General features: G+C 43.3%; 2 protein-coding genes across 5 annotated transcripts; one reads left to right on the top strand and one right to left on the bottom strand.

The window, feature by feature from the left end:
• Positions 5971 to 31390, top strand: MGST3 (microsomal glutathione S-transferase 3). Of its 3 annotated transcripts, none has more exons than XM_005663147.1 (6): positions 5971 to 6305; positions 25068 to 25191; positions 26475 to 26548; positions 27534 to 27591; positions 30069 to 30141; positions 31141 to 31390. In XM_005663147.1, exons 2-6 carry the CDS (start codon positions 25075 to 25077, stop codon positions 31272 to 31274), a joined length of 456 nt encoding a protein of 151 aa, XP_005663204.1. In that variant the 5' UTR covers positions 5971 to 6305; positions 25068 to 25074; the 3' UTR covers positions 31275 to 31390.
• ALDH9A1 (aldehyde dehydrogenase 9 family member A1) lies at positions 43343 to 71079 on the bottom strand. Of its 2 annotated transcripts, none has more exons than XM_021089487.1 (11): positions 70923 to 71079; positions 68433 to 68578; positions 61791 to 61920; positions 60943 to 61077; positions 59293 to 59489; positions 58483 to 58623; positions 51202 to 51390; positions 50886 to 50973; positions 47754 to 47895; positions 45446 to 45558; positions 43343 to 44116 (listed from the first exon to the last, which is right to left on the bottom strand). In XM_021089487.1, the coding sequence occupies exons 1-11, from the start codon at positions 70984 to 70986 to the stop codon at positions 44022 to 44024; spliced, it is 1440 nt and encodes a 479-aa protein (XP_020945146.1). In that variant the 5' UTR covers positions 70987 to 71079; the 3' UTR covers positions 43343 to 44021. The 2 variants fall into 2 exon arrangements, with proteins under 2 accessions (XP_020945146.1, XP_005663205.1); XM_005663148.3 differs by having other exon boundaries at positions 70572 to 71034.

The following is a 71564-nucleotide window of genomic DNA, read 5'->3' as shown; positions in this document are numbered from 1 at the left end:
CAGGTTGCAAATCAGGTTTGGGTCTGCCAGCCATGTTTCCAATTCTTCAGAGTGAAGAAACACTGGCTTCCTGAAACATACACTTTTCATGATGGGTTGGCAGAAGCACAAAAGAGGCAACGGAAACCGTCCATGCCTCCTGAAGCTTCAGGTTGAAATCTCAGTTAACAATCTGTGATTATCCTGTTTTTATTGTCAGTTTCCCCTATTAAAATGTAAGTTCTATTACTGCCTGGAATCCAGTAGGCACTCAACAAATGCTTATGACATTAATGTTACAAGAGAGGATTGTGGGAAAGCAGCTTGAGGCTAGACTGTTCAAATATTTTGAAATACAATGTACGCAAGTCTGGACCTTGTCCTAAAGGCATTGGTCAGTATCAAAGAAGAGGTCTGCTTTAGATAGGTAACTGAGAGTAGCTGGGTAATGAATGTTTAAAGAGAAGCCAGTTAAAAGGTTACCGTAATTGTCTAGGTTAGAGGAAATTTGATGTCTAAACTAGGGCAGAAGAACTAGAAAGGAGACTGCTTTGAGGTGCCATTAACAAGTATTGGGGAGTTCCCTTCATGGCTCAGCGGTTAACAAACCCGACTAGGATCCATGAGGATGTGGGTTCAATACCTGGCCTTGCTCAGTGGGTTAAGGATCCAGCGTTGCCATGAGCCATAGTGTAAGTGCAAATGCAGCTCAGATCTGGCATTGCTGTGACTGTGGCATAGGCCGATGACTGCAGTTCTGATTAGACTCCTAGCCTGGGAACTTCCATATGCTGTGAGTACAGCTCTAAAAAAAACAAACAAAAAAAGTATTGGTAGTAATAACTACCAATTTTTAAGTGCCTAAATTAAGCCCAGACTCTATGCTATCTTTTCAAGAGCAAAGCAAAATAGGTATTGATGTATTAATTTTGCAGATTAAAAAAAAAGTTTCAGAGAAATTATATAATTCCCTGCTAGAATCACACAGCTAAATGATGACTATTCTGGAATTCCATTGCAAGACTATGTGATTCCCAGCCCAAGGAGTGAGGGACAAGGCGTGGTGCCAATTTCCAGTTAAGGCGACTGCTTAGATGATGTTCTTTGCTGAAATACATAAAAATTTGCTGGGAAAGATAACAAATGTGGTTTTGGTTCCCCTGTGGATCAGAAGTCTGTAATATAGTAAGCAGTTCTGCCTGAAAAAAACTGACTGGTTAACATGCCAAATAGGGTATTACCTGGGAGGCTATGGGGGCTCAGAGTCAGTGGTAGGCTGGAGAGACAGGCTTCATGAAAAGGTCAGGAACATAGGGGGTTCCAGACAGCTAGGCAACAAGAACCAGACGTTCGTGCATTTGTTTAATTGATAGATACTGAGTGCCTACTCTATGCCAGGCACCTCAGAGCATTAGAGGCACAGCAATGAATAGATAGACCATACCCCACCTTCATGCTGCTTATATTCAAGTCGTGGTCACAGGTCATAAACAAATTAAATCCAAAAATATGTCAAAAGAATAGAAAATGAAAGAAGGGGGGGGATAAAGAGTGCCTTTAGGAGAGGGAAATTGCAGTTTTTAACGTTGTGGTCAGAAGAATCTCTCAGAGAGTTCTGGTCCCTCCACTGCTACAGCCACAGAGTAGATGAGAACTCCAAAAAGTCCCTTGGTTGCTGTTCATTCTCTTGAGGGCCTGAGTGTTGAGAGTAAAACTGATGGGCCAAGATGGAGGCATGCACCCACTCCCTTAACTCCTCTGAAATGAGGGAGAGGAAGAATTGCCCTTCAACTTTTACATTGCAGTAGTAAGTACTACCTTCAAAGAATATACAGAAAATGAGGGATTTTGCCCCAAAGAGATGAGGGTTTGAACTCTAGACTATTCAAATAACCACAGCAGTCGGTGCAGCCAATAAAAGAAAGTTAAAGAAGAGACTCATAGAAGAGTTAGAAGAAAAAAAAAAAAGGATAGAGCTTTAGAAAATCTTGAATACATTTTAAGATGCAGATTGATGAAAAGGAGGTAGTAAAGGAGAGCAGAAAGAAAGAAATCTAGAGAGCAATGTTTGAGACTCCAAGGATGGAGAGAGCTTATGAGGTAAATGGTGACCTTTAGGAGAGGTTTGGAAGAAGACACTATAAATGGAGAATCAATGGTGACTGAAGTAGGAACTGAGCCAAAGTGTTCCTGATGTTGTAAAGGAACTTGCAAAATACATTATCCTGTGTCTTCTTCTGGACTTCTGTCTTTACTTCATTTGAACTTCACAATGACCTTGTAAGAAAGGTCTTATCCCCATTTGGAGATGGAGGAAAATGATATCCATTATCTAGTGTTGGAGAAGATTATAAATCTTTCCCTGGAGGGCATCTTGTTAATATCTATCAAAAGACTTTAAAATGATCCAGAAAATCCTCTTTAAAGGAATTTGGCCAAAAGAAATAATCACAAGCATGCACACAGATTTATCTACAAGGTAGATAAATCGCTTATAATAGTAAAGAATTGAAAACAAGCTAACTCCAACAAGAAGGGGTCGGTAAATCCATGCAATCAGGACCACATAATGCTGCAGAATGAACTGTTCAAGAAATAAGAGAAATGATTTATAATTTATTAAGTGGAAAAAGCAAACAACAAAAAGTATATACAGTGTGACTTCTATTTTTCTTCTTCTTTTTTTTTTTTTATTATTTTCCCACTGTACAGCAAGGGGGTCAGGTCATCCTTAGATGTATACATTGCAGTTACAGTTTTTTCCACCACCCTTTCTTCTGTTGCGACATGAGTATCTAGACATAGTTCTCAATGCTATTCAGCAGGATCTCCTTATAAATCTATTCTAGGTTGTATCTGATAAGCCCAAGCTTCCGATCCCTCCCACTCCCTCCCCCTCCCATCAGGCAACCACAAGTCTCTTCTCCAAGTCTATGATTTTCTTTTCTGAGGAGATGTTCATTTGTGCTGGATATTAGATTCCAGTTATAAGTGATATCATATGGTATTTGTCTTTGTCTTTCTGGCTCATTTCACTCAGTATGAGATTCTCTAGTTCCATCCATGTTGCTGCAAATGGCATTATGTCATTCTTTTTATGGCTGAGTAGTATTCCATTGTGTATATATACCACATCTTCCGAATCCAATCATCTGTCGATGGACATTTGGGTTGTTTCCATGTCCTGGCTATTGTGAATAGGGCTGCAATGAACATGCGGGTGCATGTGTCTCTTTTAAGTAGAGTTTTGTCCGGATAGATGCCCAAGAGTGGGATTGCAGGGTCATATGGAAGTTCTATGTATAGATTTCTAAGGTATCTCCAAACTGTTCTCCATAGTGGCTGTACCAGTTTACATTCCCACCAGCAGTGCAGGAGGGTTCCCTTTTCTCCACAGCCCCTCCAGCACTTGTTATTTGTGGATTTATTAATGATGGCCATTCTGACTGGTGTGAGGTGGTATCTCATGGTAGTTTTGATTTGCATTTCTCTTATAATCAGCGATGTTGAGCATTTTTTCATGTGTTTGTTGGCCATCTGTATATCTTCCTTGGAGAAATGTCTATTCAGGTCTTTTGCCCATTTTTCCATTGATTGATTGGTTTTTTTGCTGTTGAGTTGTATAAGTTGCTTGTATATTCTAGAGATTAAGCCCTTGTCAGTTGCATCATTTGAAACTATTTTCTCCCATTCTGTAAGTTGTCTTTTTGTTTTCTTTTTGGTTTCCTTTGCTGTGCAAAAGCTTTTCAGTTTGATGAGGTCCCATGGGTTTATTTTTGCTCTAATTTCTATTGCTTTGGGAGACTGACCTGAGAAAATATTCATGATGTTGATGTCAGAGAGTGTTTTGCCTATGTTTTCTTCTAGGAGTTTGATGGTGTCCTGTCGTATATTTAAGTCTTTCAGCCATTTTGAGTTTATTTTTGTGCATGGTGTGAGGGTGTGTTCTAGTTTCATTGCTTTGCATACAGCTGTCCAGGTTTCCCAGCAATGCTTGCTGAATAGACTTTCCTTTTCCCATTTGATGTTCCTGCCTCCCTTGTCAAAGATTAATTGACCATAGGTGTCAGGGTTTATTTCCGGATTCTCTATTCTGTTCCATTGGTCTGTCTGTCTGTTTTGATACCTCTATTTTTCTTCTGATGGGTTTTTCTCTGTATTTTCCAAAATGTCTACAATAAACAAGTATTTCTTTTATAATGAGTTTTTTTTAAAGGAAGGTCTTGAGTGATTAAGTACTTGTTTGTGGTCAAATACGGATAAGGGGAAATGAAGGGGCCAGAATTAGGGTCCTGACTCTTCAGTCATTCCTTCTACCACTTTAGGCTGCCTTTTGTTATACAGAACAGTCAGAAAATGTCTAACTTCCCACCTGCTGCTATAATAAAAATACCACAGACTGGGTGACTTAACAAACATTTATTTCTTAAAATTCTGGAGGCTAGGAAAACCAAGATTGAGGGGCTAGCAGATTGTGTCTGATGAAAGCTACTTCCTGGTTCATAGACGGCAGTCTTAGTCTTCTGACAGAGTCCTCACACAACAGAAGGACCACAGAAGCTCTCCAGGGTCTCTCCAAGGACACTAATCTCATTCATGAGGGCTCCATCCTCAGGAGTTAATACCTCCCAAAGGCAACACCCAAGAATACCATCACAATGAGGATTAGGTTTCAACACCTGAAATCTGAACTTGGTGGGGGGGGGACAAAGAAGACTACAGTGACACCTTCAGTCTTTAGTAGCAAGAAGAAAAAACAAGTCCCTCAATAACAGAGAAATGCTTTCTTACATCATTTCCAAAGTTCAAGGAAAACAAGTCCTTTATTAACCAACATGCCAAAAACACTAAAATATAAGACATTCTTGTACTGAAGAAGCTGAAAGCCTGAAAATGGTTGGAAGTTGCAGAGACAGCAATAGGAAAGATTTTGCAAGCCCTCAAAGTACTTCCAGGTGTCTGGATATGACAACATCAATAAAAAGGAACCAACACCCAACCCAGCCCACTAAGATCAATATTCCAGCCATTCCATACCTTGCCTTGGACTCTTTGGCTCCAAGCACTGCTCTCACAAAGAGGATAAGAACCCCCACTTAAGAGACACTAGGGGGTGTTCCCCTGGGCTCAGTAGTTAATGAGGACAGTGGTTCAATCCCCAGTGACCTCACTCAGTGGATTAAAGATCTGCGTTGCCTGAGCTGTGGTGCAGATCGCAGACCTGGCTCGGATCTAGCATTGCTGTGGCTGTTGTCTAGGCAGACAGCTACAGCTCCAATTCAATCCCTAGCCTTGGAACCTTCATATGGCTGGGGTGCGGCCCTAAAAAGACAAAAAGAAAAAAAAAGAAAGACACTAAAGGTGGCCAGATGTGGCGAGCCCTGCTAGCATATGGGATATCCAGAAGAAAGGAGTGATAGGCGCACTTGAAGTATGTGAACACGGGAAATTTTGGCTACCTTGTGAGGTGGGATCTTCCCACTGAGCGTTCAGCACTTAGAAGCAAGCTCTACCCCTTCAGGCTTGACCTTGCTTGCATGCCTCTGCCAAGACCTCACGGTCCTGAGCCCTGACTAGAGGACCTAACTAGAGCTGTATTCGCTATAAAAGACCTGTGGGTCCCCTAGGCGGCGCCATCTAGTCCCCAGAGAGTCAGACCTGGCAAACGGGGAAGGGGGTGGGGAGGCGAAGATTGTTGGGGCCACCACACGGGCAGGGCTCGGTTCAGGCTCTCGGCAAAGCTAACAATAATACTAGTTAGGGAAACAAGCTCTAACATCCTTAAATCCCTTTCACTTAGGGTGCGTAGCACTGAGACACTGAGCACCTCCCACAGCCGCAACACACTCACCCCACCCGGACCCCAGTCCACGTGCTCTACTTCCACGCACGCGCTGTGCAAGCCTGTGCCCCACCCTCACCGCGGAGCGCCTAGAAGCTGGCTACGGTGGCTCTGCTGGGAACAAACTGTTAACGTGCTGAGAACGCAATATGAAAAGTATGACCCGGCTGGGGCAGTTTAGCAAGGTGGTGACATTTGCAGAAAGGAACAGATGAACTGACTTGAGAGTGGGAGGGGCAGATCTGTGAGCAAGCGTAAGGAGGAAGAAAAGTCAGTCTCCGTCTCAAAACCAAGTTCCCAGAGGTGGCACTCAAAAGGCGCTCTCCCGCACTAGGAGCCCTGCCTTCCGAGCCTGGCCCCTTGCCGGCTGGGAGGAGGCGGGGACTGCTCCAGGCCACGCCCCACTCTCCCAGAGGCCAAGGGCGCAGCTCCTACACTTCCCTGTGCTGCTGAGTTCTGCACCAGTCCTGTAGAGGTGATCCAGGTGAGTTCCTGCACCTGCAGGCAGTGAGGAGCACGGGCCTTGAGGGCACTTCACCTCCGCCTTTGGGACTGCCCATATCTATGCTATCCCGAGCTGGGTTGGAGCTCGCTCGCTCTCTCTCCGTTTTTGCCTGTAGATTTCTTTCTACTTTTGCCCTCCACCTGCCCTGCCTCCTCCCTTGATGTAGAGGGTTGGGAGCCAGAGCGGCCTTGCTATCTAACACTCTGGGAGATTCTCAAGGTCATTCTTCCTCAGTTCTTTCCTTTTCTCTGCACAGACTGTGCAGACGCTGGGCTCCTTCTTTCTATCTACCGGAGCCCACCTGACCTTGCCAACTTCATCTCTGGTATACAGGATGGGCGGGCGGGGCACTGCAGGGGCGATTGTCAGTGCAGGCCTGAGTGATAAAACTGGCTTTTAAAGTGGCCTGCGAGTGTTCCCAGTGCTGCGCCAGTGGCGGATGTCGATGTGTTGCTAGGGACCTTCCCAGGGAGCCTCCCGGGGAATTGTGTTTGTTTTTCTCCCTGCCTCATAGAAACCTTGGTTCTCGGTTTGTATTGGAACCTGCAGTGGGTCATTTCCTACCGCTGCATTTAGAGCAAGAGATGTCTCAGGAGAGGAGGTGGCATCTTCATTTAGGTTCTGCCTTGGATTTCAGAATTTCCCTCATCTGGTGCTGCTGCAGGAAGCCCCAGGACCGCAGTGGTGGGGCATCTGCAGGGCGGTGGTAGGGGCTCGAGACGGGTTGGTGAGTCACTCCCCTGAAATTCTAGCTTCTACTAATACTTTCCTTGGGAGTCAGGAGTTTACCGATACATTGTAGCTTAGAGGACAACTGAGTGTGGGAAAGAAGGTAAAAGAAAAGCAGAGACAGGAGGGTGGGCAGGAAGAGAGAGCTAGGTTGTGGCCTTAAGCCCCTAACTGGAGAAAGGGAGTTCTGGAGGGAAGGACATTTACTGCTCTGCAGATGTATGGCTCTCTGCAGGTGCTGTGGACCTGGGTGTGGTCGTGTGGAATTGCGGCAGAGTTTAGATTCCTCTGTGGAGCTGGAGCAAGGGCATCTCTCCAGACATCTGTAGATCGGGGGGAGCCTGCAGTTTCTGGCAAACACCCAAAGTTATTGGTCAGAATTTAGTTCAGTGGATTCAGTAATGAGAACATAGTATCTGAGTTAGGGGGTCAAGAATGTTTATTCTCACAGGAGTGAAATTTAACTGAGTTAAGCTTTCACCTAAAATCCAAGCAAATACTTTCATCCCACAAGACTTCCTGTTAAGCTTCTCTTCTGACACAATGTTACAGAAATGGAAAACTTTGTCAAGGATTTTTTTTTAAACCAATGTTACTATATATAAAACAGAAACTGATAGTGACACTGTGGCCAGCCATAGACACTGTACTGTCCGGGCTTCCTCAGATGAAGGAACAAAACTGGAAAGGGGCAGTCTTCCTCCTTATATAGACTTAATACTGCCGGCTTAGGCTTCTGAGGAGATGCATTCAGTGAAGGGGAACCTCTTAACCTGGAGGATAACAAAGAGACTGAACCTACATGGAGAAATCTAGAAATGAAGTGGATGACAAATCAGTCTGTCAAAAAGTAATTTTAGTCCCTACTGCACAGCTAGCTATATTTAAATATATTGTTCCCTATATTTCTGTTCAGATATTCTGAATCAGTATTCAGAACACCATTGCCAGCCACAGTTGACCATGACCCATTTAGCATTTTTAGAAGCAGTATTTGTTTAAAAAATATATTCTGCTGTGGTTTTTGCACCTGATTTCATTAATACTACTTATGAGTATACTATCCTACTGAAAAAGAAGAATTCAGCAGTTATCAGGTAGGTTATCGCTATTTAACATAGAATTTTTGAGTTTCCCTTGCTATCTCTTACAGTGTCTACCTACCTATCTTCCTCTGGGGAAATTGTGTACCTTCTAAATACATTTGCAAATACCTTTAAGGATTTCAGTAGTTAGGATCATAGATCCCCCGGTTACCCTCTGAGTTCTTTCTAGAGTTGACCTATTTGTTAACTGGAACTTGTGTTCTAATATTTTGATGCCTTTTTAAATTTTGTAGTGATATTTTATTTCTCCAGCCTAAGAAATGTGTATGTTTATGGCACGGCTTCATTCTAAGCACATACGGGCCTGAAGAGTTAGGCTCTGGTGTCAGGCAGAAGCCTGCAACCTATGCAGTTCCTTCATTCAGAATGGCTGGTACTCTAGTGGGGAACTCAGCAGCCGCTAACAATTAACTGCAGTCCACCCATATGTCTTGTGATGTAAAATCCAAGTGGTGTCAATGTGACTCATTAGAGGATTTTTTTCCCTCCCTCTTGGGGAAGTCAGGGCTTAGTTTTACTCTGTCCCCTGGGTTCCTATGCAATGCCAGTTAAGGGACAGGTTGTATGGAAATCATGATGTAAAAATGAAGTGCCAATTTCCCTGTTGGAAGATTTTTTTTCTTCCTTCCTTTAATCTCGCTTCTGTTGTCATACCGCAGTGCTGATGCCCATTAAAAAAAGGGGGAATAAAAGTTCCGTTTTGGACCTTTTCCAAGTTTTTTTTTTTTTTTCCTTCCAATTAGAAAGATCTCAGGCTTTAATCAGGCTTTAAACTCCATAGACTTGGAGTTAATTATTAGCTTTCTATTCTCGTTAATATATTTTATGCTCAAGAGAGGGTCTGGGGAGGCAGAAAATTTCAAAAGAGATCAGATGTGGTTAAACTTGCTTCCCAACTTCATGGAGAGACAATATAGCCAAGGGTTAAGCGCATGGGCCCGAGAGCCAGACTGCCTAGCTGTGTGTGATTCCTGGCTTTCTCTGTGATAGCTACATGAGCCTTGGCGGATTACTTAACCTCCCTGGTGTTCAGTTTCCTCATCTACAAAATGGAATAATGATACATCATAGGGGAAGTTCCTCTTGTGGCTCAGGGGAAATGAACCCGACTAGTGTCCAGGAGGATGCGGGTTCCATCCCTGGCCTATCTCAGCGAGTTGAGTATCTCGCATTGCTGTGAGCTGTGGTGTAGGTCACAGATGTGGCTTGGATCCTGTGTTGCTGTGGTGTAGGTCGCAGATGCAGCTGGGATCCCGCATTGCTGTGGCTGTGACATAGGCCAGCAGCTGCAGTTCTCTGGCCTGGGAACATCCATGTGCTGCAGGTGTGGCCCTAAAAAAATAAATACAAATTTAAAAAAATAATATAAGGATGCTGTGAAATGTTATATGTGTTAATATTGATAAACTACTTAGAACAGTGTTTGGCAAATAGTAAATAATGTATGTGCTAATACTTTGTGTTATTAATAATCATAATATTTTTTATGGCTGCACCTGCAGCATATGGAAGTTCCTGAGGTTGAATTGGAGCTGCAGCTGCCGGCCTACCCCACAGCCACAGCAACACCAGATCTGAGCCGCATCTGTGACCTACACCACAGCTTGTAAGCAACCTCGGATCCTTAACCCACTGAGCAGGGCCAGGGATTGAACCCACACCCTCATGGATATTAGTCTGATTCTTAGCTGGTGGGAACTCCCAATAATCACTGATTTCTCCTACCACTCTTCCTCCAGTCTGTATCACTGCCCTTTAGCCAACACCGCTGTGCTTTTTCTTCCTTATACAAGAAAAACCCTTTCCTGTCTCCACATCAGTGTCCTTGCTGTTTTCTCAACCTGCATTCTCACTTCCACATCACTGTTTATGTCTTTCAGAGACCTTATCTCAGTCTGTTGCCCTCCTGTTCTATGATCCTCCTGTGTTGCTCCTTCCATTTGACTCTGTATGCTAGAGGGTCAGGACCATGCTTCTCAATCTCAGTCACCACTGTAGCCCTGCGTGGTAGTCGGCATTCAGTATGGGATAAATCAGGGAAGGAATCCTTCTCAGGCAATACTGAGGAAGATACTCAGTAGCCGGTGTGGACTTAAGGCAAGCATTCCATTTAGGTAAAATGGTTTGTCCTGCAGTGACTTTGTCACATCAGCTCCCTTGAATAAATTGCTATGAGATTTTTATTTTCTTCTGCATCCTGTGGCTTCTCCCCCATTCTCTTCCTTATCCTCTGAGATCAGTGCCTTCAGAACATGAGAATTATCCTGCCGCCTGTGCCTGGGATCCCACCTCCCCAGAGGCTGGGCTCCAGAGGTCTAGGCCCAGGGCCTCTAGGTGAGGCATTAGCATATGAAGAAACTCTTGCCTTAAGGTGTTTTGTGTCAAGAATCTGTTTGGGAAAGTTTGTCATCACACAAACAGGGGAATTTAGGATTTGTTCTGTCTTACAATCTACTATGCTTAGATTCTTGAAAGAACTAAATTGCCAGTTTTTCCCAGGAGAGATTCAAGTCCATTTAGGCATGTGTGTTTAGTGCCTTTTCACACAGAAGTTAAGACTCCAGAGATGAAGAAAGCAGGTCGTTTGCTTATTTGGCCTTAGCAGAGTTTATTTGTATCTGTGCAGGCTCATCCCACATAACCAGGAAATGTTCACTTGGACTTGAGCATCATGCTGGCCCTCCCCCCACCCCACCCCATCTCCTGCAGCACCTGCTTCCAGCCAGCATAGTTATTAATTGTCCTCAGTTCACCAAAGTGTTGGAATTAAAATGACATGTGGAACTTGAATGTGTCATACAACCAAGCTGAGGCTATTTAACTATAAGATGAATATATTTGGATTATAGGACATTTATCTCTTAAAAATGACAGATTTTCCATCCCCCCCAGCTTAGAGTTTGCCTCCACTTTCCAAGTGTTCTGCCAGCAACATTGCTGAGGAATTAAAGGGGATGAGAAACTGGGGAAGACCCATGTTATGCCCTTCCTCCGCTGTTTTCCTCACCAGAGTTAGGAATCGAGTGCTAGACAATTAATGGCCTGCTTGTTCAACTAACGTTTCATTTTTAGCCGTTGGAGAAGTATCTTCTGAATATGCAGTGCAATTGTGGGGAATAGTTATTTTTCCTCACCTGGTTACTATTCCTTCTCTTAACTGTCCATTTTAAAAATCTGGCTGCCTTTTGAAACTTTGACACTCAACAGATTTTATCATCTGTTTATTGTAGAAGTGACCGGACTGGCATCTTGAAAATGTAGGATGGACCCAAAGAAATTCTGTAACTCTCCTTCTTTCTCTCTCATCATGGAAACGGAGATTTACTTTTGTGCTGCTTCACTCCAGGCTCTTAAATTTCTCCATGTAGCTTTATATGGGCTCAGCTGTCCTGCCTAGAAATAATTTGGGGGACTGTTCCTTTGTAGAAACATTTGGAAGCAGAAATGAGGCTGGGCAACTATTTCATTGAAAGGGTGCAGGCTGGGAGTTCACATTGTGATGCAGCAGTAATGAACCTGATTACTATCCATGAGGATGCAGGTTCAATCCCTGGCCTTGCTCAGTGGGTTAGGGATCCAGCGTTGCTGTGAGCTGTGTTGTAGGTCAGAGATGCAGCTTGGATCCTCCGTTGCTGTGGCTGTGGTGTAGACTGGCAGCTACAGCTCCAATTGGATCCCTAGACTAGGAACGTCCATATGCTGCAGGTGCAGCCATAAAAAGAAAAATAGAAAGGGTGCAGGCTGAGTGGACCCCGAGCACAGCCTTGGAATTTTTGGAACCACCTCACGGTACTGGGGACTCATGGAAGTCCATTTAATATAGTCAGACGCAGCCCTTAACTTATCATCCTTGTATTACTCTCATGAAAATGTCATGTAAAATAAAAGACTGTATAAAGGAAGATTGGAAGAGTTCCCTGGTGGCTCAGTACGTTAAGGATCCAATATTGTCACTGGTTGCTGCTGTGGTACAGGTTCAGTCCCTGGCCCAGGAACTTCTGTGTTCTGTGGGTGTGGCCAAAAATTTTAAAAATAAATTAATTAAAGAAGATTGGGTTAATAGCACAAGCAGCCAAATAAAGACTCAAATGAAACATTACAGAATGGCTCCAAGTTAGTCCATAGGTGTTTTAGCACTGTCCCATTCCTGAGGCATAAAATAAAGACTATGTTGAGAAATTGCAGGACATTTGGAGGAGAGCAGTCTTACAAATGGAAGTAGGGATTACCATTGTCCACGCTGGCTTTTATTTATTTGTTTGAGGGCAGAGAGAGAGCTGAGGAGTTCCCATCATGTCTCAGCGGTAATGAACCTGACTAGGATCCATGAGGATGTGGGTTCAATCCCTGGCCTCGCTTAGTGGGTTAACGATCCTGCGTTGCCGTGAGCTGTGGTGTAGGTCACAGACGTGGCTCGGATCTGGCATTGGTATGGCTGTAGTGTAGGCTGGCAGCTGTAGCTCTGAGGAAGTTCCCTTAGCCTGGGAACTTCCATATGCTATGGGTTCGACCCTAAAAAGCAAAAAAAAAAAAAAAAGTGAAAGTTGAAACGTTGAAATCCTCTCTCCCTTAAAATATTTCATTGATTTTCATTTAGTAAAAGATAAATTGTTGTAACTTTGTGGCTCAGAAGTCATAAATTATTTGAGGCAGGTGCCCACATTATAAAGCCTGCCTTTTGCTCCATTCGTGCAGTTTTGATTGTGCCCTGGGGAATTTCTGTTGGCAGTGAAGAGGGACTGGAGTAAACAGTGAAGGAGAGCTTTCCCAGAAGTATTCCGCTGGATATTGTTCTGGAAGTTCTCTGAGTAATCCTCTTGTAACTCAAGGAACCCCTGCCCCAGTGAGATAAGCCAAGAGGTGGCAGAAACAAGAATTGGAGGAAAGGTTTAGCACAGTGTAAGCACTGCAGAAACCGTGTTTCCAGGAGACTGTCAGTAAAATTCCTTTGCCAAATAATATAAACTCCATGTTGTTAACTCAGGCACTGGAATGGAGCATATCTTCAAGGGGTGAGACTAACTGTGATGCATTTTAAGTCCAAGCTTGATCACTCCTAAAGTAAGACTTGACAGTATTGCCTTGTAATTTTTTTTTTTTAATTTTTTGTGGTTGTTGCTATTTCTTGGGCTGCTCCCACGGCATATGGAGGTTCCCAGGCTAGGGGTCGAATCAGAGCTGTAGCCACCGGCCTACGCCAGAGCCACAGCAACACAGGATCCGAGCCGCGTCTGCAACCTACACCACAGCTCACGGCAACGCCGGATCGTTAACCCACTGAGCAAGGGCAGGGACCGAACCCGCAACCTCATGGTTCCTAGTGGGATTCGTCAACCACTGCGCCACAACGGGAACTCCTGTAATTTTTTTTTAAATCCACTGGACCTACTCATTGGCTGCACCAAAGAATTGTTGCCCCAAATACTATTCCATTCTCCATGCTGTTCCTTAGACTTCAAGGCCCCACCGGTCACCAGGGTACCAGGGTTCTCTGATCTCCTCTTAGGCACCCACTGTGGCCTGGGGCTTTTCTGCTGCCCCTTGTCCTATACCCTACCTGCTTCAAAATCCTCTTTCTAGTTTTTTTCCCCCCAATCTGGTACATCCTCAAAAAGTCACATTTGGCCAGTAACAAATATTTTAATGAAAAAGTTATGGGGAGTTCCCATTTTGGTGCAGTGGAAACGAATCCAACTAGTATCCGTAAGGATGTGGGTTCGATCCCTGGCCTGGCGAAGTGGGTCAGGGATCTGGCATTGCCATGAGCTGTGGTGTAGGCCAGCAGCTGTAGCTCTGATTTGACCCCTAGCTTGGGAACTTCCATATGCCGCAGATGTGGCCCTAAAAAGCAAAACAGTAAAAATTTTAAAAAATTTAAAAAGTTACAAACATAAATGCATAAATGCTGCTGGTTAAAAATTATTATAAAGGAATTCCCCATTGGCTCAGTGAGTTAAGGATCTGGTGTTGTCACTGCTTTGGTGTGGCTTCAGTCCCTGGCCCTGAAACTTCTGCATGCCGTAGGCACCACACCAAAAAAAAAAAAAAAAAAAAAAAAAAAAAAAAAAAAAAAAAAAATTACGGAAATAGGTAGGTTTCTAAAGTATTCTCAGAATGTATACATATCCCAAGGCAGAGCTCCTGTAGCCAGTGAGGGGTCTCTCAAGGAAGAAAGGCTACATGGGATGGGGTAGGACTTACACAGGGCCTCACTGGCAGGATGAGACACGGTGAACACATTGAGGAGGGAGGATTGCCTGAGATGTATTGCCTCACAGCCCACTTGTCTCTTAACGCTCAACCGGTGAGCCTCTACTGTCTACCATTCCCCTAAAACCTGGCCATCGCAGGCTCCCCCTCACCAAAGCCAAGAGCTTGTTCTTAGCCTGTTCTCAACATGCTTCTCAACAGAGGTGTCTACTTCTTCCTTTCCAGAATTCAGTCTCTTCCTTACATTGAGGCTCTGCCATTCCTGGTCCCTTTCATACCTAGAAAGCTCTTTCCCTGTGTAGGAGCTGCATCCTCAGGAAGGCTTGCGTGGTTAGTGCTGGAGCATGTTTGCTTGGTCAGACACCTTTCCCTTTGGAAAGGGATGCTTCCTATGCTGGCACTCAACAATTTCACACCTTTTCTTCCTCCACACATCTCCTCTTAGTCCCTCAAGGGAGAAGCAGGAAGTATTGAGTGTCAGGTGGCCTGTAAAGACCCTCTCATAATCTGGATCTGTCCTTTCCAACTTTATCTCCTTCTGTTCCCACCACTCAGTGGGACCCAAGCTTTTCCTCCCCCAGGGCCTTTGCACTTGCTGTTCCCTCTGATTGGAATGTTCTTGCCCCCCAACATGGTGTGGCTGTTTCTTCCTCACTCATGGGTCAGTGCAGGTGTTGGCCGCAGGCAAGAGATCTTCCCCAGAGGATCCTGCTGGATTACCCCCCGCCCCCCATTCCCTCACTGCCCTGTGTGTAGTCCGTGACAGTCACCACTCTCTCAGGTTGAGTTTGTTGTCAGTCTCCTGTCATCAGTGGCATGTCAGTGCCCACATGGAGAACAGGCTTGTGGTTCCTGAGGAGGAGGAGGAAGGAGTGGGATGGACTGGGAGTTTGGAGCTAGTAGGTGCAAACTATTACATTTAGATTGGATAAGCCATGAGGTCCTGCTGTATAGCACAGGGAACTATATCCAGTCACTTGTGATAGAACATGATGGAAGAGGATATGAGAAAAAGAATATATATATATATATATATATATATATATATATATATATACACGCACCTGTATATTTATAACTGGGTCACTTTGCTGTATAGCAGAAATTAATAGAATATTGTAAATCAACTATGCTTTAAAACTTTAAAAAAATTTTTTTTAAAAAGAATGTCAGCAACTTGAGATTAGGGACCCCATCTTGACCATTGCTGTATCCCTAAACAGTACCTGGCATAGAGGAAGCACTTGGTGTATTGTGGTTCAGTAAGTGAATTAAGTGCTCTTGGACTCATGCTGTCCACACTAGGAAACTAATGCCCTGTAGACTCGTTTATGCTGTCCGCATCAGGAATCTAAGGAGACCAGCCTTTTGCCAAATTTGAATCTATCCCAAAGAGTATCAGAACTATTTTCTAAGTCAGAGCCCATTATTGATTTGTAGAAAAATCAATAGCTCCTTATTTAGGAAGTATTGCATATGTGGACAGACATGTACACCTGCCAGGATGTACAGTATGTCTTTGTGTTTGGACTAGCATTTTCTTTTTTGCCTTTTTTTTTCCCCCCTAAGGACATACCCGAAGCATATGGAATTTCCCAGGCCAGGGGTCAAATCAGAGCTGTAGCCACTAGCCTACACCATAGCCACAGCAATGCCAGATTCGAGCCTCGTCTGCAACCTACACCACAGGTCATGGCAACCCTGGATCTTTAACCCACTGATCGAGGCCAGGGGTCGAACCTGTGTGTCCTCATGGATACTAGTCAGATTCGTTTCGGCTGAGCCACAATGAAAACTCCTGGACCGACATAATCTAATTTATCTCATTTGACTCTTCAGACTACTTTGTGAAGTGAGTAGTTAGTATTCTCCCATTTGGTGGAGAAATAACATTCCCAGGCTCCAAGAGGCTGGGTCTGAAACAGATATAACCCTAGAATTCCCAGTGTCTCTACTCCCATGGATTTTCCCATAGGAAAGGCAAATAATAAACAGTATTCAAGGAGTTCCCATTGCAGCTGAGCAGTAACGAACCCAGCTAGTATCCTTGAGGGTGTGGGTTCGATCCCTGGCCTTGCTCAGTGGGTTAAGGTTCCGGAGTTGCTGTGAGATGTTGTGTAGATCACAGATGTGACTCGGATCTGGGGTTGCTGCGGTGGTGGTGTGGGCCAGCAGCTGCAGCTCCAATTGGACCCCTAGCCTGGGGACTTCCATATGCCTCTAGTGCAGCCCTTAAAAGACAAAAAAAAAAAAAAAAAAAAAAAAAAAAAAAAAACAGTATTCAAGTCTGTTAGGATAAAGACATTATTCCCCCAAAGATCTCTACTATTTAAATAAGTGATGAGAATTTTCTAAATAAAAACTAATTCCTTTTAAACTTTCAATTAAATGTTCTCCCAATTGAACTATTTTGACTCAGGATTTCCAGCAAATGGCTAACTAGAAGCATAAACTTCTGTAATTACTAATGAGAGAACAGAAACATTTCTGTCCTATTTCTGCCTTTCCCCAACCCATTTCGTTTGATTGGAGAGGAGGGGTACTTAGTTTCTAATCATTGTTACAAAGGGAAAAATCTGGAATTAGGTGTTTGTTACCTTATTTGCCTGCTTCCTGGACTAGAACATGAGTTTCCTGAGGGCGGGGACAAAAGGCCGGCTTGTTCGTGTCTTCATCTCCAGCTCCTGGCCCAGTGAGCATTACATCGTAGGCACTCCATAAACTTGAATAAATAAACAAACGCACCCTCAGCTCCATGCAGGGATGCGCACATCTAGCCGCAGGGAGGGTTTGAATGACTGCAGTTTGCTCATTTCCAGAGCACTGGAAATCTACTTCCTCTTGAATATTCCTACTTTTTAGATAATTTAACACAGCTGGCTACTAAGAGTTCAGAAAAGGAGGGAAATAGGAGTTCCCTTTGTGGCTCAGTACATTAAGAACCTGACTAGTGTCCATGAGGATATGGGTTCGATTCCTGGCCTCATTTAGTGGGTTAAGGATCTGGGATTGCTGGCATGGATCTGGTGTTGCTTGGCTGGCAGCTGCAGCTCCATTTCAACCCCTAGCCTGGGAACTTCCATATGCCTCAGGTGCGGCCCTCAAAAAAGAAAGAAAAGAAAAGGAGGGGAATATATATATAATTCTAAGCTTCATTTGCTATTTTAAAATAGTAATTCTAAATTCTTAAATGTATTTCATTATCATTTATTCAAACATCCCCTTTTATGATTGAACTAGGGCAAAGATGGTTAATAACACATTAATATATACATAGAATCTGGTATAAAACATTTGCCAAGTACTTACTGTGTGTCAGGCATCGTGATGGGTGTTTAGAGACAGTGTCTCCATTTAATCTTCCCAACAACGATATGGGGTGGGGTAGGTGTCATTATTATCTCCATGTAACAAATGAAGACACCGAGCTGCAGAAAGACTCAGCAGCCTTCCCAAGGACACACAGCTAAGAGTGTGAGAACTAGATTCTAAGCCCAGAAAATTTGATTCCAAAATTGCACCCTTACTGGCAAGGCCGTCTCGGGCACCGCACATGACTGATGAGAGACAGGACTGAGGCTAGAAGTCAGGTCTGATTCTTTGGTTCTGTGTAATATATTGCCTGTTCTTCTGCCTCCTCAGTTACTAATTATTGTTGGACCATTTTTTTATATATCTTTTTCGATATATATTTTCTCATTTTGGATATTATAGAGAAGTACCAAGGAAAAATCTATAATTCAGCCATCTGCAATAATTGTGCTTATGATTTTGATATTTTATTGTTTCATTTTTTCTGTTATTGAGAAAACTAAGATACACACTTTTTTTTTAACCTAAGTTTGTTTCAACATCTTTCATGTTTGTGTACACTAATTTTTTCGGTGATTTCTTTTTGACCATGCCTGCAGCATGAGGAAATTTTCCCAGGCCAGGGATAAAACGCACACCACAGCAGTAACTTGAGCCACAGCAGCAACAATGCTTGATCCTTAACCACTAGGCCAACAGAGAACTCCTGTACACACCATTTTTAGTATATGTATATGTATATATGTATATATATACCCTTCTATTTAATTGGAGTATTATTTAATTAGTCCTTTTGGACATCTGTACCATTTCTGATTTTGCTGTTATAAATAGTGCTGAAGTGAATGTCTTTGAACCAAATCTGTTTGCATTCCTGATTATTACCCCAGGATAGATTCCCAGTAGAATTTATGAGCCAAAGATATGGATGATATAAAGCATATTACCCACTGCCAGGCTATCCTCCAGATGGTTCTGCTTTACACTCCCCATAGCAGCATGTGATATTGCCAACTATCTACTTTCAAATAAGAACCCAGGAGTTCCCGTTGTGGCTCAGTGGAAGCTAATCTGACTAGCATCCATGAGGACGCAGGTTTGATCCCTGGCCTTGCTCAGTGGGTTAACGATCTGGCGTTGCCGTGAGCTGTGGTGTAGGTTGCAGACAGGGCTCCAATCTGGCATTGCTGTGGCTGTGGTGTAGGCCAGCAGATTCAGCTCCTATTTGACCCCTAGCCTGGGAACCTCCATATGCCATGGATGTGGCCCTAAGAAGACAAAAAAATAATAAGTACCCAAATCTGGCACTGTCACTGCTGTGGCACAGGTTTGATCCCTGGCCCAGAACTTCCTTATGCTGTGGGCACCACCAAAAAGAAAAAAAAAAAGGAAAAACACCTAAATAAATTTTCATTTCTACAAATCATAAATTTTAATCTTTACAGCTGATGTGTGATGAATCTTGAAAACTGAATGATGATTAACAAATGTTAATATACAACCAAGTGAGTTACAAGGTAATCCATGTTGCTTGTGAAAATTCAGCTCAGAAAGAACTGTTGGACCACGTGCTGAGTGTCTAGCATCATGTAGAAGGCAACGTTTGGGGCAGAGTCCCCACCCCAAAAAATCTTATCTTAGTGGGTTGATTTAAGGGTTGCTGTTGATACAGAGCAGGTAGGTAATCAACAAACCAGGGTGTGGGGTCCTATGAGTGCTCACACCAGAGAGAGGTTATATGCCACTTATCAGCTTCTTAAGCCTCTGTGGAGAGCTATCTGCTGGCTGCAGGGCTGGCCCAGCCTTGGGTGTGCCTGGGACTGCCTGGGATGTGGCCACCATGAAACGAGTTGCCTCCCCTCTCCCAGGCCAAACACCTGCACCCCAGCCGACAAAAGGGTGGCAGTGTCCATCACTTTGCCCTGGATGCCTCTGAAAATAAAGGTTCAGCAGATAATTTTTTTTGAACCCTGAGTGAATTAAGCTGATTCTTTCCTCTAAGGACAAGCCTTAACCATTTTTTCAGTCCCTATTGAATTTACATTTTCAGGAGCTCTGGCAACAGAGCTTTTCACTGTATTCTGATCTCCTCTTTCTCCAGAAATTCATACATCCAGTTGCTTCCATTGGTTTTTTTTTTTTTTTTTAAACAATCTTGTTTTTTTGTCTTTTGTCTTTTTTAGGGTCGCATCTGCAGCATATGGAGGTTCCCAGGCTAGGGATCCAGTTGGAGCCATTGCTGCCAGCCTACGCCACAGCCATAGCAACACCAGATCAGAGGAGAGTCTGCAACCTACACCACAGCTCGTGGCAATCTCGGATCCTTAACCCACTGAGCGAGGCCAGGGATCGAACCTGCAACCTCATGGTTCCTAGTCGGATTCGTTTCCGCTGCACCACATTGGGAACTCCTTTTTAAACAAATTTTATTGAAGTATAGGTGACTTACAGTGTTGTGTTAGTTTCAGGTGTACGCAAAGTAAGTCAGTCATGCATATACATATATATCCGCCCTTTTTCATATTCTTTCCCCATATAGGCCATCACAGAGTATTGAATAGATTTCCCTGAGCTATATAGTAGGTGGCATATATGCACCACTATATACAAAATCAATAGGTAACAAGGACCTGCTATATAGCTTGGGGAACTCTTCCATTGTTTTAATAGATACTTTGAGGGGAAGAAAGGAAACTGACCTTGGTTAGGTACACACTTTATGCCAGCCACTGGGCCAAGTGGAGGGGTCATTCTGAGAGCCACCTGGACATACAGGTTGCTTCATTTATTCCACAACTTTCTATCAACACATGCTCTATGCTTGGCATGCAGGATGCCAGACAAACACCATTTCTCTCGCAGAGGAGCTTAGTAGCTGATGCAATTGGCTGCTCTCTGTCCTAACCCTGATCACGCCGGCAGTGGAGTATGAAGCCAGACTCCTCTCTCAGTCAAAGTGCAGGGAGGTGTCAGGGAGAGCTGAATGGACTTGGCCTCTGCACCTGTGCAGATGTGTCCTCAGCTCCTGCAGGGGGAGCCCCCAGGACTGCCTCTCTCCTCCCACCCCCTAGCACTCTCACTGTTTCCTGACTGCTTACACGGTCCTTTGCCAACCACCCACTTGAGCACTAGACTGTCGTCCCCCTTAAGTAAATTCTCTGCCCTTCAGAGGTTTTATTCCTGGCTCTGCCCCATCCAGATTCCTTTTCCCTCAGTGCCTAACACCTTAGCAAAGTGTGAGGAGGGACACCTCCCAGATTGCATTCATACTTGGGAAGAGGAGCTCAGTCGTAAACATTAATTTCATTTTTGTTTGTTTGTTTTTTGCTTGTTTAAGGCTGCACTGTGCAGCCTATGGAAGTTCCCAGGCTAGGAGTCGAATGGGAGCTACAGCTGCCAGCCTTCGCCAGAGCCACAGCAACACTGGATCCTTAACCCACTGAGTGAGGCCAGGGATCAGACCCTCATGTTCATGGATACTAGTTGGGTTCATTACTGTTGAGCCACAGTGGGAACTCCAGTAAACATTAACTTCTAATTGCAGATTTTTGAGCAATTGCCTTTTCAAGGGTTCACAGCCTTAACTACAAACATCCACTCAAGAGGTGCTTCTCTGTCCTGCCACTTAACTCCTCCTACTCATGCCTTTAAAAATCAGAAAACCAGAAGCCAGTGACTAGGCCGCCAAATTCTAATGTTTGCTGGGTTTGTTGGAGTAGCTGAGGAAGAATTCTGAAAACTGCTCTAGCTTTAGCTCTGCCCTCATCTGTCTACTTGAGGCTCCATTTATTTCCTTTGCTGTAAAAAATAGAGTTTATGGGTTTTTTGGTAGTTTGTTTTTGCTTTTGCTTTTTAGGGCTGTACCCTCGGCATATGGAAGTTCCCAGGTTAGGGGTCAGATTGGAGCTACAGCTGCCGGCCTACACCAGAGCCACAGCAACTCAGGATCCAAGTTGCATCTGCGACCTTTGCCACAGCTCATGGCAATGCCGGATCCTTAACCCACTGAGCAAAGCCTGGGATCGAACCTGCATCCTTATAGATCCTAGTTCGGGTTTGTTAACCACTGAGCCATGACGGGAACTCCCAGTTTATGGGATTCTAGCAAAGGTTTAAAACGAGCTGCAAAGTCTGCGCCAACACAGGATGATCCCACACTGAGGGAGCCCAATCTCCTGTCCAAAGGTGAGGTCTTGATGGACTTTCAACTTGCAAAGTTTGACCTAAGCCAGTTATGCCTAATTATATCATTCTTAAACAGGCGGCTTTTGACAAAGTTAGAGACAGCTTCAATTTACTTACTTACTTATTTATTTTTGGCTGCACTCATGGCATGTGGAAATTCCCGGGCCAGGGATCAAACCCATGCCACAGCAGTGACATTGATGGATCCTTAACCCACTAGGCTACCAGGGAACTCTGAGACAGCTCTATTTTCAGCAGCCTATTTGGCCCAAATGTGCTGAACTCTAGAGCTATCAGGTCATCATGTTTATTTATTTTCAAAGAAGTGTTCAGTATTCACCCCATGTTTTTGTTTGTTGTAATAACTGCTACTAAAGCTTCCTCTCTGAGCTGATTTTCTAAGCTCTGGAAATGATTAATTCTAAAAGAGAATGAGGGCAAGGAAACTGGGAAGACAGCCAAAGATTCCTTGTTCTCTGTGGCCACACAGGATGGCCCGGGAGAGGCTGACCTGGAAGGAATTCCCAAGCCGAATCACAGGGACTCCCTGCTCCAGTCTGTGTCCCCTAACATGGAGGACAGGATGGCGGGTGCCCTTTGGCAGGCAGCTCTGAGCAAAGAATGCAGAAGGGGAAACTGATGAGAATTACTGTGAACCGTTGGGGGGAGGGGGTGGACAGATTGTAGGACTTTGGCCCCAAATGTAATTTTGCAGACCTAAGGGAAACTTATTTTAAAGAATTGAGGCATTTCTGTCATGGTCCAGTGGAAATAAAACCGACTAGTATCCATGAGGACACAGGTTCGATCCCTGGCCTCATTCAGTGGGTTAAGGATCCAGCATTGCTGAGCTGTGTAGGTCGCAGATGAGGCTTGGATCCCGAGTTGCTGTGGCTGGCAGCTATGGCTCTGATTTGACCTCTAGCCTGGGAATCTCCATATGCTGAGGATGGGGCCCTAAAAAAGGCCAAAAAAAAAAAAAAAGAACTGAGCTGCTTCACAGCCCCAGAGTCCACACTAAGAAAAGTGCTGTGACCCCAGGGTTCAGGGCAGCTCTGTCTTCAGGTGGGATTGCATGGGGACAATGGAACTAAATTAGTATCCAAATTTGAATTCCAGTGACTTTCTCTTTTAGACCTTGGGAACAATACTTAACCCTTGGGTGCTTTTTGGAAGATGGAGCTATTACCATCTTTTTGGGTTGCTTGTGAGGATGACTGGAAACATTTGGGGGCAGGAACCCTCCCAGGCCTACAGGAGAGATTGTAGCCAAACAGTTATCAGGGATGGACATTTTTTTGTCCTCTCCTTTTTTTTTTTTTTTTTTTTTTTTGCTTTTTTAGGGCTACACCTGCAGCATATGGAAGTTGCCAGGTTAGGGGTCGAATCAGAGCGTAACTGCCAGCCTATACCACAGCCACAGAAACACCAGATTGAGCTGCATCTGTGACCTACACCACAGCTCAGGGCAATGCCGGATCCTTAACCCACTGAGCAAGGCCAGGGATGGAACCACGTCCTCATGGATCTTAGTTGGGCTTGTTACTGCTGCCACAACAGGAACTCCAGGGATGGACCTTTTAAACAGAAGGCTTCGGACCTGTGGCAGCCATGCACGTGATGGGCCAGCAGCGAAGGCCCTCTGGAAGCCGTGTAGTTCTTTCCTGCCGTGTTCTGACCCTTTTAATGCCTGGTGATAAATGCCCAGAGAGGTTGGAGGGCAGCACTAACCTCCTTGAGACTTTTAGGGCTTCCTCCCACCCACCAGGTTTTCCTCTCCTTGATACCCAGTTTGTTTCTTTCCTTCTTTCTTCTTTCCTCCTGGGGCAGGACACGAGCTAAAAAGAGCTGAAATTATCAAACATGGGAAAATGCTGAAATTAGCTTTTTCTCCAAACATTTTATTGTGGAACTTTTCAAACATGCAGAAAAGCTGAAAGAATAGTAGATCAAACATCCATACAGCTGCCACCTGGGTTCTTTTTGTTTGCTTTTTTTTGGGGGGGGTGGTGTATAGCCATACCTGTGTCAAGTGAAAGTTCCCGGGCCAGGGATAGAATTCATAACAAAGCAGCAAGCTGAGCCACTGCAGTGACAATGCCAGATCCTTAACTCACTGAGCCACCAGGGAACTCCCCACCCAGGTTCTATAATTAATATTTTGCTATATTTATAATATCATTCTTTGATGCTTTTCAAAATACATTGCATTGCAGACATCAGAACATGTCCTGGGGTTAGTTTTGAAGTGATGATTTGATGAACAAGCAGGATTCTCTAGGAGTTGCCCAGAGCCCTACTCTGCTTTCAAAACACAAAAACTGATCCTTTCCCTACCAGTGTAATATTTTTGCTGCTGTATCAGCACCTGCCCCAAACTGAAGGGAAGTCCTAAGGTTCCTGTCCTCATAGTGTCCCCCAGGCCAACAGGCAAACAAAAAACTTGGAATCACGGTGTACTTACTGTTTTATATCCCGCTTTTCCCTCTTTCTCTCTCTCTCATAATTTAATATATCCTTTAGCATTTTGCCTTGTCAAATATTTTTTCAAATTGTGCTTTTTAGGAGTTCTCTTTGTGGCTTGGAAGTAATGAACCTGACTAGTAACTGTGAGGACATGGGTTCGATCCCTGGCCTCGCTTAGTGGATTAAGGCTCTGGCGTTGCCACGAGCTGTGGTATAGGTTGCAGATGTGGCTCGGATCCTGAGTTGCTATGGCTCTGGTGTAGGCTGGCAGCTGTAGCTCCAATTCAACCCCTAGCCTGGGAACCTCCATATGCTGCAGGTGCAGCCCTTAAAAAAAAAAAAAAAGACAAAAACAATAAATACATAAGTAAATAAAATAGTGGCTTTTAAAATTGTGCTTTTTAGTGGCCACATGCTCCCATGGCAATGACAACTGCATCAGTATAGATAAATGTTGTAAATGCAGCATTGATCAAAAGAACCCAGGCACAAAAGGACACATGCATACAATTGTGACCTTTTCTGTGTGTACATTCCAGACTTGAGTAATTACTGACATCTGTTGTGTGGTGCACAGTAACGTCTCTAACTACCTCTTAGAGCCGTCACATCCCTCACACCTCTTTGCTCTGTAGGGATACATTTGCTGTAATGAAGCATCGAGTTCCAGAGGCTTCCTGCTTCACGGAGGCCGCCACGCCGGGTGGCTCCTAATGTGTCCTTTCTTCCACAGAGTCAGGATGACTGTGCTCTCTAAGGAATACGGTTTCGTGGTTCTGACCGGCGCTGCCAGCTTCATAATGGTCGGGCATCTAGCCATCAACGTCTCCAAGGCCCGCAAGAAGTACAAAGTGGAGGTGAGTGGGAACACGGGGGTGCCTTCGTAGGCCTGTGGGGGGCACGCACTTGTTTTCCGTCGTAGGGGAGAGGTGAGCAGGTCATGATCAGCAGTGGCAGTTTCAGGATTGTACCTGTTACAAAGTCTGCCCCTTTCAGGCGAGAAGATGGCAAGAAACATGGGCCCTGCTGGAAGGTCATTTCCATCTAGTTTTACTTTTCTCTCTGTAGAAAGACCAGGTGTGCTTTTGGCTGGAGAAGTTTGCTAGGAGGTGTTACTTTCTAAAGAGGGCTCAATAGCGATTACTTCCTCGTGTGCCGTGTAATTCTTTATTTTTAATTTTTTTTTTTTTTTTTTTTTTTTTTTTAGGGCCACACCTGCGGCATACAGTTCCCAGGCTAGGGGTCAAATCAAAGCTATAAATGCCGTCTTGTGCCACAGCCACAGCAGTGCCAGATCTGAGCTGTGTCTGTGACCTACACTGCAGCTCACAGCAATGCCAGATACTAAAACCACTGAGTGAGGCCAGGGCTTGAACCCTCATCCTCATGGATCCTAGTTGGGTTCGTTACCCCGAGCCACAACACAGACTCCCACGTGTGCCACTTTAAAATGATGTCTCTAGATGATTTTCGTTTTTCAAGTCGAAAAGAAGTACATGGCTCTGAGGTTTGCTTGGCTTTAGACATCAGACAGAGGGGAGAGGTCTATTAAATGCTTCCTTTAGTTCTGGATGATCTAGAAGGGATCATTACTGAAGACGTCCCTGGTGAGCAATTTTAAATGTCTGTTTCTGTTTAGCAACTTATAATTAGGCTCCCTAAGTAGAATGCCTTTTAAAGATTTTATACCCAGTCTCTCTCTCTTTTTTTTTTAATGAACACATCCATTAAAATTCTCCAACACTCTATTTCTGTTCCCCCACTAAGAGAAACCTTAAAAGGATGTGGTATTTATTTGATGACTCTCGGGAAGGAGCGTTTTCCCTGTGGTATCTGTCATGCATCCCAAAGCCGCAGGTGATGGCCTAATGTCAGTGAAAAGCACTGCATTTGGCACAAGCTGCCTCCCTCCTGTGTAAGGCGCTGACATACGTTCCTGTTACTGGATGTTAATTGACACAGATTGAATCTGCCTCTGTGAACAGAGAGCTTTGTCTCTGCAAGTGTTTAAGCAGAAATGGAATGATCATCTCTCCAGGTTAGGACAAGGAATGCTTTGGGATAGCTTGTCTTTAAGGTTGATTTTCACCCTCAACGCTGGGTGCCACGCTTGACCATTGGATGCCATGTCCTTTCACAGTATCCTACCATGTACAGCACGGACCCTGAAAACGGACACCTCTTCAACTGCATTCAGCGAGCCCACCAGAACACGTGAGTACTGCCGGGCCCCAAAGACATCTGCAGAGTGGGTGTTTTCTGTCTAGCGCCTCAGCCCTTGATACAGTGTGTGCTGAGCAATAGTCATGATGACAGTTCATTACAAGTATCATTTGAGGCAGAGCCTCCTTGCCTGCCCGCTTGCATCTCTTACAAGCGTCCTTTCTTAATAAATCTGTTTCTTGCCGATCACTTTGTCTCTCGCGGAATTCCTTCTGCGCGGAGGCATGAAGAACCTGAACCTCAGTGAGTCCAGAAACCGGAAGTAAACCCCCCAACAACAGAAGATGTTAATGTAGCATTCTTTATTCCAGAAAGAAGCCCACCAGACCACTGAACACCAGCTTTGAAAACAGTACAAGCTTGCCTCTATGCTGATCCTTATGTGCAGCCCTATCTTTCACTCCCGCAAACTATAAACCTACCTCCCAATCTCTCCTAAGGGGAGCACAGTCTTTAAGGCATTAGCCTGCTGTTACCCTCCTTTGCCTTGTAAAGCAATACAGCTATTTTTTTCTCCTTTGCCTCCTCGCCCCAAGGTATCATTTGAAAAATGTATGTGAACAGATTAAATGTTAAGCAAAATGAAGAGTTATTAAGATGGTGGGATTCTGGATAATCTTTTCAAAAATGTCTTTAATGCTGTATTACTCTTCTGCAGTATTACAGCTCAGTCCCATCTACACTGATACTGAATCTTGAGCTGTGTAGATTGGGACATCTATTCTGATTCACCAGGACCTTCCTTTGTCAGTTTGTTAGATGTGAGGTTGACTCATTGTGTTGAGTTACCTCTGACCCCAAGTAGAGCAAAAGAAGGTGGATCTTAGTGGCCACGTCTTTCCCCTCTAGTCACTGTTTATTTTTACTCTCAAGTTTCTAACTTGGCAAGTAAGAATGTCAAGGGTTCCTAGTTTTGCATAGACATACTTAAATAGAACACTTTAAAAAACAAAACAAAACTTTCTATCTATTCCAGGTTGGAAGTGTATCCGCCCTTCTTATTTTTTCTAGCCGTTGGAGGTATTTACCACCCGGTAAGTTTTTCCATGGGGGTTTCTTCTAATTGGATTTAATTCATTGAGTGGCCCTCAGTGAGGGAAGAGGAAATGAACATTTAATGAACATCTTGAATGTCTAGGTACCAAGTATTTCAAAGAATTTCATTCAGTTACTTCTTACAAAGTTCTTTAAAGTAGGTAGAATTTACCCTGTGTTTTCCAGATAATGAGAAATCTCCTGGATACTATGTAAGTTTCTCAAGGTCAAATAGCTACAGAGTAGAAGAATTAGAATTTGAACCCAGGTCTGCCTGATCCCAGAAAATTCATGACCATCAAGTTTTCCTTTGCGGTATTTATTCATGCAACAAACATTTCCTGGACACCTGAGGTTACTGCAGTGGACTGAATAGGCAAAGACTCCCAGTTTCATGGAACTGACTTTTAGTTAGGGTCACAGACCAAAAGCAATGCAAGTACATTATGTAGAATGCTAGAAGTTGGTGTGCCCCACAGAGGAAACAAAAGCCTGAACAGAGGAAAGGAAGACAGTGTGGAGTAGAGTGGTCAGGGAGGAGGGCTTTGCTAAGAAGGTGACAGGTAAGCAGTAAGGTGAGCGAGCAGGTGCCTCTGTCCCCAGACATTTCCAGGCAGAAGGGGAGCAAGGGCAAGGCTCTGGGGCAGGAGCTTGCCTGATCTGTGTGGCGCACAGTGAACAGCACAGCTTCAGGGGTGAGCAGCAGGTGAGGGTGGACCATGGCGCTTTGTAGGCCACTGTGGCCATTGAGAGCCCTAGCTTTGGTCTCCGCTACACTTTATCTAAATAAAGCAAGGTTATCTCAGCCTGATTGGGTTTCCACAGAAAGTTATTTCCTTTTCAGGGGCCAGATTCCCCTTCACTAAGCTCTGACCAGAGTGCTGGCACTTCTGCTTCTGAGACTTTCATAATAAGCCTCTGGTCTTTTCCTGAATGGCCTTGTGCTACTGTTGTAAGCTACCAAAACAGCACATCAGTGGCTCATGACCTTGAAGTCTTGTATTTTTTTCAAAGAACTATCTGCTGCTCTCTTGGAGAAGATGTTTCTTTCTTGTGCCTCTAAAGAGCCCCAGTTCTAGCAAGTAACTAGACTAGCTGGTCTCTCTAGATCAGGCATCACCTGATGTCACCCGTTGCTGTGTTCCTGTCCCACTTCTCAGTTCCCATTCCTTGTGCTTAGTTCTTTAGAACACTCTAAGACTACCCTGAGGACAGCACCTAATATTGCTCCTGGTTGGCAGGGTCATGCAATGTTAAAGAGTAACCTGGCGAAGACTTCAGAGCTTCTAGAGAGTGACTTATGGGCCTAGGTTTTTGTTTATAGCTGTTTTGTGCTCTTACTGATATTTAACTTTCCCTAAAATCATCCAAACAAACAAAAATTCTATAGTAACTTTACCCCTTCTGATGCCACTGCCGAATTGGGCACTCGGGGGCAATGACTCATGTCCTCATGCACCCTCTCTTCCTCTTGCCTGCCTCCCCCTTTTGACCAAATGGGTCGGGCACCCCAAGAGGGCACCCAAATGGAAAGATTTTTCCATCTCACTTGAGTTTTTACTCTCGCTTCTCAAGGGTGCTGGGAACGAGGGGACTTCCCCCTCCCAGTGCTGCATATTCTAAGGTTCACAACCCGCTCTCCCCACTTCGTCTCAAGGAGCCTCATGCATATGCATAGACCCCACAGCCTTTAAACCCCACCCCAATTCTGGGAAGGGGCGGGGCGCTCCTCTCTGAGACAATGCCAGACATGCGCAGCAGCAGCTTCGGGCATGCGCAGGCCAACTCATGTTAACAGGGCTTATCCTCTCGTCCTGACTTTGGTCAGTTTCTTCTTTTGGGTTCCTCTATGACCCCGAGGCCTGCCTCTCCTTCCCCTGTGATCCAGCACACTGAGTCTCCCACGGCAAGCCGAGAGGGTCCTTCCTCCCATCCCACCTACCTAGGAGAAGGCCAGCACCCACCTCCCAGCTCCCTGAGCAGTTCATAGAAGGATCTCAGTGCTATGATGTTCCTGATTGAAACAACTGTATTCTACCCTAACTTTGGTAGGGAGTATTTTACCATATCCATGAAACGGTTAACTTTGTGTTAAAAGGTTGTGTAATCAATCCTAGATGTGTATAAAAACTGCCTGTCTGGAGTTCCCGTCGTGGCGCAGTGGTTAACGAATCCGACTAGGAACCATGAGGTTGCGCGTTCGATCCCTGCCCTTGCTCAGTGGATTAACGATCCGGCGTTGCCGTGAGCTGTGGTGTAGGTTGCAGACGCGGCTCGGATCCAGCGTTGCTGTGGCTCTGGTGTAGACTGGCGGCTACAGCTCCGATTCGACCCCTAGCCTGGGAACCTCCATATGCCGAGGGAGTGGCCCAAGAAATAGCAAAAAGACAAAAAAAAAAACAAAAACAAACAAAAAAAAAAACGGAAAACTGCCTGTCTCTTTAATGCAAATACTAATGGAGCCCTTTTATTTCAGCGTATAGTTTCTGGCTTGGGCTTGGCCTGGATTGTTGGACGAGTTCTTTATGCTTATGGCTATTACACAGGAGGTAAGTACCCACTGGCATCTGACAAGGAAACAAATTTAACATCTTAGCCTACTGTATGTTTCTGTTCAGCAGAGTTTAAGAGAAGGGAAAGTAACTTGATTTTCTTAGGTGAAAGATCTGTTATCTTCTTTCTTTTTACTAAGCTTTGAATAGTAACAAAACTCATTTTTATTGAGAATTTGAAAGGTGTCATTTGCTATTCCAAGATGCTTTGCATGTACAGTTTAGCCTTACAACAATTCTATAGCATGGATAATATTATCCTCTTTTAGAGACGAGAAAACTGAGACTTAGAGTAAGGCTCTAGATCACACAGCTACTAAGTATAAACTAGAAAGCCAGGATTCAAGAGTTCCCCTTGTGGCTCAGCAGGTTAGGGACCCAACTAGTATCTGTGAGGATGCAGGTTCTATCCCTGACCTCACTCAGTGGGTTAAAGATCTGGTGTTACCATGAGCTGTGGTATAGGTCACAGACATGGCTTGGCCCCCCACGATGCTGTGGCTGTGGTATAGACTGGAAACTGAAGCTTTGATTTAACCCCTAACCTGGGAACCTCCATATGGTGGGAGCACAGCCCTAAAAAGCAAGAAAAAAAAAAAAGGAAAGAAAGCCAGGATTCAAACCCAGGCATCAGACTCTGGATCCCCTGCTCCTAATCACTGCTCTAAATGGTGTGCCTGACAGAGAGAAGGTGGGGAAAGACTTCTGGCTGTACTTAACCTCTCAGAAGAGAGAAACACTCTCAAACGTCCTGGAGCAACAGTTGCTCTAATTATTATCCCATAATTTGTTTTGAGGTCCAAAGCTATTGTGACACATGACTTTGCGTGCAGGATCTGACATACTGACAACTTAGACCGAAGAGTTGGTTGACTTCTTAAGAGTCAATGGTCCAGTGTACAACCCCAGGTGCCTTGATGGGATGGCTGGTATATGTTGATGATGTTGTCATTCTGGAGCATCCCCAGTAACTTCTGCTCTTTCCTCTTTTTTTAGAACCCAGCAAGCGAAGTCGGGGAGCACTGGGCTCCATTGCCCTCATTGGCCTCATGGGCACCACTGTGTACTCTGCCTTCCAGCATCTTGGTTGGGTTAAAACCGGCTTGGACTGTAAGTCCAAGTGCCATTAGAAAAGTATAGGGTGTTTGAAAACCCTCATTCATTTCGAGTGACTTACTTTTATTTCCAGTTACTTTTTTTCCCCTAAATATAATAAAAACTTAACTGGCCTCGGCCTCATACCTAACCCTGACTCTATCACTTATTTCTTTTTGAGTCTTTATCTAAAAGTAGCCTGTTCCTACTAGATGAGATGAGAGAGGGGCCATATTAAGCACCCCTTCACATTCTGCCAGAGGATGTTTATTTAGTGCGTGAGCTGGGAGAACATCTTAATTGTGGAAATATGTCCATAATCATGCCACAGCAGCGAAAACCTGGGCCTTGAAGAAGGAGGGTCTTTTAGCACTAGTTAGGATATGTAAGATTATCTTTTCACTTGCTAAGGGTAAGGATTGCTAAGGACAATAGGATTTTTTTTTTTTTTTTAAATCTCTATTGGGAGTTCCCGTTGTGGCTCAGTGGTTAACGAACCCGACTAGTATCCATGAGGACACAGGTTTGATCCCTGGCCTTGCTCAGTGGGTCAAGGATCGGGTGTTGCCGTGAGCTGTGGTGTATAGGTCACAGACACAACTCAGATCCGGCATTGCTGTGGCTGTGGCATAGCCCGTTGACCATAGCTCCTATTGGACCTCTAGCCTGGGAACCTCCACATGCCACAGGTGCAGCCCTAAAAAGAAAAAAAAATCTCTGTTGAATATTGCTTTTAATACTCAAAAACTGAAGTATTAGATAAATTTAAGATTCTGAAACTGAATAAAGATGAATCTGACTTCTTACACTTGGATGCAAAGATCTGATTGCACAGGTACAAATGGGGAAGGACAGTCTCAGCAACAAAATATGGTAGATTTAAAAGGTTTTAACTGACTTGGAGAACAATGCAAGTTGGCAGAATAAGATGTCTGCTCCAGAAATGAATGTGACCACAAACTGCATAAACAGTAAGAGTGTCTAGACCTGTGCTTTCCCATATAATAGCCACTAGCCACCTATATCTCTTTGCATTTAAATTTATGCAATGTAAATAAAACCCTAAAAATGAGTTCTTTAGTTGCTCTAGCCACATTTCAGGTGCTCAGTAGCCTGTCAGGATTAGATAGGACTTGAACCCAGGCCTGACTCTAAAAGCCGTGCTTTTTCCGTTGTACCACTTTGAGGAGCTAAAGCACTCAAGGATAGAATGCCCTGGTCAGCCACTGAAGATGGTCAGCTTTAGCCAGATGACCACCTGGAGCCCTCAGGGCATTTGATAAAGAGGTTGGACTAGATCAGTGTTAGTTCATGAGAAATTTCCACCAGTGGAGAGCAAAATAAGAACGAGGACTATTTTCCTAAGGCTTTAACTTGTATTCTTATTTGCATTAAAATATCCCATTATGAAATGATGGTGATGATGAGTGGTAGGGGTTTTTTTGGTCCTGACTTTAAAAGATAATTTTTTTAAAAAAGGGAATTCCTGTCATGGCACAGCAGAAATTAATCCAACTAGGAACCTTGAGGTTGCGGGTTCGATCCCTGGCTTTCCTCAGTGGGGTAAGGATCCAGCATTGCCATGAGCTGTGGTGTAGGTTGCAGATGCTGCTCGGGTCTGGCATTGCTGTGGCTGTGGTGTAGGCCGGTGGCTACAGCTCTGATTAGACCCCTAGCCTGGGAACCTCCATATGCCGAGGGTGCAGTCCTAAAAAAAAAAAAAAAAAAAAAAAAAAAAAAATAGAATAAAAATTTGTAATAAGCTAGGGTTGTGTTTTGGGTGGTATTTTATTTTGTTTATTTATGCCTTTTCATTTTGTGTTTGATAAGAAAGGTACCTAGGGATCAGAGAACTTGATGAGGTTTCCTTTCTCATCAGAGTATAGGCAACAGCAAAGCAGGGCAGGGGAGACCAGGAGACAAAGTTGGGTGTTCACCTTAGTTTGAAGTCTTAACAGGGTATGCGTTTCAAAGTAATGTGCTCCATCTTTGTCATTTTGCTCTCATAGAATGGGCTCAAAAGAAGCTGTGTAAGGAACTCAACACATGAAAGGGTGGTTGGTTGAAGTGGGGAACCCATGCTCTGCCCTTTCATTTTCCTGGTTCCCCCACCAACACACTTCCAGGGCAGCCTAGGGCTAGGCAGAATCCGGTTTGTAGAGTGATGCAATAGAGAATAACACTGTCTGGTGAGCTAGTTTCTATTAAATTCCCTTATCTCCTGGAGAAAAAAAAAAATGGATATGAGTATTGTTTCCACTCACTGTTATTCTGCAGTGTACATTCTTTTTTTTTTTTATTACTTAATGAATTTGTTACATTTGTAGTTGTACAATGATCATCACAATCCAGTTTTATAGGATTTCCACCCCACAACCTCAGCGCATCCTCCCGCCCCCCGAACTTTCTCCTTTGGAAACCGTAAGTTTTTCAAAGTCTGTAAGTCAATATCTGTTCTGCAAAGAAGTTCATTCTGTTCTTTTTTCAGATTCCACATGTCAGTGAAAGCATTTGATGTTGGAGTCTCATTGTCTGACTGACTTCACTTAGCATGATAATTTCTAGGTCCATCCATGTTACTAAAAATGCCCGTATTTCATTCCTTTTAATGGCTGAGTACTATTCCATTGTGTATATGTACCACATCTTCTTGATCCACTCCTGTCAATGGACATTGAGGTTGTTTCCAGGTCTTGGCTATTGAAAATAGTACTGCAGTGAACATTGCAGTGTACATTCTAATGAGTTGGTTTATTTCTATGGAAAAACACATTCTGGGAGTTCCCTTCATGGCGCAGTGGTTAACAAATCCAACTAGGAACCATGAGGTTGCGGGTTCAATCCTTGCCCTTGCTCAGTGGGTTAACGATCCGGCGTTGCCGTGAGCTGTGGTGTGGGTTGCAGACGCGGCTCGGATCCCCCATTGCTATGGCTGTGGTGTAGGCCAGTGGCTACAGCTCTGATTTGACCCCTAGCCTAGGAACTTCCATATGCTGTAGGTGCAGCCCTTTAAAAAAAAGAAAAGATTCTCTAGCGAAGGTGTCACAGAATGTAACTACTTGTGATATGTAACATGCTTTAAGTCTCTTGGTAAAAGCACATGTACAATGTTTAACAATTTGGTATAATGGATAAAACATTTAGCCTGGAAAATGTTTCCCCATTAACATACCTCTGAGCTTCTTAACAATATCCAATCAGTTTTTTTTTTCCCCAAGGTGGATAACCAGGCAAATATAAAGGAAGTCCAGCACTGAGGGACAAGATCTGGACCCAGGGCAGGCAGTATTCACCCTGGCTTCAAGGAACATATATTTTGGTCTCCTGAAAGCTTTGTAATCAAAAAGGGAACTGATGAGAAAAATCCTCACATATGGAGGTATGGGGGAGATCATTCTGGCTTATACATGGTTTAACTTGGAATTTACTGGCCAGAATGACTTGTTTCCTGGCCTATTGAACATGCATTGTACATCTGCTTTGGCCATTGTGGGAGGGGGATGCTTTTGAAAGTCAAAATGGAGTAGCTGTAGTTCAGACATCCAAGGTTAAACTAGGTGGCCATTGTACATGATTTTAGACATGTTTCTATATTACTGAAAACAAATTTTCTGAACTGTACTGCAGTTTAGTATAAAAACCACAGGCAGGTGTAATATCTCAGAATGCAATCATTGCTCATATTTTGCTTAATTGTCATGATCTCCCCTGTGTTGTACCTGTTAGATGTCTTACATTTCATCTCTAGCCTGAGCAGAGGAAATCTGTTCAAGGACTGAGCAGCAACAATGGCCTCACTGCAACATAAGTCTAATTGCTATGTCTACAGTGAGATGCCATTGTTATCCTCCTCTGGACTTCGATGGAAAATTGACCTGGCTAATGCGACCACGTGGGGGTGACTGACAATGAGAGGGGAAGACTTACCATCTTCCTGTACCACTTGCCAATACGTCAGAAGGACCTCTGTTGGTAAACGTTACCATCTGACACATCATACACTTTGCCAGGCTGAGTGCCCATGAGACCCCCTGGGTTATGCTGTGTGGAGTGGAATAGGCTAGCTTCTGGACCCACTAGTGGGATTAACTTTTTTTGGAGACCTCATGGGTCCACACTTGATGGCATTCAACATAACATGGGGCGAATGCTGACTCCTGGCTGGGCCACCAGAATGTTTCTTTTAGAGCCAGGGCCTTCTGCATGGTGGTGGCTCTGAGTTTGTGAAAACCAGGGATGGCCTTACCTTCTTTATAACAGGACAGGGGGCTCCTGCTATTGACGCCCTCTCTGTTGACCTGGTAAGTGCTTGCTCCAAAATGTGCCCATATCCTGGCAAGTGACTGTTCTTAGCAAACTAGATATTTTTCTCCTGATATTCTTTGGCTGCTGCTGTCTATGTTGTTTTTGTGGTACCTGGTTGCAGTCCCCTCTACATACCTGACCATAGGGATACCTAAGAAGAGGAGCAGACCAAGATTATAAGGGTTGTGCAGGTTATGTAGGGGTCAAGTGTATGGTCAGGCCACCCAAGATGGCTGTTCTCTTGCTCTCTGAACATCCCCTGCCTCACCTACACCTTACTCACATACTCGCTCCCACCCCAGCTAATGACTGACTGTTCTAATCTTTAGATCCGAACATCTTCACCATGATAGCTTATCAGAGGGCTGGAGAGGGGTGAACCCCTCTGCTAATTTCCCCAGTAACTGAGGAGCCAATTCCCTCCATAACTGGTAACTTCCCCAGGAGCAAAGACTGCTATCATGTCCTGCCCGTCGTCTACCACACATGGTGGGGTGTTACTCCAGGACCTTGCTTCAGACCCGTAAGATCCATCTGTCAACTAAACTATTGATGTATGTCTCTGTTACTGACTCTAGGCTCTTCCCTCGGTCTCAAAGATGGGCAAGTACAGGGCTTGTAGGCGTGCAGGATGCAACCCAAGACTTCTATTCTAAATGATACTCTTGCCGGGAAGACCATCCTAGGTTGCAGGTTTTTTCCTTTCAGGACCCTGATTATGCCATGCCACTCCCTTCTGGCCTGCAATGTTTCTGTAGAGAAATCAGCCGATACTGGTATGGAGGTTCCTTTGTAATTATATCTCTGTTTTTCTCTTGCTGCCTTTAGAATCCTCTCTTTAACTTCTGCCATTTTAATTATGTCTTGGTCTAGGTCGTTTGGGTTCATCTTGTTGGGACCCTCCGTGCATTCCGTACTGGACACCTATTTCTTTCTTTAGGTTTGGGACATTTTTAGCCCTAATTTCTTCAAATATATTTTCAATCCCCTTTTCTCTCATCTCCTGCAGTATCCCTATAATGTGTAGATTTTCTCACTTTATATTATCCCATAGGTCTCATATATTGCTTTAATTTTTGTTTCATTTGTCTGCTATTCTGATTGGGTGGTTTCTATTATTCTGTCTTCCAGATCACTTATTCAGTCTTCTCCATTATTTAGTTTGCTATTTATTGCCTTTGGCTCAGCTTTCATCTTGGCAACTGAGTTGCCAACTGGCAACTGGCAATTTTGATTGGCTTTCCTTTTTTTTCTTTTTTTAGCCGCTCTATGACATATGCATTTCCCAGACCAGGGATCAGATCCAAACCGCAGTTGCGACCTATGCTGCAAATGTGGCAACACTGGACCCTTTAACCCACTGGGCTGGGCTGGGGATCAAACCTGTATCCTGGCGAGGCAGAGATGCCATTGTGCCACAGTAGGAACTCCCTGAATGGCTCTTTATAGTTTCTAATTCCTTGTTACAGAGATCTGCATTTCTATCAATAGGCTTTCTCAATTCCTTCGGTATTTTTATTACTTTTTTGAACTCAGGCTCGAATAGACTGAAGAAATTGGTTTCCTTGTTCTTTCAGGAGAATTCTCTTGTTCTTTTCATTGTATTTCCTCTGCTTCATTTTACTGTATTTCTCTATGAATTTAGGAGAAACAGTTATCTATTGTTGTCTTGAAGGGCTGGGGTTTTTGTTTGTTTGTTTTGGCTTTTTAGGGTGTAACCCGCAGCACATGGAGATTCCCAGGCGAGGGGTCAAATCGGAGCTGCAGCTGCCAGCCTACACCACAGTTACAACAATGCCAGATCCGAGCTGCGTCTGTGACCTACCCCACAGCTCACAGCAACACCAGATCCTTAACCCACTGAGTGAGGCCAGGGATTGAACCTGCATCCTCATGGACGCTAGTCAGATTTGTTTCCACTGAGCCAAGAGAGGAACGCCCATTAAAGGGCTGTTTTTATGTGGGAGTGTCCCTCTGTAGCCTGGTGAGTCTAATATTTTTGGTGTGAGGGCTCTTTTTAGTGTGGATGCCTGCCACATCGTTCCTCAGTGTGTCCTTGCTGTTCTCCCCTTCTTGGGGGTGTGATTGGTGATTGTGACCAGAGCCTGTGCTGGATGTTAAGTGGAGACTCCTCTTTCTGTGGTTGTCAGAGCCCTGCTGGAGGCAGGGTCTGCTCCCCAGTTGTTGAAGCAGACACCCCTCAATCCGTTTCTGAGCTGCAGTGTGAGGTAGTTGGGATTGGAGTGCTCCTGGGAAAGGAGTCACTGTCTTCCTCCAAGGGAGCTGTCCACCAGGAAGCGCTCTGTGGTGGTGCCTGTCACCCCTTGTGCAGGCTCACAGAGTACACTGCTGTTGGCACTGCCCTTGGCCCCACTTCAGCCATGGGATTTCAGGCAGTCAGCCTCAGGCACTGTGCCCACAAAGCCAGCCAGTGCAGATCTGCTAAGGTTGCACCGCCCTTGAGACATGGCTTGGATTTCAGCCCACCTCTGTGTGGGCAATGCCCTGGTGCTTACATGTTCCCAGCATTTGTAGAAACGGAGCTTTGTGTGCTGTGAGCGCTCCAAGAATGAGGCTCCTCTGGCAGACCCACACTAACAATGGGGCTTCTGTGCAAACATGGGCTCTGCCCTATCTGTACCCCTGGATATGGCCCTAATCACACTTCAACCCCTTTGAGATGTTTCTGTGCAGCCGGCCCCTGTCCTCTCCCCACGGTCTGTCTGCTGAGATGCAAATTTCAGCACCCAGTCCCCGTGTGCACCAGCAGACATGCGTCCTGGGCTAGGGGTGCAGGGAGGTGGCCAGGATCGTCTATGCTGCTCTCTCTGCCCTGCCTGCCACAAGCCTCCTGCTGCAGTCTCCTCTGAGCCTCTGAAGCCCCCTTTCTGTCAAGGCTGATCTCCCGACTGGTGCGGGGTCTTCCCAGGGTAAGGGAACCTTTGCTCTTTCACACCTCGCTCCCAGGGGCACAGGTCCCATCCTGATTCTTTGTTTTCTTTTCTTTCACCCTACACTGTTACGTGGTGATCTCTCTTACAGCTCTGGTTGTGTAAGGTCTTCTGCCAGTCTTCAGTAGATATTCTATGAGAATTGTTCCATGTGTACATGTGTTTTTGTTGTATTTGTGAGAGGTTGTGAGCTCCATGTCCTTCTGTTCCACCATCTTCATCTCCACCTGTCCTAACTGTATAAGGTGTTTTTTAATTCCTCAATGAATTTATTATATTTATAGTTGTACAATGATCACCACAATCCAGTTTTATAGGATTTCCACCCCACACTGCCAGTACATCCCCCCACACCCCAAACTTTCTCTTCCAGAGACCATAAGTTTTTCAATGTCTGTGAGTCAGTATCTGTTTTGCAGAGAAATTCTGTCCTTTTCTCAGATTCCACATGTCACTGATAGCATTTGATGTTGGTGTCTCATTGTCTGACTGACTTCACTTAGCATGATAATATCTAGGTCCATCCATGTTGCTAAAAATGCTGGTATTTTGTTCCTTTTAATGGCTGAGTACTATTCCATTGTGTATATGTACCACATCTTCTTGATCCACTCCTCTGTCGATGGACATTGAGGTTGTTTCCATGTCTTGGCTATTGAAAATAGTGCTGGAATGAACATTGGAGTACATGTGTCTTTGTGAGTCATGGTTTTCTCTGGATAGATGCCCAGGAGTAGGATTGCTGGATCAAATGGTAGTTCTCTTTTTAGTTTCTAGGAATCTCTATACTGTTTTCCACAGTGGTTGGACCAATTTACAATCCCACCAACAGTGTACTAGGGTTCCTTTTTCTCCACCCCCTCTGCAGCACTTATTGTTTGTAGACTTTTTTGTGAGGGCCATTCTGGTTGGTGTAAGGTGGTACCTCGGAGTGGTTTTGATGTGCATTTCTCTAATAATGAGTGATGTTGAACATCTTTTCATGTGGTTTTTGGCCATCCATACACAGAAATCAACTGCATTTCTATATACTAACAATGAAAGATCAGAAAGAGAATTTAGGGAAGCAATCCCATTTACCATGTCATCCCAAAGAATAAAATACCTAGGAGTAAACCTACCTAAAGAGACAAAAGATCTGTACTCTGAAAATTATAACACACTGATAAAGAAATCAAAGATGACACAAATACATGGAAAGACAAACCATGTTCTTGGATTGGAAGAGTCAATATTATCGGAAAGATGAACCATGTCCTTGGATTGGAAGAGTCAATATTATCAAAATGACTATACTACCCAAGGCAATCTAGATTCAATGCAATCCCTATCAAATTACCAAGTATAAGGTTCTTAAGGATAGAATGACTGTGCTTCTGAGACCAAAGGCCAGCTCAGATACCAGCACAAGTCGTGCTAGGAAGCACGAGAGCCACCTCCTGGTAAAACTTCATCCATCAGAAGTCAGCAACCAGGTTCTCTTCTGTTCTAAACAACCACTCTCTGCCCCGTTTTCCCCACTTCCCTTTTCATCCCTATAGCTGGTGTCTCCAACGATGGCTTCTAATGCAATCCCTGAACTCTCTCAGTTCTTGAGCATCACTGTCCAACAGAGCTTTCTGACATGAAGGAAATATTCTACATTTCCTCTGTCCACCACAATAACCCCGACCCCGTGTGGCACTGAGTACTTGAAATGCGGCTAGAGCAAAGCTGAGTTTCTATTTAGTTTTAATTGCATTCAAGTAGCTACATGGGCTTAGTGGCTACTGTACTTGGACAACATGATAGTAAAGCAGTGGTTCTCAACCTTCTCTGTCGCCTAGATTCACATTGGCAGGGATCTTTTCAGAATCCAGATGAGCAGGCCATGCCCCCAAACAATTAAATTGGAATCTCAGTATTTTTAAAGTTTTCTCTGGATATTTCAAACATTGCCAAAGTTAAGAACCACTGCTTTCAAAGCAGTGTTTGGCAAACTATTGTGCATAAGAATCACCTGGGGATTTTTTTTTGTTTGTTTTTGTTTTTGTTTTTTTAGGGCTGCACCCGCAGCATATGGAGGTTCCCAGGCTAGGGGGGGAATCGAAGCTGCAGTCGCTGGCCTACGCCATAGCCACAGCAACACGGGATCTGAGCCTCATCTGTGACCTACACCACAGCTCACAGCATCACCAGATCCTTAACCCACTGAGTGAGGCCAGGGGTCTCGTCCCCCTGACTCCCTGTGGACACTAGTCAAATTCGTTTCCGATGAGCCCAATGGGAACTCCTCAGAATCTTTTTAAAATGCAAATTCAGGAGTTTTCTTCGTGGCTCAGTGGTTAACAAACCCGACTAGGATCCATGAAGTTGCAGGTTCGATCCTGTCCTCACTCAGTGGGTTAAGGATCCGGCATTGCTGTGAGCTGTGGTGTAGGTTGCAGACTCGGCTCGGATCTGGCATTGCAGCGGCTACAGCTCCAATTAGACCCTAGCCTGGGAACCTCCATATGCCGCAGAAGCAGTCCTAGAAAAAGGCAAAAAAAAAAAAAAAAAAAAAAAAATTAGATGGGAGAGGGAGAAAGAAGGGTGCCTTCTGCTTCCCTTTCAAAAGTGAAACAAAATACTAGTGGAGAAAAAAGGAGACTCCAGGAGAATTTAGACAAAACTTCTTGGTTAAGTCACGTTTCCTTAAGTGCATTTTGTACACAGTATTACTCTCATATAAGATCTTCATTAACAAACAAGGATCTTCGTTCAGGTAAATCTGTGAAATACATTTGCTGATGACATCCTGAGACACACCTCGGACCTACTGAGTGTGGCAGGCTGAATAATGCTCCCCACCAAGTATGTCCATGTCCTAATTTTCAGGACCTGTGACTATTGCTTTAGATGGCAAAAGGAGACTTCACAGATGTGGTTAAGGATCTTGAGAGATTTTTGTGGACCAACCCCTGGGCCTTCACAAGTGTCCATGTAAGAAGGAAGCAGAGGGAGGTCCGCCTACACAGAGGAAGACAGCAATGGAGGTGGAGAGAGACCGGAAGATGCTAAGCCTTTGGCTCTAAAGACAGAGGAAGGAGCCATGGACCACAGAATGCAGCTCTAGAGACTGGAGAAAGCTGGGGAAGAAAAGATGTTCTCCCTGGGAGGTGGCCTGGCCCCGCCGACACCATGGATTCTGCCCAGTGAAGCCATTTTGGACTTCTGATTTCCAGAACTACAAGATGATGATGCCTTGTTTTCAAGTCCCTACATTGTAGTAATTTGTCACATCAGTCATAGGAAACAGATACACTGAGTTCTAGAACTCGGGGAAGGATAACAGAAAGCACAAGAATTAACGTTCCCCGTACCTGGGTTGGAACCCTGCTCCTCAACTTAGTGACCTGGCTTCAGTTAAGACTTCTCCAATTCTGTTTTTTCATCCAAAAATCGGGGCTAAGAACTTCCTCGTGTTTAGTGTGAGTATTCAGCGAGAAGAAACGTGGCAGAAGGAACACGGTGAGTATTTAAATGTCGGTGCCCTTTTCCTTGCTATTTTCTATTAGAGGAACTGCCAGAAACTTGGCTCCACCCAGGCAGCTCCTACTACTGAAGTCACACAAGGGTCCCCTGAGACACGGGGTGAGGTCACTGGGGGCCTTGCTCGGGACTGTGCATGCACCCTCTGTGCAAATATCCATCAAGAGAGGCTGATTCACGTGTTCTCATGCTCGAATACTGCTATGGTATTTGTCCACTACGATACACAATTAGATGCGGGCCTAGTAACAGCAATCATCCCTTAGCTCTTAGCTACTGTGGATTTATATTAATTAATACAGGTTAATTTTACATATCAGCCAGACAGGGCTAAGGGAGTGCCCAGGTATATCTGTGAGGGCGTTTCCAGAAGGGATCAGCATTTGAATTGGTGAAGTGAGTAAAGCAGATGGAGGTGGGGCGGGCCATCTGCTCTACTCACTTCACCAATTACTCACTTCACCAATTACTTCACTCACCCAATCCGTCTGGGGCCCAAACAGAACAAGGTGGTAGAGGAAGGGGACATGCGTTCCCTGCGCGGGTGCAGGTGTCTATTTTCTGCCCTTGGACATCAGTGCTCCTGGTTCTCAGGCCGTGGGACATGGACTGAATTACATCACCAGCTTTCCTGGGCCTCAGCTTGCAGAGAGCAGATGGTAGGCCTTCTCAGCCTCCACGATCAGGGGAGTCAATTCCTGTAATAAATCTCTTGCTATACAGACCTATTCAATTCTATTGGTTCTCTTCTTCTGGAGAACCCTAATACCCCTATTAAATATAAAACATTCCCCTGGAAGGAAGACAAGGGGGCAAGGAGAGGATCCCTGCCATCATCTGAGAGGTCACTGTGACCGGACAGCTCTTCACGGACAAGCAGTGCTTATCGGGGCTGGAAGAACACAGAGCCTAGAAGTGTGCAGGGGCCATTGAAAGTTCTTCACAGCAACAAAGACTGCCCGTATGTGCTCACTTCAAAGAAGGTCAAATCCTCTGCCTTAAACATTTATTTATTTTTGTCTTTTTATGGCCGAACCCATGGCATATGGAGAGCCCCACGCTAGGGGTCGAATCGGAGCTGTAGCTGCTGGCCTACACCACAGCACCTTGAGATCCGAGCCACATCTGTGACCTACACCACAGCTCATGGCAATGCCGGATCCTTAACCCACCGAGCGAGGCCAGGGATTTTGATCCCACAATCTCATGGATGCTAGCCAGGTTCACTTCTGCTGAGCCAAAACGTGAACTCCTGCCTTAAAAGTTTAACTTTCGTCCTGTTCCGTATCCTCCTACAACTCTGTGATGCGTTTAGCTTCCAAATATGAGACTGAAAGGATTGAAGGTATGATTTATTTCATTTCAGTATACTGTAGTAGCATACAAGTAATTTGTACATTTAAAAGATAACTCTTCTGTCATAAGAGAACAAGCTATAATTCAAGGACTGCAACCCTCACTGAAATAGCTCAGCTGGGAAGAACATCAGACTTACGGACTGGAGGCCAGTTTCCTCACCGCTGTGCTGGCTCTGGTCCATCAGCATTCACACTGAACTGGGCCCTCTCTCCCCGACTGTCAACCTTCTCAGTGGAACGACAAGGGGGCATGGCTTAAGAAATGCCAAGAAGCAGAAATCACCTGCACTGATCCCACCAGGAACTTCTAAAGGATGGGTTCTTTAAAGCAAGCTAGAGAATGAGCTCGGCAGTGAGTAGATTCTGGAAGAACAAAATCCTGGTCCCACCCCCTGTTCTCTGGAAGTGTGTCAGTGGCTCTCAAAGAATTCAGAGAAATGTGCTTTGAAGGAAACTACAGCTTTCTTGATTAGAATCTAAAAGGCACTTATGCACATTTTCACTTAGGAAATTGACTGAGTAATGAAGAGTAACAGTGAACCACTCTCTCATCCTGAGTGACCAACATTCTGGATGTAAAAGGGTAGGCAGCTGCACCTCCTCCATCAAGGCTGCTGGTTCTCATTCCAGCCGTGTTCACTGGTTTCACTGAAGGTTTTTAAAAAACAGACTCCACATCACCCATTTCCACGCACACAGTCTTCAGTTGTGAATAATATTCAATGGTCACACGGCCATTCTCTCTGCCAAACCCTGAAAGGAAGAGAAAGGTGAGTATCGCTGCAGTCCAGACACAGTGACCCTTAATCAGGGTTGGGGAGGACGGCAGAGCTGAAAAGTCCTGGGAACGAGTCCCTAGCTGCCTGTACCAGCTGTGGAGCTAGACATGGGAACGTGACCCCTCAGTTGGCAGGGAAATATCCAGGTCTCCTTTCCTACCTGCAAAATTTTAACTTCCAGCATCTATACCCTAGGCTAAGGTCTAAAAATGTTCCGACTTTCTTACAAAGCATTAAAGCAGTCTCCACAACTACCAACCTGATGCCTTTGAAAGTCAGTGTCAACTTAAAATTCTCCAGAATTAATGAAACAGAGCTCGGTTCCTAGCCTGCGCTGGGGCCTGTGTGTACAGTTCCTCTGGGTACCCTGTAGGGACAAGGATGACTAAGAATGCCAGGAGAAATACCAGAGTTCCCATCGTGGTGCAGTGGAAACGAATCCAACTAGGAACCATGAGGTTGTGGGGTTTGATCCCTGGCCTCGCTCAGTGGGTTAAGGATCTGGCGTTGCCGTGAGCTGTGGTGTAGATCGCATACACGGCTCAGATCCCGAGTTGCTGTGGCTGTGGTGTAGGCTGGCAGTTGTAGCTCTGATTTGACCCCTAGCCTGGGAACCTCCATATGCCATGGGTGCAGTCCTAAAAAACAAAACAAACAAACAAACAAAAAAAGGCCAGGATAATACCAAATGAAATACCAAATAAAAAACTGTCGATTAACATCCACCATCTCATCATCATTCATCAGTGCTTCTATGCTTGCCAACTCTGTGATGGCCGTAAGTATCTGCCAAGAGACTGGGGTTGGGACTCAGGATGATGCCTCTATAAGAAAGTCCAAACCACTTTTCATACAGAAGAACCAGTGAAATTGGCAACAAGCTCCAAAGAAAGGACTTCAAAGTAATGGCTACATTCTTGATGCCTCGAATCTTCTCCTAACAGACTAGACTTACACACTTGCCATGGTGAGAAGGTCTAGGACTGGTTTTATACTTACAGCAATCACAGATTGCAAGGAAAAAGTAACTCCCACCCACAAGACAAACCTCTTTGAGATGTACATCACTGTTCACAAGCCAGTCTACACATCAGAACCTTCTGGAGAACATTTGGAAAAAATAAGATGCTTGGCTTCCATTTCTAGAGATGAATACAATGTGCAAAGGAGGACCAGGAATTCATATACTTTTCCAGATGATTCTGCTACACAGACAGGTTTTAGGAACCTGGTCTCTAAGGACTGAATTATGACCAGGGTCTCTGGAGATGGAGGTTTGCTTTCACAATTCCCAGCTCCTCACCTGACTTCTTATATCCTCCAAAGGGCAACTCCACAGGGCTGACATTATAGTTGTTAATGAAGCACATTCCAGCCTGAAGCTCAGCCACCACTCTGTGGGCACGCTGGATGTCCCTAGGAAGAGGGCAAAATGCATTGGTTATTCACAGTTCCTTTTGCTATGGCTTTAATAGGAAAAGTGAGACTCACTTCTAAGGGTCTCAAAACATTGCCAATTGTTTCTTCAGAATATGTTTTAAAATCTTATGTCATCCAGGCAAAACAGATGAGGATTTGAATTTTATAGTCGCAACCAGAAGCATCTACAGATGCTTCAGCAATAAGGGTGTCAAAACAATTCAGTGGGGAAAAAAATAGTCTTTTCAACAAATAGTGTTGGAACGACTAGATATCCACATACAAAAAGAATGAAGGAAGATCCCTTTCTTGCACTATATACAAATATTAACTCAAATGGATCACTGACCTAAAATGTCAGAGTGAAAACCATAAAACACTTTAAAGCAAACAGGAATAAATCTTTATTACCTTGGGTTAGACCAAACCTTCTTAGACATTGCACCAGAGGTAACAGATAAAGAAAAAACAGAATTGTACTATCAAAATTACTAAGTTTGGTGCTGTAAATGAGACTATCAAAGTAAAAAGACAACTCATAAAAAGACAACTCATAGAAATGCAAATCAAAACTACAAGATGCTACTACACATCCACTAGGATGGCTAAAAATCAAAAGAACACACAATTACAACTGCTGCCTAGAATATGGAGAAACTGGAACCCTTACATGTTGCTATGGGAATGGGAAACTGTGCTGCCACGTTGGAAAAGAATTTAGCAGTTCCTCAAAAAGTTAACCACAGAGTTACCATATGATCCAGCAATTCCATTCCTGGGTAAAACCATGAGGTTGTGGGTTCGGTCCCTGCCCTTGCTTAGTGGGTTGACAATCCGGTGTTGCCGTGAGCTGTGGTGTAGGTTGCAGACGCAGCTCGGATCCCGCGTTGCTGTGGCTCTGGCGTAGGCCGGTGGCTACATCTCCGATTCAACCCCTAGCCTGGGAACCTCCATATGCCGTAGGAGTGGCCCAAGAAATAGCTAAAAAGAACAAAAACAAAAAAAAACAAAAAAAACTATTTAAAAAGTTTATCCTCCTTTGTGGTTGGCCTATTCTGGTGACACAGGAACATAAAAGACAACCCACTCAATCCTCAAATCACAAAAAGCAGCTCCTCAGAGAGCACTGTCATGGTGGGTACTTGTCATTATATATATTTGTCCAAACCAGAGAATGTACAATACCAAGAGTGAACCCTAAGGTCAACTATGGACTTTGGGTGATAATGATGTGTTCATGTTGGCTCATCAGTTCTAAGAAATGTTCCACTCGGTGAGGGATGCAGATAACAGTGGAGGCTGCGCATATGTGGGGGCAGGGTACTTGGGAAATCTGTACTTTCCACTCAGTTTTGCAGTGAACCTAAAACTGTTCTAAAAAATAAAGTCTATTTAAAAAAAAAAAAAAGTAGCTCCTCACTCTTTTCTTCAGAACTCAGAAAGAAGCTATTATATCAGGTCCTCAAGGCAGACTTGGGTCTTCCTTCCCCTAGTTTCTGACCACAAAACTGCAAAAAAAAAATTAACCTTGCATATCACTGAAAAAACAGCATAATCCCAGGTGTTAAGCAGTCTTAGAAAACTGCCTACTACAGCCAAAGCTAATCAGTTTGTTTATAGTCAGTCAATCTACAATCATTTTCAAAGAAATTTTACTCTAAATCACTTTTTGCTTTTCTTATAGTAGTTAAAATTTATGAGCAAAGGTATTAATCACATTACTTACAATAATTAAAAATTAGAAATAGCACTCTAAACATATAATAACTGAAAACCATGTGTTATAATGCATTTCAATTAGAGATTACTACGAAGCCATTAAAAATCATGTCTTTGAAGAATACTGCCCAACATTTATAAGCTTGTAGGTTCTAAATTCCTCGGCATGTATGTTTTTAACAGGCACCTAATATGATGCTTTGCATAGATCAGAACCTTAAATATTTATTCAATGAATGAATAAAAAAAGAGTAGACCTTTCAGCTTAAGGTAAACTTCAACAGCAGGGTTCTCTGGCTATTCAAGCCTAACTGCAAAATGCAACTTTAGCATCCTCTGACTTTAGCTGAAGCAAACAGAAATTGCTGATGGAAATGGAGTGATGGCCAACTCCAGGGAGGGAATAAGATCAGTTAAGCAGATACTGCAGCCCCATCTCTTCAAAGCCGCACGAGGTGTCCTTCCCCACCTACCTGGTGAAGACACCGGCAGCTAGTCCGAAAGTGGTATCATTGGCTCTTTCCACAACCTCAGCTTCAGTGTCAAATGATAAAATGGACATAACTGGCCCAAAGATCTCTTCTTTCACACAGGTCATGTCATCTCTGCAGTTGGCTGCAAACATTAAAAAAGCAAACATCAGTGAAGGAATTATTATTTCTGGCATATGGAAATTTCTTCTTCATTGTAAACGGCTATAGAGAAATTTCAATGTGATGTTTCCGGTGTGAATATAAATCACAGTATCCTTTCTGCGTGACTATTTAACACTATGTATTAAGGTCATGGCCTTTAGTTCTAATTCTACTCTGCTTGTTCGAAACAGCTACTGAAGTGAAGTGGACAAGGATGTAAGTACAAGGACCTCCATCGCAGCATTCCTTATAAGAGAAGCAGCAAACCAATATCCAAAACAGATGGAGTGAGCACGTGAACAGTACACATCCCAAGCATGAACTTCTACGCAGCCTCGAAAAGTAATGTTTTTGAAGAAAATTTAATAACTAAATGTAATATAAATAACTGCATGTATCTTCCCAATTTCTGCAAAAATGCTACACATTTTCACACTTTTTCACATTTTCTTAATGACTGTGATATACAGTTAGAATCAAGAACTACTTTTAAAAAAAGAAAATCCAACGTAAAAACATAAACTAAAAAATAATTGAAGGGGTGATCACTTTACATGAAAATGGACCTAAGTTTTTAAGTGCCTCATTCCCTAACATGATTAAATTCACACTTGGCATTTTTAAATATGCACATATATCTAAAGAAGCTCATATATTTATATTGCAATAATGAACCCCAGGGATTCGAGAGAGAGAGTGGTGCTTTTATCTGCATGACAGCTCACCTCAGCGCTGGCAACCACTGCACAAAGGGAGAAGAGTGGTTTGCAAGGTTGTGTTACACACGTAAACAATGTGGAGGCGGAAAGCTGCTTAGGAACCCCCCTATAAACAGCAGCTTTACACTAGCCACAGCTAAAAACTAACTACTGACAAGTCTAAGATGAAGACTCTAAAATCTCAAAAGAGGTGGATTGGAGCTTATGTATACAAAGTAAGAACAGCACTCTGGTCATCTTTATGTTACCTTGTACTTTGAAGACAGTTTAGGTGTCCCCAAAGGTATAGTAAATGATTTTTAGAATGTAATAATGGTAGTTTATTACATTCTATATCTTTAAAAACTACTAATCCATATATAATTTTTAGGGAAATCATTAGCCAGAATATTTTAATTTTTTTTTTTTTTTTTTTTTTTTTTTTGTCTTTTGAAGGCCACACCCACAGCATATGGAGGTTCCCAGGCTAAGGGTCTAATCGGAGCTATAGCTACTGGCCTATACCATAGTCACAGCAATGAGGGATCCGAGCTGACCTACATCAGAGCTCACGGCAATGCCGGATCCTTAACCCACTAAGTGAGGCCAGGGATCGAACCTGCAACCTCATGGTTCCTAGTGGGATTTGTTTCCACTGTGCCACGACAGGAACTCCTAGCCGGAATATTAAACTACTCAAGACAACACATCACCCAAGAGTCCCAGAATATAGCTTATCTTACGCAGGCTAACAACACAGTATGGCTCTGTGTGCAGTGAGTTCTATACTGGAGAGTCAAGAGGGATGAGGCGATAAAGCAGCAGCAGACATACAAAGAAAGGGAGGGCTCCTGCCCACAACAAAACATTCACTATATTCTAGCCCCATATCTCAGGTAAACAATCTAAAGATTGAGGCCCTGGAGTCATTCTCAAATTTTAACACATAGAAAAATGAACTGAGGACTTATCAACATGCAGATCACGAGGTTCCAGCCCCCAAGAGTTACATTTGGGGGTCTAGCATAGGGACCAGAAATCTGCCTTTTTAACAAGTTTTCTAAGTGATACTGATGCTGTGGACCACAAACCAGGCTTTCGGAATCACTTGAATGAAGTTAAGGTAGCGCTCCCTGTTCTCTGTGCGGGTTCACAGCTTGTTTAAAATTAATCTGTTTTCCCAATTGTAAAACATTCTCAATAGAACATCTGTAATATTCAGAAATGCACAAAATATAATAAAAAGAACCTTAATCCCAACATCCAGAGAAATCCACTATTAATATTACGATGCATACTCTGTTCCCTTTTTCCCACGGACGTATGTGGTTCTTAATAGATGACATAATAGCATACCCACTACTGTTGAACCTATACTTTCTATTTAAAAACATACCGTAAATCATCTCTCTTCTTTAATAGCTACAAGCTAATCCATGGCTTGGACGCTAAATTCGCAGTCCCTAAAACATCAGTGGATCTTCTTTTGGCAAGGGCTTAAAGGTTAAACTGCATCACATATCAAGTGACACCACTATCAACCTCAAGGACAAAAATGAGCTGAATCTGTCTTCAAGATAAGGTGTAAGGAATTATTTTTTTTTTAATTTATTTTCCCACTGTACAGCAAGGGGGTCAGGTAGGTGTAAGGAATTATACAACATAATTGCCTCTATATATAGTTTTTTAAAGCCAAGAAAACCAACAGTATTTTTATAGGAGATACTAACATACATTATAAAACGATAGAGAAAAGTACATGACAACACAGTGACACTGACAACAACGACATCTAGGAAAGTGTCACCCCGAGCAGAAGAGAAGGAGATGGGTGTGAGAACAGGAGGATGACTACAGACTTGACCAAACCCGATTTTTAAGACAGAAAATTATTATATCACATAATTTTTTTAAATGTTAATATAGTGTCTGACAAATTGGTTTTATAATATTGATGACCTATAGTTCAATGAAATGCACATTCTTTACCAACTTTCTTCAGAAATGAAATTCATTACTTAATTTTTAATCAAACACGCACGTTCATTTTTTTAAGCTCCTTGCTTCCAAATCAACAGCTTAAGTCCCAAGTAAACTGACACATACCATCGTCCAGGAGGAGGGGGCACTCGGGAGAACATCTAGTGCTTAAATCTGAGTTGTGGGGACATGGTCTGCCAACCCTTGCTTTACACCATATACATAGTTTAGAAATATTTTTTCTATCTGATATTTGATTTGAACTGTTAAAGCAGACATAAAGAGGACATACTTAACACACAAGGTCTCATGTAATACCCCTCCTTTAATTTGGGATCTTCAGGTACATATAGGTCTCCACCACATAACACTTTAGCACCCTGCCAGAAGAGAAAAAAGAATGCGTATTTTGTGTTACATGTACAACCTCAATATGCATGCATGAAATGCTACATGATTCCTGACAAATGCATACTTGGTCACTCCACTGCAGGTACCAAGCAGAATGATGCTCCCCAAAGGATAAGACCACAGGAAAAGGATATGGAGCAAGGAACCTAGGAGTAGCTACCCCTCTCCCCATCATCTCCTCTCTACTTGTTTCTCACCTGTTCCTTCGCCACTTTAACAAACCCAAGGATTCGCTCCAGATGTGGTCGGTTGATCAGGGGACCCATCCTTGTATCTTCCAGAAGGGGATCTCCAATTTTTATCCTTTGGGTCTGTTTCACTACTTCCTCTGTAAATTTATCAAGAATTTCCTTTTGCACAAATACCCTTGTACCATTACAACAAACCTGAAGAACAAACACAAATTTACATGTAGGTAAGGGGAGAAAAAGGAAAAGGGAAAAAAAAAAAGTACAACAGCTTTACATTTAAGAGAGACAATGCTTTCTTTAAAGATTAGTTCTATTTCTAAAAATTATCACCATACTGAATAGGATCACACATGTAACTGTGGACATATTACCCTCCAGGCACAAACTAGCTGCCCTTTGAGATAAAAGCTGTATCTTTGTTTTTGCTTATGTTTCTCTAAGGCAATTAACTGATCCATATGATCCACAGGGCGTCTTCTATTTCCTCATTTCCAATGCTCAATTTGGCTGAATATTTTGAGAATAGGAGGTAAGAGTGAAAGGGACTAAAGAGTAAAAATAGGTTAAGAATTGAGTCCTTGAGTCTAAGAAAAACCTAGAGCATTTCACAGTCCATGTTTGTCTCTAAAACCACAAATAATGACTACTCAGACAGGAACATAAATATGAACATAAATACTGCTCAAATGCTATCCAAACCAGGTAAAAGAAAGTCCAAAACCAGATATCCAAGTACTCAAAGAAATTTAGTTTATGATAAAGGTGGAGTCTCAAGCCACTGAACAAAGATGACCTAGTAACAAACAGACCTACAACTGGTTAGCCGTGTTGTATACAATCTCATACCATAAACAAGAACAGACCCAGAGCTCCCATCGTGGCTCAGCCAAAATGAACCCGACTAGTATCCATGAGGATGTGGGTTCAATCCCTAGCCTTGCTCAGTGGGTTAAGGATCTGGCATTGCTGTGAGCGGTAGTGTAGACTGCAGACATAGCTCTGATCCCACGTGGCTGTGGCTGTGCTATAGGCTGGCAGCTGCAGTTCTGATTCGACTTCTAGCCTGGGAACTTCCATATGTAGCACCTGTGGCCTTAAAAAAAAAAAAAAATCAATTACTAAGAGAAAATGTAGGTGAAATGTATAAATTAGGTATAGGAAAAGGTTTCCTACTACTCAAAATCTAGATGCAGGGGTTCCCATTGTGGCTCAGCAGTAACCAATGCAACTAGTATCCATGAGAACGCAAGTTCAATCCCTGGCCTTGCTCAGTGGGTTAAGGATGTGGCGCTGCTGTGAGCTCTGCTGTAGATCACAGGCGAGACTTAGTTCCTGTGTTGCTGTGGCTGTGGCATAAGCCAGCAGCTGCAGCTCTGATTCGACCCCTAGCCTGGGTACCTCCATATACCACAGGTGTGGTCCTAAAAAGCGGAGGGGGAAAAAAAAAGTCTATATACAATGAAAGAAAAAAATGATAAATTTGACTACATAAAAGTAATAATCTTTTGCATGGCAAAGACGTCCTAAATACAGCCAGAAGCAATAGACAAAGCAGAAGAAAATAGTTGCAATGTCCATTATAAAGGGTACTATCACCAATATTTAAATAACTTATAAAACTAAGGGAAAAATCAAAACTGATATATAATACACTAAAAAAAAGCTAAATTTACTGTATGTTAATAAGAACAAAAACTCTAAAAAATTGAGGGAAATGACTAGAAGCTCAATATAAAAATGAACAAGGGACAATTCACACACACATATAAATGGTCCTTAAGCCTAGAAAAGATGTTCAATCTCATTCATAATTAGAAAACGGAAATGAACACTTCAATGAAATACCGTCTCTTACTTTGTGAGGAAATAGGTACACATACATTGTCGGTAGGAATGCAAGCTGATCCAACCCATTTGGAGGAGGATATGGCACTATCTTATAAAGTTATATATGCATTCACCATCACTAATCGTAAGGGAAATACAAGCAAAAACCTACAGTGAGATACTACTTCACATCTATTCGGAAGGCTACTATCAAAAAAAACAAGATTATAGCAAGTATTGGCAAGGATGAGGAGAAACTGGAACCTTTGTGCATCGTTGGTGAGAATGTAAAATGGTACAGCTGCTGTAGAATACAGCATGGCAATTCCTTAAAACACTAAGCACAGAATTATCCTATGATGCAGAAATTCTATTTCAGAGTATATACCCAAAAGAAGTGAAAGCAGGGGCTTTAGCAGGTGCATGTACACCAAAGTTCACAGCGACACTATCCACCATAGCCAAAGACAGCAATAACCTAAACATCCACTGGCAGATGAATGGATAAAGACATTGTGGTACCTATGTACCATGGGATACTGGTCAGTCTTAAGAAGGAAGAAAATTCTGACACATGCCACAACATGGATACACTTTGAAGACCTTATGTAAAGAGAAATAAGCCAGACACAAAAGGACAAACCCTGTATGATCCCACTTATCTGAGATACCTAGAAGAGTCAAATTCATATAGATAGCAAGTAAAACAGCGGTTACCAGGGACTAGAGGAAGAGGCTAGAGGAAGTTATTGTTTGATGTGTACAGTCTCAGTCCTGTAAGATGAGATGAAGAGTGCCAGAGATGGAGAGTGCTGATGGTTGCACAGCAGTGTCAATGCACTTAATGCCACTGAACTGTATGCTTAAGGGTTAACAGGTCAATTTTGTTAATATTTTACCACAAAAAAATAGGCCTAGGAAACTACATATGCATTTACCACGTCTAGAAATTGACTCTGAAAATATATTTACATCAATGTGAACACACACATGCATGAGGTTATGCGGGGAGCTGAGAAAATGCAAGGACTCAAAAAAAAAAAAAAAAAAAAAAGGGCCTTGCCTGATGGCAGAAAAACCTGAAGGCAAGTTCCTAACCAAGGAAGGGAGCTCACCTGAAAGGTACATGCCGAAGGTGGGCCTCTGGACAGGATAAAAGCTCACCTGAATGGTACAAGCCGAAGGGGGGCTTCTTGTCAGGATAAAAAGCCTGCCGGCACGGTACAAGCCAGGGCCAGGCCTCGGGTTACACAGCTCTCATTTTGATGTTGATGGGGAAGAATTGGGGCTTTCCTGGGAAAACAATTTCCATGTTTGCACTGGAGAACATGGATTGTTTCTCGGGTGACCTAGTCTTTCCTGTTGTTTTATTTGTTATTTAGTTTTCCTCAGTCTTTCCTGATTACTTGCTTATTATTCTTCTTTTCCATTCTTGTTTTCCTATGGTGATTTGTGATTTAACAAAATTACAACAATAATATAATAAGAATTTCATCCTGAAGGACTTTTCCCTATTCATATCCAACTTAATTAAAACATAGTGTTTATCTACTAATTAGTTATACAGTAAACTTTAGAGTTAGGATTTTAATGAGGTTCATAGAAGTTAGACATATATTATTCTTGACCAAAAGACACCTAGCTATGAGTTACAGAAGCTTTTAAGTGCTATCCAGTTAAGTTGGTTTATATTTTCTTACACTGTCTCCCTGCCATAACGCTTGAAAGATAAGCACCAGTCTAAAAACAAGATTTGTGAATGCCCAATTCTTTTGTCCGTGACCTCTTCAACTTGTGGAGACTTGCTGGCCATGGGATGATTTGTACTGAGTCTCCTCCTTTCCACATGATGTACTGTACCTAATTGCCCCTAAACTCTACCCACTAAATTTAGTTAAGACAAAGATGTTAGAACGTGATATATAGCTGCTGTGCCATGTAAAAGTTAACCAATGTACTTTTAACACTGTGATGTAATCTGTAGCAAAAAGCTGTCTATATAATCAACCACTTTTGCCAATAAAATTTGGGCAGTCCAGCGCCCTGAAAGAAGGGACAAAGAGGCTGTCTCTGTTGCAAAAGCCAACGTCCATCCCTCTTCTTTGGGAAAAAGTGTACACTCCCTGGCTGCCGGAGCTGGCCTCCGGCAACAAGGTTATTCACTGCAGCATCATCTGTAATCACAAAATACTGGAAACAACTAAGTGCCCATCCAAAACAGAGTAGTTGAAAAAATTAACAGCAGTACAAAGAATTATACTATCTACACAGCTATAGAAAAGAAAGAAGATTTCTATGAAATGAAATGATTTTCAGGACATACTAGGTGAAGAAAGCAAAGAAGAGAGTATTTCTAACATGCTTTTAAAGAAAGGAAAAATAATATACAAGGACCTGCTCATCTATGTGAAAAGGAACAAAAAGGAAAAATGAGAAAGAGATTTGGCTGGATGGGGTGGATGGGAAGGAGGAGGGGACGGGGAGTGGGGCAGAAGCGAAAGAAGAGTGACATTTCTGTGTGCCTTTTTGGTAAAATTCTGACATTCAGAACCAGGTTAATATTTCACTTAAAATAAATAAATTTGTTTAAGATTAGCAAAGATTTAGGGCAAAACAAACCCCAAGTAAAAAAAAAAAACAGAAATTTTTTTTTTTTTTTTTTTTTTTTTTTGGTCTTTTTGCCTTTTCTAGGGCTGCTCTGGCGGCATATGGAGGTTCCCAGGCTAGGGGTCTAATCGGAGCTGTAGCCGCCAGCCTATGCCAGAGCCACGGCAACGCCAGATTCAAGCCACATCTGCGAACTACACCACAGCCCATGGCAATGCTGGATCCTTAACCCACTGAGCAAGGACAGGGATCAAACCCACAACCTCATGATTCCTAGTCGGATTCGTTAACGACTGCGCCACAACGGGAACTCCAAAACAAACTCATTTTTAAAAATGAGTATTATTTTTTAAAATGAGTATTATTGAAGGGGATGGTAAAGGAAAAACCAACCCATTAACTACTTCTTCCCTTTTTTTTTTTTTTCTTTTTAGGGCCAAACCTGCCTCATATGCAACGTGGGATCTGAGCCACATCTGCAACTTACACCACAGCTCGCGGCAATGCCAGATCCTTAACCCACTGAGCGAGGCCAGGGATTGAACCCATGTTCCCATGGATACTAACTGGGTTTGTTAACCACTGAGCCACGACGGGAAGTACAGCCAACCCATTAACTTCTGAACACAGAATTTTAACTATACCTTCAGGCTAAAGACAAAAAGAACCGTAAAAAAAAAAAAATGCTGAACTCTAGTTAAAAGGTTTATTTTTCATGGTAGTGTAGGTCCACAAATCTGAAACTATTATAAATAGATTCTAGGACTGAGAAATTTCATATACTGTGAGTAATGGAAGAAAAATGTCTCACTGTCAAGAAGGAAACTATAAACATGGAAGAGAAGAGGCTAAATAAACCTTGCAGTATTGAACTGGCTGGAAATATGTGTATGAACTTGCAGTTATTAATACAGATGGATATAGAAATAGATATGTATGTATACATAATACACATATGCCAATCATTCTTCCTGACGCTGGCCTCTGAGAAGACATATAGAAACCATGATACCCTAGCAGAAATGAGCACACCTGGCACTTAGATCTTGGTTTCTAAATACCGCTTACCACTAAATGGAACCAAGCCTCCTTAGAGAAATGGCTGGTTCCAGACCTCCACCAGAGAGCTCCTTGCTGTGCCAGGAAATAAAGAAGTGCTCAGAGAATAATGAACATATCAAAATGTCACAAAAAGAGACTCCCGTTAACAGAATCTGCAATTATTTGAGCATCAAAATCAAGAATCATAGTAAGGGGAGTTCCCATGTGGCTTAGTGGTGAATGAACCCGACTAGTATCCATGAGGATGCAGGTTCGATCCCTGGCTTCAATCAGTGGGTTAAGGATTTGGCATTGCCATGAGCTGTGGTATAGGTCACAGGAGAGGCTCAGATCCAACACTGTTGCTGTGGCTGTGGTGTAGGCCAGTGGCTGCAGCTCCAATTTGATCCCTAGTCTGGGAACCTCCATATGCCACAGGTGCGGCCTTAAAAAAAGACAGAAAAAAAAAAAAAAAAAGAATCATAGTAACGGATTATAACCCACAGAAGGAGATAAGAATCCATGGGTCCATGCTGATATAAGTAAAAGAATTAAAAAAAAAAAAAAAAAGAGAGAGAGAGAGAAGGGAAAGTCCTTTCTTACAATAGATAGTAACCAAATGTAGAAGGAATAATGGAAGCATAAAATCACCATTTGGTGACCACTAGGAAAAAATGTTTCCAGCAAACACCATTTATGAGTACTAAAACTTAGGTCAAAGTTTAATAACGAACAAGAGAGTTTCACCTTCCCTCCTGTAAGAGACTTATTAACCACAGAGGAAAAAAAAGGTAACTTTACAGTAAAGCCCCACCTTAAGTAAGTGATCAAAGTCAACACCACCACTGGAAACTATAAAACATCATTTTCGTAGTGTTTGTTTTGTCAAAAATGCATAACCTGAATCTAATTTTTTTTTTTTTTTTGTCTTTTTGCTATTTCTTGGGCCGCTCTCGCGGCATATGGAGGTTCCCAGGCTAGGGGTCGAATCAGAGCTATAGCTGCCAGCCTACGCCACAGCCACAGCAACTCAGGATCCGAGCCGCGTCTGCAACCTACACCACAGCTCACGGCAACGCCAGATCGTTAACCCACTGAGCAAGGGCAGGGATCAAACCCGCAACCTCAGGGTTCCTAGTCGGATTCGTTAACCACTGTGCCACGACGGGAACTCCCGAATCTAATTTTTTTAAAAAACTAGAGAGACCCCAAATGAGGGACACTCTACAAAATACATGGCCTGTATTCTTCAAAAATACCAAGGTCCTGGAAGATAAGAATGACTTTAGAACTGTTCCAGATTAAATGAGTTTGAGGAGACAGGACAACTACATGTAATGCATCATCCTGGATTAGATCTTGGACCAGTTTAAAAAAAAAAAAAAATGTCTTCTTTTGCTAAAAGGACATTAGTCAAACAAATGGTGAGATCTAAATAAAGGCTATAGGTTGAATAATAGTACTACATTAATATCAAGTTATTATTATTGGATTTTCCTAGATATGTTGTGCTTATTTAAGAGAATGCACTTGTTTTTAGGATATACACTGGTGGAGGTCAGGGATCTCCTGTCTGTAACTTTCAAACAGTTCAGAAAAAAATAATATGCATATGTATGTGCAGACAAACAAAAGGAACAGTAAAGTCAATGAGATAAAATGTTAACATTTGAGGAGCCTCATTCTAAGGTACATGCAAATTCTTCGTACTATTTGTGCAACTTTTCTGTAAGTCTGAAATTATTTCAAAATAACAAGCCTTAAGACATGCTGTGAGATTCCTTTCAAACCTTTTCCAGGTCAGATACACACCTCGCCTTGCGTGAGGAAGTTGGCCATCAGCGCCCCCTTCACCGCATTCCCCATGTCACAATCTGAGAAGATGATCAGTGGAGATTTGCCTCCAAGTTCCAAGGTCACAGGTTTGATTCCTTTAGCTGACATCTCCATGATCTTCCAGAAGAAGAACAAAAGCATTCAGAAGTTTAACACAATTGAGATGGTACACAATGTTAACTAAACCCTGACCCTCCAAAGTCACCTTGAACTTGGCCTGCAGCCTTGCTCTTCTCAACATATTTTGTCGTTTACTTGAAATATTCTTTTCCAGAACACTGACGAGAACCCACAGAATTGCACCTGATATTCTGAAGAGGGAGTTCATTTAAAAAACACTGACAATTTACCTCACTGTCATGGGCAAAAACTCTTTTGTATTACTATTATGTATTCAAGGCTGACAGAGCCCAGAGCACAAATTAAGGTCAAAACAATGAAAGTGAAATAACCTGAAAAAATACTCTTCCTTAGGAGGTTGGCTGCTATAGATGAGGAAAGTCACCAAATGGCATAAGTGGCAGCCCAGGGCCTCCCCTCTCAGACACGGGCAGGAGATGACGACTCCCATCCCCACTGGGCTGCTGTCATCACCCCAAGGGTGCCCCCTTCACCCCCTCACACTTTAAAGCACACTTGAGAGCCTTGCCCAGTAACACCTAGAGCCTCCCTCCCAATACAAGCTAGGTAAAATGAGAGGATGAGCCTCCAGCATACACCCTGGGGAGGCCTGACACAGCCACATCGAGATGCCACCTGTGTTCACCTAAACAGGTTTATCTTCACCTTTGAGCCGGTGGGCACACTTCCAGTGAAGGAGATTTTGGCCACATCACGATGCTGACACAGAAGCTGGCCTGTGGTGGCCCCTCCCTGCACCACGTTGAAAAGCCCAGGAGGAACGCCAGCCTCAGTATAGATTTCGGCCAGCAGCAAGACAGACAGAGGCGTGAAGGGAGAAGGTTTAAAGATCATGGCATTACCTGCATCACCAAAACACAAACACAGGGAGATTTGTTTGGTCATTCTTTCTCTTTTTTTTAAATTTATTTTTATTTTTTAGGGCCGCACCCTCGGCTGCGTCTGCAACCTACACCACAGCTCACAGCGACACCAGATCCTTAACCCCCTGAGTGAGGCCAGGTGTCAAATCCGCATCCTCATGGATGCTAGTCAGCTTCGTTAACCACTGAGCTAGGATGGGAACTCCAGAAAGATTTTTCTTAAGACTGGGAATCCTCTGAGGATAGGACCAGAGAACAAAGCAACAACTCCAGTTGTTCCCTATTCCCCACCAAATGCTCGGCCAAAGATGCTATTATTAAGTAAACATCCTGTTCTTTCCACTTTGGTTTCTCTCATTAAACAGACTCCAAACCACATACTTGCACAGTCTCAACCATGGGTACCTTATACTTGCAGATCTGGACTGTTTTACATGTATTAATCTCATTTAACATTTGCAACAGCAGTGTGAAGTAAGCATAATTAGTCCCATTTTATAAAAGGTGAAACTGAAGACCAGAAAGCTTAATTTGATGAGAGGCCCCAAAGCTAGTAACTTAATTTTATTTCTCTATCACATAGGAATATGCAGGAAGAAGAATATGAAGAGGCAAGAAAAAAAGCTGCATTTCAATACAATGTCTGAATAGCAAAGCTTTTTTAATCTGAGAGATTTCTCCTAAGATACAGGATTCTTTTCCCACAGATTCTTTTCTTCAAATAGCATGAGAAAACTTTCTGTCAATCAGCCGAAGCTTTTCTGAAGGAAACTTTATCATTTCTCTTAAGACACAAATGAAGGAGGTTTGCCTTCTGCTTCCTAAATGAAGTCAAACTCCTAAGTGCTACCCCCTACACAGAAATTCAGGTCCACAATCCTTATCCAGAGAAGAAGAGAACCTACCAGTAGCACAAAGCTAGTATATTCGACAGTAAAATATAAATAAATAAATAAATAAATAAATAAGATCTCCAAGACCAAAATTAACTTACTTTCTTCCATAAACAAAAACAAATTGGAGTTCCTATTGTGGCTCAGCAGAAACGAACCTGACTGGTATTAATGAGGACGTGGGTTCAATCCCTGGCCTCGTTCCATGGGTCACAGATCTAGAGCTGCCGTGAGCTGTAGTGTAGGTTGCAGACACAACTCAGATTCTGAGTTGCTGTGGCGTAGGCCAGCAGCTATAGCTCTGATTGGACCCCTAGCCTGGGAACTTCCATATGCCACGAGTGTGGTCCTAAAAAACAAAAAACAAAAAAAAAAAAAAAAAAAACCAAAAAACCCCAAAAACAAATTGGATAAACAAAAATGGGAATACTGTAGACACGAGCTGTGTGTCTAACCTACAAACTTCCCAGGGGCAGACAGGAGGAAACCGTGTCCTCAGAGAAGAAGAGGTGCCCAGGTGGAGACGTATTCATTCTTACCACAGGCCAGCGCTGGAGCCGACTTCCAGCAGGCAATCTGAAAGGGGTAGTTCCACGCTCCAATTCCCACACACACCCCCAGTGGCTCTCTTCTGGTGTAACCAAAGGAACCGCCAGGGAGCTGAATGTGCTCTCCTAAGGGGACAGAAGAGAGTAGAGTGCAGTGCTGCTTGTCCCAAGACTCCACCAGCACCTGGACTCCTGTCAGATGGGCCCCCTCGCTGCCCCCAGCACACTGAGCTCACCCCATCTCCATTCTTCTGTTCATTCTAGTCATTCTGACACTGCTTCTGCATGTTCTCTCCACACAAAGAATCCCTTCTATCCTCCAAACCCATGTCCATTCAACTTGATGTAATTCTCTAAAAATTCACCAAGCATCCACTAGGTAACTTACTTGAAATTAACAGAAATGGGGGAAAGACAGAGGCTGAAGGCTCTGAGGACCCTGAAACCTCAGACTTCAGGATCCCCACAGCCCTCCTGGGCCCTAGTAGACCATCCAACATGAACTGGTATAAACTTCCTATATGGCCGAAGAAAATTCCTTACCAAGTACATAAAATTAGTCAGTATGAATATACTCCCTGATTCTTGCAAGAACTGGTTTTTCAACAACTTGGACTACAGCTCAGGTACAAGGCTAGGTGCGTTATATACATCATCTCATTTAATTTTCATAATAACCAAGAAGATAGGGATTATCATCTCCATTTAAATAAAGAGAGATAAACAAACTCCCAGGGTCATCCAAGTAGAGTGATGAACCCATGATTTTAACCTTAGGTCTGCCTTAATCCCAACTCTGTTCTTCTGTCTTCTTGTCATCTGGTCATAGAAGGACTTACCAGCCATGGATCCCGCCAAGCCTGCATAGTACTCCAGACACTGCCAGGAAATGTCAACGTCCAATCGGGCCTCAAAGATAGACTTGCCATTGTTGATGGTCTCCATGGTGGCGATCTCCTCCTTCCGTTCCTTTGGGTGAAAGAGAAAACCAGATTTAAGACCTATTATCATATACCTCAATATAGTCAACATTCAAAACAGAATACATTGCCCAATTTTAAAAAATTAAAACAGCTTGCACTTTCAGTGAAAAAAAAAAAAAAAAAAGGAATGGCAGTGTGATATTTGGAAGAGAAATAAAAGCTTATTTCTAAGCAGCAGCCTTGTTCTCTGCCTCAAGTAACTGTCACAGATATAAGAGCAATACCTCACTTAGAAAAGGCATGGGGTTTTTTTGGTTTTTGTTTTTTTAGGGCTGCACCTGCAGCCGACAGAAGTTCCCAGGCTAGAGGTCAAATCAGAACTGTAGCTGCCAGACCACACCACAGCTCAGAGCAATGCTGGATCTTTAATCCACTGAGCGAAGCCAAGGATCAAACCTGCGTCCTCATGGATCCTAGTTGGGTTCATTACCGCTGAGCCACAACGGGAACTCCAGAAAAGGCGTGTTTTGAGAAATATATGTGTATACCTATATTAATATGTATAGATATAGGTACATGTGTTAATACATATAGATACAGGTACATGTGTTTCTAGTCCCTAGAAAAATGACACAAAATAACCAAACACACAATTGACCTTTAAGAGGTTATACAAAACCATGGCTTTAATTCACCCAAAGAAATGCAGCATGTTAAAATTATAAGGTAATTATCTTCGAATGCTCAGTACTCATTAGTCTCTTTCCAAATACTGTTTCCAGTTGTAGTTTACACAACTCAGGGGCACTCAAGGTGGTCCAGGGATGGACAAAAAGGTTTGGGAAATTAGACCTGGAAAAAAAAGCACTGAATAATGCCTTTTTCCCTCAAAGAAGATGAAAAATTGAATATGTGAGAAATAGATATTTGCTATTATGGGTCCAATTTAAAATAAACAATAGGGTCAAAATCTGAGCATACATAAAAGCTGACTCAAACAACTGACAAGGAGCATTCTCTTACTAAAACAGATAAGGCTAACCAGAAGCAAAGTGGAATGGCAACAGAAATTAATATAAGCATTTATCCACAGTCCAAATCTCAGAAAAGACAGAAGGAGAAACATGAAAACCAGTATGAAATACAGGAAAGGACAGTTTGATAATGATATTTAGGCATATTCTACTTATACAAAGCCCAGAAGTATAAAGTGCTTTGATTCATTTATTCCACATTCGTTACTAAGAAAAAAGGATAGACCTAGCCTCTGTCTAAAGGAGCTCACTTAAAAAGGAAACTAGTAACTTCTAAATAAATTTTGCAATTATTAAATGTACATGTTCCTTCAAAATAATCTGGAAAGGACAATTTGAAAGAACAATCTGTTCATATTCAGACATGATCTAAATTAAATTGCCTTCTATTTTATTTTACTTTTTGGCCACACCTGTAGCATTCAGACGTTCTCAGGCCAGGGATCAAACCCCTGCCACAGCAGCAACTCCTTATGACAACTACTTTCATAAGGAGACTTCAACTAAGAAAAGATTAGGACTTAACCATTAAAATGGAGTTCCTGTCATGGCTCAGTGGTAACAAACCTGACTTGCATCCTTAAAGACTCAGATTTGATCCCTGGCCTCACTCAATGGGTTAAGGATCTGGCGTTGCCACGAGCTGTGCTGTAGCTTGCAGATGAGGCTCAGATCCTCTGTTGCTGTGGCTATGGTGTAGGCTGGCAGCTGCAGCTCCAACTCCAATTAGACCCCTAGTCTGGGAACTTCCATAGGCTGTGGGTGCGGCCCTAAAAGACAAAAACAAAACAAAGCAAAAAAAACAACTTTGTAATCTGGTAAAAAGCATCAAGACTCAAAGTGAGAATGGAACATAAGACTAAAAAACAGGGAATTCCTGTCACGGTGCATCGGAAACAAATCCGACTAGGCGGCTACAGCTCCCATTTGACCCCTAGCCTGGGAACCTCCACATTCCACAGATGCGCTCCTTAAAAAACCGAAAAAAAAAAAAAAAAAAAAAAGCAAGATAAAGAGATCCAGAATTGATAGATGATAGAGTTAGTAGACAGGGATACTAAATGTTATCATAACTATATTCCATGTGTTGAAGAAGACAGAGGAAAACAAGAGCATATTAAGGAGCAACATGGAACATAAAAAAAAAAAAAAAAAAAAAGATTTTAAAGTTCAAGTTAAACTTCTAGAGATGAAAAATACACTGGATGGGATTAATAGCAGATTAGACACTACATAAGAAAAAGTGGTGAGATTGAGGCGTTAACAATGGTAATAGTCAACATAAAACACACAGGGGAAAAAAACTGGGGGATAAAATGAACAGGGCCTCAGTGAGCTGTGGAATAGTTTCAAAGAGGCTGACATATACGTAATTGGAGGCTCTGAAAAAGAGGAGATAGAAGAAAGGGGAGATAAAAATATCTGAAGAAATAATAGCCAAAATTTTCCCAAATTTAACTACATTATAAATTTACAAATTCAAGATCAATATGCTGCAAGCAAAAGAAATATAAAGAAAAATACATCAAAAGATAAAACTGCTTAAAACTAGTGATAGGAAGAAAAGTCTTAAAAGCAGACAGAGGGGAAAAAACACATTATTTACAGAGGAAGAAAAATAAGAATGACAGGAGATTTCTCTTCTGAAACAACACGAGCCAGAAGACAGTGGTTGCAACATCTTTAAATTACTAAAAGAAAAAACTGACAACCCTAGAACTATTTGCACAGAATTCTTTCAACAATGAAAGCAAAATAAATATTTTTTCAGACCTACAAAAGATGAAAGGATATTACCAACAAACCTGCACTATAAAAAATGCTAGTGGAGGTCCCGTCGTGGCGCAGTGGTTAACGAATCCGACTAGAAGCCATGAGGTTGCGGGTTTGATCCCTGGCCTTGCTCAGTGGGTTAAGGATCCAGCGTTGCCGTGAGCTGTGGTGTAGGTTGCAGATGCGGCTCGGAGCCCACGTTGCTGTGGCTGTGGCATAAGCCGGCGGCTGCAGCTCCGAATGGACCCCTAGCCTGGGAACCTCCATATACCATGAGAGCGGCCCTAGAAAAGGCAAAAAGACAAAAAAATAAAAATAAAAAATATAAAAATATAAAAAATCCTAGAGAAATTTCTTCAAGCAGAGGAAAAAAAAAAAACAAACAGAAATTTGGGTCTACACAAAGAAATGAAGAGCACTAGAAACGGCAAAAATGTGGGTAAACATAAAATATTTTTAACTTAGGGGCATTCCCCTTGTAACTGAGTGGTAATAAACCAACTAGCATCCATAAGGATGAGTGTTTGAACCCTGGCCCCGCTCAGGGGGTTAAACATCTGGCGTTGCCATGAGATGTGGTGTAGGTTGCAGACACAGCTCAGATCTGGCATGACTGTGGCTGTGGCTGTGACGTAACTTCAATTCGACCCCTAGCCTGAGGACTTCCATATGCCATGGGTGCGGCCCTAAAAAAATACATATATATTTTAACTTATTTTAAAATTCTTTTAAAAAGATAATTATGCTTAGTTAAAAAAAAAAAAATGGGGAGTTCTCGTCATGGCTCAGCAGTTAATGAACCCAACTAGCATCCATGAGGACGTGGGTTCAATCCCCGGCCTCAATCAGTGGGTTAAGGATCTGGTGTTGCTGTGAGCTGTGGTGTAGATCGCAAACACGGCTCAGATCCCGTGTTGCTGTGGCTGTGACTACAGCTCCGATTCAATCCCTAGCCCGGGAACCTCCGTATGCCTCGGTGGGGGGGCCTAGAAGACAAAAAAAAAAAAGGAAAAGGAAAAGAACTGCAGATCATGATCAACCAGAAAAATCACTAAAAGAAACAATTGAGGGGAGTTCCCTGGTGGCTCAGTAGATTAAGGATCTGGCATTGTCATTGCTGTGGCATGGGTTCAATCCCTGATCCGGGAACTTCCGCATACCACGGGCACAGCCAAAAAAAAAAAAAAAAAAAGGAAGCAATTGAGAGTTATGGCTGTAGGTTGTAATCAGAGGATGGGATTTGTTCAGTTGTGGAACACCTTTGGGTAAAAGCAGATCCAGGGAATGACTGTCAGACAAGAGCTTTACAGAAAAGCTGTAGTATATTTCTGACTGATAAAATAATACATAAATATTAAAGGAATGGAATGGGAAGTTGAAAGAAAAACAAAATAGCAGACAGAGTTGATTTCAGAACAAAATAATATTAGATACTATTCAAGATAAAGGAAAACAAGTTATTTTATAATGATAAAGGAGCCAATTCTTTTTTTTTTTTTTTTTGTCTTTTTGCTCTTTCTTGGGCCACTCCTGCGGCATATGGAGGTTCCCAGGCTAGAGGTCTAATCAGAGCTGCCAGAGCCACAGCAACGCAGGATCGGAGCCGAGTCTGCAACCCACACCACAGCTCACGGCAACACCAGACCTTAACCCACTGAGCAAGGGCAAGGATCGAACCCTCAACCTCATGGTTCCTAGTCAGATTTGTTAACGACTTGCGCCACGACGGGAACTCCATAAGGAGTCAATTCCTAAGAAGACATGACAATCCTAAATGCTCACGCCTAAGGAAAAAAATGAAAGACAACTGAGAATAAAAAATTATCAACTTTGAGTTACCACTTTTGTTCTACCAAATTAAAAATAAAATTTTAATAGAGGAAAATACTTTGTTGGGAGAAAATTTTCCATGAGTATTTTGACATTACTGCATGGCCCAGGCTTTCTGATTGCAAAGCAAAGGTCTTGGAAGGCAAAGATACTGTCTCCCTAAAGATAGAGGTCTCGGAGTTTCCATTGTGACTCAGCAAGTTAAGAACCCGACAGTGTCCACAAGGATGAGGGTTTGATCCCTGGCCTCGCTCAGTGGGTTTAGGATCCAGCAGCAAGCTGTGGCATGGTCACAGATGCGGCTCGCATCTGGCAAGATGGCTGCAGCTGCAGCTCTGATTTGGCCCCTAGCCCGAGAATGTCCATATGCCACAGCTGGGGCCATTAAAAAAAAAAAAGAAAGAAAGAAAAAAGAGGTCTCTCTCTGGAGAGATATGGAGTTTATAGATTTATAATCTCTCATTTCCTGTTCCTAGAGTGATCTGCTTACCTTCCAGAGTAATAAACCTCCTTAACTCTGGAGAGCTGCTTAATAAGTAACCTCTCTCTCTCCTGAGGAGAGAATGGGCAGATGTGCCTGCAGCCCCTAAATAAACTGAATCTTACCATTTTCAGGTTCCTCTCCTCTGGTGCAACCCATCGTATGTAACCATGTAACCGGAAAACATGTGGCTCTCTCTGCAGCACCCTGTGGGGGCTGGGGCTTGAAAACTGATGCTGAAGCATTGCTCTGGCTGCTGGATTTTGCTGTAATAAAATCTCTTTCCGTAATCCAGAAAGCTTCATGTCTCTCATCAGAATACGTACATAACCTTGCCAGTATGGTAACTCCCAGACCCTCAGCTTCTGAGTAACATTACTGATGAGGGATTGTGTTCCTTGCTTAGTATACCATGAACTTCAGGGTAGAAACCCCTGCCTATCTCTATTTTACAGTTGGGTTTACTAACATTAACTTCCCATCAATTATTTTGCAACACTCCTACCACTGAGAGATCTTCTTGATTTATATTTTGGTGTATATCCGTGGAATTTTCTAATTTTCTGTAATGACAGTCTGGTACTTTTACTTTTTTAAGACTGTAAAACAAAGTTAAACAAAGCTTAACTTTGTTTCTTAAGAGGGGAACATCAATGAATCTAGGAAATCTTCCAGGCAATTTGTGGCAGAAAATAAGCCTGAGAAAGAAAAATGAGCTTAAGAGTCATCAAGAGGAAAAAGTAAAAAGGAAGCAAGTACACACAGTCAAAATGAAAAGGAGACAAAAGGCACTCCAAAAAAGAAGGAAAAGGAGGAGTTCCTGTCGTGGTTCAGTGGTTAATGAATCCGACTAGGAATCTTGAGGTTGCACATTTGAGCCCTAGCCTCGCTCAGTGGGTTAAGGATCTGGCGTTGCCATGAGCTGTGGTGTAGGTCGAAGACCCGGCTTGGATCTGTGGCTTAAGCCAGTGGCTACAGCTCCGATTAGACCCCTGGCCTAGGGAGCCTCCATATGCCTCAGGTGCGGCCCTAGAAAAAGACAAAAAAAAAAAGAAGAAGGAACAAGAGCTCCTGCTGTGGTGAAACAGGACGGCAGCATGGTGCAGCACTGTGGGTTAAGAATCTGGTGTTGCCACAACTGCAGTTTAGGTTACAACCGAGGCTGGGATCTGATCCCTGTCTGGGAGCTCAATATGCCTAGAGGAGCCCACAGCAAAAAAAGGCAAAGAAAACCTGCCAGGGGAGACCTCACAAGGAGCTACGAGTCAGAAGTTAATCACCGAATGAAAGCTTGTTGTACCCACCAAAGTGAGCATGTGAAAATGTTTTTCAGTTTCATTAAAAGGTCATAGTGCATCAAAGTCTAACTGCAAATCATCACAAGGAACTCAAAGAGCAATTCAAGAGGGCTTTTCTGGAAGAGAGTAAATCAAAACATACCCTTATTATCCTGGCAGCCTCCAAAAGAATTCGGCAACGCTCCATGCCAGATTTCTGGCTCCATATTTTAAAGGCAGCCTTTGCATCTTGAACAGCCAAATTTACTTCCTTTTCTCCTGAACATGTGAAAGTAGCTATCACTCGACCTATAAATACATGGAAAGTCAGTGTCATCGCAAATTGTGACCACACATTTTAAATAAAACACGGTGTATCCAATTTTCCTTTTAATGATCCCCTTGTTTTTAAGTATAGTTTGATTTAGTGACCAACCTATACCAGTAGTTCTTAACTCTTATTTAAGGGTCACTACGCCTTTTAAGCGCCTAACAAAAGTTGCAGACTTCACAGAATTACAGAGATCTGGTTCCTTGCCTAGTACACCATGAACTTTGGAGTAAGAACCCCCACCCTGCTCTATTTTACACTTGGGTTTACTTACATTAACTTCCTTTCAAATATTTTGCAACACTGCTTAGCAATGTTTGGGAATCTGAAAGGGTTTGCAAAAGCAAAACTATACTCAGTCTCCTGGGTCATGAACTTTGATTTTTTTTCTTTTTTTGGTATTTTTAGGGCCTCACCCTCAGCATATGGAAGTTCCCAAGCTAGGGGTCAAATCAGAGCTGTAGTTGCCAGCCTAGGCCACAGCCACATCTGCCACCAACACCACAGCTCACAGCAACACTGGATCCTTAACCCACTGAGAGAGGCCAGGAATTGAACTGGAGTCCTTTTGGATACTAGTCGGGTTTGTTACCACTGAGCCACGATGGGAACTCCAAACTCTGATTTTAAATCACTGGTTTATGTTCTATACAAGTGATATAATACTACTGACACTTGACAAATATGGTTAATAAACAGAATATCAAGAAAAGATATTCCTAATAGAAGAAAACTCTCTCAAATACAGGGGAAAAAAGGTCTCTTCTTATTTCAATTGTATTCCCTATCCCGATTCGGGGCAAAATATGAAATGATCAGTTTTTCTAGACCCAAATCCCAAGGGTTGTGACTGACTCTACCAAAACGAATTCCCTAAGACGTCAAGTCAGCAGTTTCTTTTCCCCTCCCACAAGAAAACCTAGAACTCTGCTTTTTCCCAGAGATCTGACAAACCTGCAATTTGTTACAAATTTGAATAGCCAATTGGTAACGGCAGTGGCTAAAGATCTCACACAACTGTAGGGGATTAATATAAAGAGCAATTGTTCTTTCTTTTGCATCAACATGGAGGTGGGGGTCAAGAGGCTGTTTCCTCCTACCTAAAGGAGACCCTGATGATGTCTGCGACCCCTTCCTGCTGGCAAGTCAGCGCTCTGCGCTTCAGTGTAATTGGTCAAACCTAAATTCCCCAGGCCTTTGAAATCCAGTTTTAAATCTCTCTGGCTACATGCCATTCCGGTTTGCGCAAACATTTACATTTCTCTCCCCATAAATATTCCATAAAACCCAGCAAAACAAACACAAAACAAAACCTCTCATTTGCTTTGTGATCTGAGGCCTGGCACAGTGCTTGGCACACATTAATCACTGGATAGAAGCAAGATTTCGTCCCCTCTTCTCAGTTCCGATTTATGTTCAGAAACGTTTTAACACTAGGAGATGGCAACAAAGTCCTCAGTCTTGCTCATTAGAATCATTTGTGCGAGCACCTCCATTTTGGCACGTGTTTCTTTTCACCCCCGTCCTTCTAGAACTCCTCTACTAAGGGCACCGCGGAAGACAGAACTGCAGTCCCAGCTTTAAAGGGTAATAATTAACAAAGACACCACCTCACGCACCTTTGTGGGCTCTCTGTTCAGGCCGTTGTAAAATTACCCATGACCCCGCCGCGCAACTCACCAGCTTTTCCAGTTTCCTAGACTCCCTTCCTGTCCGGGTGCAGATGCACTCGTGTTTGCACAGCAGCGTTAGCTGCAGGCACACACATACAACTTTATACTCTACACCGTCAAGTGTCTGTGGTCAATAAACGTTTGCTGAACGCACCGAATGAAGGTTCAGGGCCTAGAACAGGCGCACCCCTCAGGCGGGGGAGCGTCAACCCCCGCCCGACCCTGCCCCTAACCCAGCCCGCATGGCGTCTGCAGCCTGGCCACCCAGGCCCTGGCAGCCTGATCTCCGTCCAGTTACCGGTTGCCGGCTCGAACGCCTTCTCGGTGCCGGAGGCGTCCACCGGATCCACGCGGGCCCCGCCGCGGTAATTAAGTGGCTGTGACACGATGAAGGTGCCAGTGCTCATCGCAGCGACCGGAGCAGGCCGGAGAGTGCGGAGAAGCGGAGAGAGAACGGCTAGGCCAGCTCGGAGAAACACGCGAGGGAGGCGTGGGCACCAGTTAAGGGGCCGAGGGGAGGGGCAGGGCTTTGGGGGCGGGACCGAGAGACGGAAGGGGCTAGGGGCGGGGCCGTGGGAGGGGCAGGCCGCTCGAGGGCAGAGCTCGCGGAGGGGGCTGAGGGGCGTGGCAGGGCTAGGACTAGAGTTACCCGGTCTCCTGGCAAGAGCCCGACCTTCCAGGGCGGAGTTTGGGAGGCTTTTGGGGACCTTCATTTGGGGCTCCTCCGTGGTGCAGGTCCGGTCCTCGCACAGCCGAAAGGATGCGTGACAACCAGAGCCTTACGCTCACTGACACATGCACAGACGCACGCGCGCTTTCTCTCCCTCGCTCACTTTCACTTTCTTCTTCCAGATCAGTATTTGGAACCAGAGTTTTCTGGTACATCACTGCATGTACTCATCCTTAAGATCCTACTCCTGATCCTTTCGACTAAAGAAAATGAAGAATTGGCGTGCTAGGAATTTTACTTTGGTTACTTCACTCTTAAGCCGCCATTTCTTTATATACATAATAGGACTTTTTAAAAGTTATTGTGAAAATGCAAACGAAGCATTCATTCAGGTTCCCTGCCTGGAATGTACATGATGTTCAGTAAATGATCTGAGCACTTATTATTTGCTAAGCATCGCTCTAAGGCTCCTTATGAATGTATTAAAATTACTTAATATTGTCTCTTTTTTTGTTGTTTTGTCTTTTGCCTTTTTGAGGGCAGCACCCACGGCATATGGAAGTTCCCAGGCTAGGGGTCTAAACGGAGCTGTTGCTGCTGGCCTACGCCAGAGCCACAGCA

Source organism: Sus scrofa, chromosome 4, assembly GCF_000003025.6.
Source record: "Sus scrofa isolate TJ Tabasco breed Duroc chromosome 4, Sscrofa11.1, whole genome shotgun sequence".
Lineage (NCBI taxonomy): Eukaryota > Metazoa > Chordata > Mammalia > Artiodactyla > Suidae > Sus > Sus scrofa.
The sequence above is the reverse complement of the archived record's forward strand: the minus strand, read 5'-3'. Positions and strand labels throughout refer to the sequence as shown.

What these genes read in the sequence shown, in the direction of transcription:
- ALDH9A1 (XM_005663148.3), bottom strand. Translation starts at nt 70,986, where the DNA reads ATGAAGGTCCCCAAAAGCCTCCCAAACTCCGCCCTGGAAGGTCGGGCT. An exon ending in CTTGGCGGGATCCATGGCTG is followed by an intron (nt 61,078 to 61,790) that starts GTAAGTCCTTCT and finishes CTGTCCCCTTAG; the next exon opens with GAGAGCACATTCAGCTCCCT. An exon ending in TTAAAGTGGCGAAGGAACAG is followed by an intron (nt 50,974 to 51,201) that starts GTGAGAAACAAG and finishes CTCTTCTGGCAG; the next exon opens with GGTGCTAAAGTGTTATGTGG.
- MGST3 (XM_005663147.1), top strand. Translation starts at nt 25,075, where the DNA reads ATGACTGTGCTCTCTAAGGAATACGGTTTCGTGGTTCTGACCGGCGCT. An exon ending in TTGGAGGTATTTACCACCCG is followed by an intron (nt 27,592 to 30,068) that starts GTAAGTTTTTCC and finishes CTTTTATTTCAG; the next exon opens with CGTATAGTTTCTGGCTTGGG. An exon ending in TTATGGCTATTACACAGGAG is followed by an intron (nt 30,142 to 31,140) that starts GTAAGTACCCAC and finishes CTCTTTTTTTAG; the next exon opens with AACCCAGCAAGCGAAGTCGG.